This window comes from Leuresthes tenuis, unplaced genomic scaffold, assembly GCF_036924035.1.
Source record: "Leuresthes tenuis unplaced genomic scaffold, fLeuTen1.0.hap1 SCAF_14, whole genome shotgun sequence".
Classification (NCBI taxonomy): Eukaryota; Metazoa; Chordata; class Actinopteri; order Atheriniformes; family Atherinopsidae; genus Leuresthes; species Leuresthes tenuis.
In genome coordinates, this window is record NW_027325368.1 from 9,567,245 (window position 1) to 9,638,875 (window position 71,631).

At 39.1% G+C, this 71,631-nt stretch overlaps 4 protein-coding genes across 6 annotated transcripts; 1 reads left to right on the forward strand and 3 right to left on the reverse strand.

The window, feature by feature from the left end:
* Positions 1-33,403: 33,403 nt before the first annotated feature.
* Positions 33,404-35,842, forward strand: klf2b (Kruppel like factor 2b). The gene is made up of 3 exons (XM_072363176.1): positions 33,404-33,752; positions 33,983-34,895; positions 35,010-35,842. The coding sequence occupies exons 1-3, from the start codon at positions 33,681-33,683 to the stop codon at positions 35,183-35,185; spliced, it is 1,161 nt and encodes a 386-aa protein (XP_072219277.1). The 5' UTR covers positions 33,404-33,680; the 3' UTR covers positions 35,186-35,842.
* Positions 35,843-36,962: 1,120 nt separating this feature from the next.
* LOC140268358 (epidermal growth factor receptor substrate 15-like 1) lies at positions 36,963-52,271 on the reverse strand. Of its 3 annotated transcripts, XM_072363175.1 has the most exons (24): positions 52,208-52,244; positions 51,650-51,691; positions 51,429-51,518; positions 51,290-51,337; positions 51,100-51,195; positions 50,911-50,976; positions 50,702-50,827; positions 50,556-50,615; positions 50,168-50,434; positions 48,480-48,637; positions 47,213-47,378; positions 46,936-46,998; positions 45,786-45,871; positions 45,403-45,475; positions 45,011-45,172; positions 44,377-44,574; positions 43,690-43,854; positions 43,329-43,437; positions 43,023-43,162; positions 42,780-42,840; positions 41,421-41,506; positions 41,142-41,205; positions 38,894-38,910; positions 36,963-38,422 (listed from the first exon to the last, which is right to left on the reverse strand). In XM_072363175.1, the coding sequence occupies exons 1-24, from the start codon at positions 52,232-52,234 to the stop codon at positions 38,276-38,278; spliced, it is 2,517 nt and encodes an 838-aa protein (XP_072219276.1). In that variant the 5' UTR covers positions 52,235-52,244; the 3' UTR covers positions 36,963-38,275. The 3 variants fall into 3 exon arrangements, with proteins under 3 accessions (XP_072219276.1, XP_072219274.1, XP_072219275.1); XM_072363173.1 differs by lacking the exon at positions 46,936-46,998 and having other exon boundaries at positions 52,208-52,271; XM_072363174.1 differs by lacking the exon at positions 38,894-38,910 and having other exon boundaries at positions 38,265-38,422; positions 52,208-52,271.
* Positions 52,272-53,388: 1,117 nt separating this feature from the next.
* calr3b (calreticulin 3b) lies at positions 53,389-56,915 on the reverse strand. Its single transcript, XM_072364620.1, has 9 exons — positions 56,728-56,915; positions 56,214-56,315; positions 55,561-55,764; positions 55,374-55,468; positions 55,082-55,291; positions 54,859-54,972; positions 54,640-54,783; positions 54,460-54,552; positions 53,389-54,341 (listed from the first exon to the last, which is right to left on the reverse strand). Exons 1-9 carry the CDS (start codon positions 56,813-56,815, stop codon positions 54,126-54,128), a joined length of 1,266 nt encoding a protein of 421 aa, XP_072220721.1. The 5' UTR covers positions 56,816-56,915; the 3' UTR covers positions 53,389-54,125.
* Positions 56,916-63,112: 6,197 nt separating this feature from the next.
* On the reverse strand, positions 63,113-68,516 carry rx2 (retinal homeobox gene 2). Its single transcript, XM_072364035.1, has 3 exons — positions 68,225-68,516; positions 64,621-64,877; positions 63,113-63,550 (listed from the first exon to the last, which is right to left on the reverse strand). The coding sequence occupies exons 1-3, from the start codon at positions 68,514-68,516 to the stop codon at positions 63,113-63,115; spliced, it is 987 nt and encodes a 328-aa protein (XP_072220136.1).
* Positions 68,517-71,631: the final 3,115 nt, after the last annotated feature.

Below are 71,631 nucleotides of genomic sequence, written 5' to 3' on the forward strand. Positions count from 1 at the left end.
GAAAACTTTTCTGTTGAATTTATAATGCAGCAAACAAAGAAAGAAAACAACACAGGATAAAACTCATTGCACTTGGTTAACGTCAATGGTCTCAGCTGAAAACGAGGTATAGTCTAATCTGCTTAGGAAACAAAAAGGTTCCTTGATCATCAGATTGTGACCTCTGGTATCCTGCCCTTGAGAAATTAACATGAATATAACCATGTCAACAGAAAATCTGTGAAAAACCATCCTTTAGGTTATTTTCACTCTATAAACTGGAATGGGATTTTAATATTTATCATTACTTAAATGATTTGATAACAGTTTTCTACTTGTGCTGTTGGTTCCGAACAAACTGTGATTTTAAGGCTGGAACATTCTGACTGTTCCTCTTCCGAGGTTAAAGTCCAAAGGTGATGTGCCTTTTGGCTCCGGAAAAAACTGCTCAAGAAGCTCCACCTGCACAAGTTAACTCATCAGTTTAATTTGTGCAGCATCATAAAGCTTTTTCTATTAAACTTTGCCTGTAACTCTCTTTGTCTTTGCCGGTTTTATAGCTTGGATAATCGTATACACATATTAAGTTTGTACAGTAAAAAATGTGAGACTGAATCATAACAAATCAAAAGAGGCTGCTGCCGGATGAGTAAATCTGCTCATTTTCATTTTGAGTTTGGCAGGATGTTAATCAACCGCAGACAAGAATTCACTCGCATGAACCACAAATTTATCCTTGATAGTCCCAGAAGAAACGGAATGATATATTGTGTGAATTTAGGGGTCAAATGTGAGTTTATTTCAACTGACTTTTAAGAATGAAGTATTTCAGCTTGTTTGTGGTTAAATCAGATACGTTCTGATCACTAACATTTGCTCAATCTAAGGTCCTCCTCCTCCAAAAAAAAAAACAGTTTCATCTTGCCTTACGTTTTCTTTTTTTCGACAGCACAAATGTGATTTACCTCTATTGTCATTTTTGATTAGTTTGGAGACAGAGGGACCTTAGGGGCTTCAGCTTCATTACTGGCACTTTGTTTGGTGTCGATGGGCGAAGGAGGTGGGTCTGCCTCAGATGCTATCAGATGACTGAGTATTTACCTCCATTGGTGTTTCCAGTAATTAAAGAGTGTGCCTTTACTAAAAGCTGTGGCTACTAATCACTTCAACAACTGCCTTTCATGGTCTTGTGGACATCTCCTTTAGCTTGGAAAACATTATACATTAACATAGAATCAGGAATGAAACTGTCTTCTGAATATGAAACTTCCTTTTAGATGATTTCTCTGCACCTAATTACAAGATGGATCAGTGGCCACTCTAATGTGTTTTGGATAACATCTTTGAAATATGATACTGCCATACAAGCCCGCGGGAACACTGTGCCTGCAGAAAACCACTGAGAAGTCTTGACTGTGTTAAGCTGGATGGCTTATCTACAACACATCTCCAGGGCTGCTTAAAAAGTCAGCAATTGTAGGTTGTCACAAAGGAAGAAATGATGAGTTAAGCTGGGCTGCTGGAACGTACAGGCTTATTTCAAAGGTTACAATTTACATCAAGCATGGTTCTTCATCCCTTTAAGTCCAAAACTTGAGAGCAATGCTTTGGTTATATTTTTTGGGGGAAACAGTTTAGAACAAAAGGTGTGCAGTTGCGATGCTTGTTGAGAAATGATGAATCTAAGTCAGAAAAACTTCGTTGTCACCCACAGAATAAAAAATGTGTACACAAAACATAGAAACAATTACAAACGCATAATGAGAAGAAAAAGCATTATTTCCATATTTCATTGTCAGATTATAAACTCCAAACAGTTACAATTTTACATCTTCAGCAATATTATTGAAATTGAATTAATAATATTATTCCTGAGCTACTTTTGCTTTTGTCAGTGTGGATTAGCAACATAACACCCACACAAAGCTGCTCGCTGAGATGTAAGAAAATGATTAAACACATCCTTTGTCATGTTGAGGACAATACGATCCGTGACAGCAACGCATTTTCTATTTTGCAATGTGATAAGGCTGCAGCAAGCTGTGTGATGTAATGTCGTCTGGGTGTTCGATTTGGCAGGGTTGTGGGAGATTAAAGGTTTTTCCGATATGCTTCCTGTCCCTCTGAAGAAGCACCCGGGTTCCCCCTCTAATTTGCTTCCTCCTGCCATTTGCTTTGTGCACAGATTGAAGGCTTTGAAGTGGCAAAACTGTCTTGCACATGATGAAGATGTGTGAGTGTGTGTGCGCTCAAAGTTTGTGCCTGCCAGTGTACCAGCTGTGCTGTGATAATACAAAATATTAGAGATCAACAAAAGGTAGGTTTCCTGCCGTCCTCATTCCCATGTAACACAATGCAGGCACACAATGGAGCCAGGTTCAGTCACCGTCATTATCCTACGAGATCCACTGTGAGCTTCAGAAACATGAGCCCAGCTCAGATCCCTCCTGTGATAGAGGTAACCTCAAGTTTATCTGCATGACCGTCAGTATAAGTTTGCATATAAAGTATTGTATTCCTAAATGTAACTGTATATAAGTTTTCTTTCCAACAAATCTGAGATTAAACTTTTTGATCTTGACCTACTGTATTCAAGAAACAGTACTTTTAACCTTCTGTCTTTCTTAACCTCTCTTCTACGCTGATCATACTCTTGTTAACAATCGATTTTTCATTTGCTGACCATCTTTTTCTGAATGACATCTATCTTTCAACGTCTTACTGATAACAGCATCTATAGAAGTAGCCTTCAATATTGGTTTACTCGACAAAATAAACAAAGATTCTCTTTTTAAGAGTTTGCCATAGATAGAGGTGCATTCCCAAAATGAGCATGTCAGTTGTCTCAGCTCTGCTTTTGCTTTTGTATCACCATGTTGCGTGCCGAGAGAGGGCCAGAACTTGGCTGGTTCGTTAGTCTGCTGAAAGATGTTAAAATGCTCCCTGATCTGATAACAGCTCAGTCTCTGATTAGTTGTTGAAACAGTGGCTTTGAAACGAGAGCAAGAAAAAAATCCAAAACACGGATAAACACAGCGGAGTCAGACACTGACAAAAAGAGTCCAAACATTGACTGAACAGATTCCATTACTCTGATGGTGCATCTGAATGTGGATTTATTATTTAGGTACATTTAAACAGCCTGTGAGTTAACAGGAAACATTAATGTTTCACATACAGGAGGAAGTACATGATGATGTCCTGAGCAGCAGTTTTAAGTTCTCTGAAATAGTCATTTAAAAGATCAGCTTTGGTTATAAGACTTTGAGACTGTCCTACAATGTAAAGGTGCTTTTTTACAAATAAGATGCGTTATTACCTTTTTATTTTACAATGTATTTTTTTACATTGAGACAGGAAGGCTGAGTGACTGACAGAGACAGAAGGCTGTGATACAGCCCAACATAGATGGATACTGTGTGCAGCAAGACTTCCTCTCTAATTTATTAGTTATTTGTTCTGCCTCGATTTACTTTTCCTCTCCTCTCTGACATTTCTAGCACTTTTGTTGTACATTGTGTATGACCAACAGTTCCACCAGCTGATCCTTGGTGTTTTTGTTATACTGTTACATGCAGTACTGTGAATACAAAATTTTCATGGCGCCATTATGGTCTTTTTTTTTTACGCCCATCAGGCTCATAATTACAAATTGTGCTCTGATTTGTCCTTGTGCATTTACATTTTGGATCTTTTCACCAAAAAAAATCCAGTGTGGGTCCATATTTCTTAATGTTGAACTTTTCTAAATCTCCCTTATGCTACATAACCAATTACCACTGCCGATATCAATATTTAGGTGGAGACAGAATAAAATTTTGATCAATTTGGAGTCCCCAAATCAATAAACCCTCCCTGTTCTGAAACATAATTTCAGTTATTATCATTTTAGGTAGAATTTAGGTGATTAACCACATATAAAATATCAAACCGCACAAACTTGTGCAGTTTCTGACCCCTAAAAGTCTGAGTCTCAGTCTCTTGATACACTTTGGGTATGTATTATGTCTTTGTCGAGACACCTCTTTTACAAATACATTATTAACATACATTATTCTAACAATAGAGAAACTGGAAACAAAAAGTTATTGGAACAACAAAATTATGGTAATTTACATAATGTGATATAAATCATGCTTAAGTTTCATTATTCCCACTCTACTTTTTGTAACTTTTTTGTTTCTCCAAACAACAGCAGTTGCCACATATTTTTCTTCATTTGGGTGCCCTGATGGATTCTCAGATGGCCCCATTTGGCAAGTCAACAAGACCTCACAGGAGCTAATGGCAGCCCTGTGCCCACACAGCCCAGTCTCAGCATTCAGCAAGACAATAATACCACAGGCCCCCTGACAATGCAAGTGCTCCCCTCACAATGCACGGCTCCCATTAACAAAGAGAGGGGACTAAAGCAGCAATCAGTGCAGGACTCCCAATGAGGCAGACTAGGGCTGTGCAGACGTCTGGGCTGGGGATTTAAACAGAGGCCTCAGGCCATCATACCTGACTGCAGGCAACCTGACACGCGCTAGGGAGGAGGGGCTGGAGACACTTGAAGGGTTGAATGAATGGAAATCAAAGCTATATGGAAAAAAAAGTAATTGGTCTGTTTGCTTGTGTGTTTTTCATTTTCAACAAATTTCTGAGCAAACATTCAAATGATTTCATCACATCCATATGTTTTCAGAAGCCACAGTAAGCGGGAGAACATGTTAATCATGTCTTTAGACCTCTTTCTTTCTAATGGCATCCATCCCAAAGCACACATGCTAACAGCCTGTAACACAACAGAAGGCTTGGGTGGATTACAGAATGAATTTACTGGGCACAGATGTGGAGGCCTGGAGACTCAACAGGCTCCTAAGCTTGTTTGAAATTACTGTAATTAAGTTGTCTTGCTGAAAAGTCATTGGACTCAGCTGGCAAGTTTCATGGATATTTTGTCTCTCTTGATCATAAGCTGAGTTCTACAGTACAAATGCAGTATACTTTCAATTAAAATGTCCCAACGGTCACAGATCAATTTAGTATCACTTCCCATGTGAAAATATAGAGTCAAGCTCTAAAGAGAAACCATCAGGCAAAATACATCACCATTTTCTGGCCTTAAATTACCACTGAGAGGTCCTCAATGTGGCTAAAAGACATAAGTGAAACTGTTCCATCTCAAATTGAAAATATGAAGAGGAAATGTGACCAAATGTGAGGTGGGAGTGGGTAAAACTTTGTTAGGTGTGTGTTTCCACATGTGTGTGTTCTTTTGTGACAAGCCGCAGAAATATTTACAATCTTCATCCAAATGAGTGTGCTGATGCGGATTTAAAAGCCAATATTACAGGGGATGAAATAATGAGCTTGTGGTTTCAAGGAGCTGGAGAGTAACACGCTTGGACAAATAAGGACAGCGAGTAAATGGGTCCTTTGTTGAGCTCTGTGATACTTCTCGCTCTGCACAAACAGAAAGGAGGTGTTGCTAGTGATTAGGAAAGCAAATGTCAAGTTCTTTAACCCTGCTATCAGCTCTTTTCAGCACAATCCTGCACAGGTGCATGGTATATATGTGTGTTTAAGTGAGTGTGTGTGTGTGTGTGTGTGTGTGTGTGTGTGTGTGTGTGTGTGTGTGTGTGTGTGTGTGTGTGTGTGTGTGGAAGCACGCCCAACTGAAGCCAGTTTTGCTGCTGAACAATAGTTTGAGTGAATGTAACCTTGTCCTATCACATATTACTCTCCTCTTGCTGGGCTGAATCATACAAACGCTATGGTTTCTCAGCCAACCCTTGCATTTTGAATCAGTTGCACAGCACAGATATATTCATATTTTCAAAGACTTCCACTGGAAAAAAAAAACAACAACTGGGGTTTAGTGGAATAAACTTGAGCAAAAAAAATCAGAAGGTCTTCAAGCTTCTACCACAAACAGGTTTAGTTAGGAGTTCACCAGCATGAAAAAAATTTACATAAAAAAGATGGAAATTCACACGCTTGCTTGCCTTTGACAGAATCATAACCATGAAGTGGCTTTAACTGCATGACTTGATGCTTCTCATGAATGGTGAATAATTACGAAGTATTAGACCAGTGCAGCACAGAAAGTGCTTTGTTGAAAGACATAAAATGAAGCCAGTGATCTTTTTTTCCCTGCTCTGTCAATAGAAGTGAATATTCCTTTTTAATGATGTGCTCATTAAAAGACTTGCAGAGTTTCAGGTAACATTTAACTGGAGAACTGCACTCAGAGAACTCATTTACAGATCTTTATTACATCTTTACTGCTTTAAGATGTAAACAAGGCAGAAAAAATAACATCTCGAAGTACTTTTCACACTCAATTGGACACTTTTCTGTGTTGTACGAATATCCAGGAGGCAATGCAGTTACCCTGCTGCTGATTTTATGACTCATTTAGATTAATCATGATTCATGTAACAGTGTAAGAACTTTTTTGGTTACTGTTAATGATTTTATGAATTCTGATTTGGAGATGTACTGGCAGATCAGCCAGATCTAACATCTAAAAGTGTAACTTAGTGACATGAGCACTGCATAAATTTCACATTTTGTACAACATTAACATATTTTAAGCCCTCTGCATCTAATGTCATAGTCTTACATCATTCTCAAACTCATTGGGTTTAGAGTAAATCGTCACAGGATAGTATCATTCCTTGAGAATACATGTCTTAAAAACATGCACGAAAACAAATATGTATGTTTTAAGAACACATCATTTGATATGTTCATCAAATGCTTTTTCATTATACCAGGTTTCAGTGAATGCAGCATGTACTGCTGGTATAAGAATAAAAAGTGTGCATATGTGATCTATTTTCAATATATATAATAAACTTATAAAAATGTATGTATTATGAGGAAACATCATTTAACATCTCATGTCAAACAAATTAGAGTAAAAACATGACAGAACACAGTCCATTAGCAGACTTTTATGTGCGAATGCCACAAATCTATAGCTGTTACTATAAAAATCTTTAAGGGTGTGGTTAAAGATGAGACAAGAGCAGACAAGTAAACACACACGGAATGTAGTAATAGTTTTATAAGCTTGTTCAACACAAAACACACCTACATCATGTGGTACACTGCCACAAAAACATGCCAAGCAAGTTGATTTAGCATTGCTCAAACACAAGTAAACCTCACTATCATCCAGTAACTATACACACAATGTACAGTCATGGCATTAATCACTCCAAAAAATTAAAACTGAGGTGATCAAGGTGCTGACCAAAATCCTTGACACTGATGAATCAGCTTCACCTTATCAATAAAGATAAGTCCAAAATAGAAAAAACTAATTGCTGCAAAGCTAATGTCTACACCCAATGCTTTACAAACAGTTCTGACATCCTTTGAACTTTGCATTTGACTTGAAACGATAGCAGGGATATTATCAGTTGCAGGAGTGAAGAAACGTTTGCTGATTTGTCCAAAAAGCAAAAGAGCAGAAGAAAAGACGGTTAATGAATAATAGGATTAAATCTATTTCTTTCAATTTCTAGTTCTCTTTCTGTCTTTCTTTGTAAATGTTTCCTGTCTGATTTTCTCTTTATTATAAAATTGCGTGTGTTGTTTTGCTTTTTTTTTTTTGCTTTTCCAGTTTAAACCAGTTGAATTTGTGGTCAGATTCAGACATGTACCGAACATGCCACCAGAATTAGTCAGCATCTTTATGACAAAAGCTAGTTTTGTCCTATATCCAAGTACCTGGCATCTTTTTCTTTTGCTGAGCCAATGTTAATAAGTAATGTTAGTTCTAACAAAAGAGAAAAACAACACAGACAGGCTGACAAATAGTTGGAGCTATTTCACATTTCTGTCAAAAATCAAAAGGCCAAAGTGGAGATGAGATTATATTGTGAGAAGAGAGGAATTTCCAAAGGAAAAAAGGAAAACATCTTTGTTTACTCTGCTTTTGTCTTTAAAAGCAGAAATATTTTTGTCTGATAAATGGGGAACAGGAGCTTTAAGTCCATTTGAAATCCATTTGAAGTACCAGGTACCAAGTATTTTTTTTGCAAAGTGACTTCACATCTTTTGAAAATGCCTTCTGCTTATATTTTATGACAATGAATGATCATAATAAAATCCAGCTGCATTAAACTAAAATAGATAAGCAATGTAAGGAACTTATCTTTATGGTTTATAGTATTTTTTTCTTTTCTGTTGCTCATCTCTGTTCGTGCCTCTCCTTCAGCCAGATTAGAGTGTCATGTCACGTCTGTCTTCACCATGAGTTCAGGCCCGGGGCACTACACTGACTCCAGGTGAGACAAGAATCCGCCTCTCACTTGTGTTTATCATTTCAGTGTTGAGGAGCTGGTGAGTGAGGCCATTGTAAACCGGGATTAACCTTTCCCACTTTTCTGGTTGACCAGAGGGTCAGATGGAGCTCTTCCACATTTCACTCAGCTCCCCTGTTTTTACTTCTTTTGTTCTGAGGAGCATCTAAAATATTTCAATAATTTAAAGAGCTTTTCTTTTCTGAGAGACTGCGTCCTGATATTAGAAATGAGAGCCCATTGGTTCCCTCCGTCAGGAGCAGGGGAAGCAGGAGAAGCAGGGGCTCTCAAGCAATTCATTCATGAGGTGCGAAAGTTGGGATTGCTTGTTGTCAATTGTTATGTTTTGGAAATAATAAATCAAATAGTTCATCATTCAAAACTGGCATCATGTCATCTGTCATGATTTTTAATTTCAGCCATGTTAAGCCTAGTGTGTTGTTCAAAAACAATTTGTTGCTTGAACATTAGAATTGTCTGTTACACAACCGCAATACTGGCTAATATTAATAGCAAAGTGACAAGGTACTTACTGCCAGTTACTTTCAAAACTTATTAAGTGATTTTTTTCCAACCAGTTTCTACCAACAAAATTAGATGGAAAAGGGTATTTTCACATCTTCAGCTACATCACTAAATCCTTCAGTTTTAAAGTACTATTCAGTCCCTTGTCAAATCACTGTTCAGTAGTTGCCAGTATATATCGGGTTCAGCTTTGATTGGCATTGATGGGAAAACAATACCTGGGTTCACATGCAAATTCTGTGCTGTGCTTGAGGCTGGAAGAGTGGGTATAGCTGCCTTTTTATTTACAGAAACCATAATGTATTACACTGAGGCTCAAAAGATTTATTTTTTTTAAAGTTAAATTTCAGCAAGACAGGTATATGCTAACCCTCAGTCCCACTGTGTGGGGCTAACATCTGTGGTTCAGTTCAAATTAATGAACTAGTCTAATCATCCCAGAAAGCTGTGACCATCAGAAACTGCGGTCTAACATAGCGTGCAGTACACAATGTAATCACGGCTTACTTTACACCTGGGAGAAAGGTACAATTCCGATTCTGTGTTTGTTGTACGCCTTGAAACACTGAGGCTTAACACACTACAACTGGCAATAAATTTAACTGGCTTCCTTTAGAGGGTGTGACGGTGTTGAAAAAAACTGTTCAAAAACACCCTTTTTTGTGTAAAACGAAAACTCTTTTATTGACTGAATATATCAGTTGCTAAACACTGCAGATAAAGGTTGAATATCTTATCATATCAAAGCAGTTACACATTGAAATAATCACATTAATCATAGTGTAATTAACTGTGCAGTCAAGAAAACTAGATATGGGTGCCAAAGGTCTACCTGCAAACTTTCTATGAATTGCCCTGAACTTGGTCTGAGGACACTTTAGAGCTCCCTGTGGCCACTCTGACCTCCCAGGCAGTGTTTTCTTTCCAACACAGCTTGAACAAGTTTTTGCTGTGGATCCTGGGCTCATAAAAGACGCTAATTAGAGGACATCCTTCAGCTGAGTAGAACTATCAGTGAGCCATTTCATGTTTACGACCATTTTTTCTACTTCTATAAAACTCTGCTGAATTGGTTTATATCAGACTTGAGGAGCCTGAGGAAGAGATAAGATACCTATAATTTATCTTTATCTGCACTGAGGTTATATTATCTCCATTGGGCAGCAACCCTTGGCCAGTCAAGGCTCTGACAGTCGCCCACGTTTACTTCCAATGCCAAACGCTGTGTATGCACAAACACTAAAATGTGTTATGTTGAAAACACTTTTATTCTTAAAATCACTGCAGAGTCAATCATATAGATCTTAAGTAGAATTGAGTAACATGCAAGATCCTCACTTTGACAGGGGAAAATGACTGATGCTTAACCATGCAAACCATGCTCATTCGCATACCTTACATAAGTTTAAGTCAAACAGATACTATATTTAAGGCATGAGAAAAGAGCGACAGTCTAGGTCCCATCCAGTAAGCATACAATGAGTCACAGCAGCTTGAGGAAACAGTGTTGTCTGGCATGACTCACAAGCATTCTGACACATGGGTATCCAGAACACGTGGACAGGCACACAACAGGCATGTCCAGGAAAAAGGCTACAGCCATTTACACCTGTATAAATCCCCTGATCTGTCTGACACCAAGCCACCTTCCACATCCAATTCTGACCGTGTAAACACGCAGACGTGCATGTGAATGCTTAGTTTTTGTTTTATGCAATGTTTAGTTCTTTTTACAGGAGTGTTTGTTGGGATTGGTCTGTCTAGGCCTACCTGCAGAGAAATCCTGCTCCTCTATCCGCTCACATGGTCATAGAGTATACGCTTATGATCAACAAGCCATTGCCAACAACAGCAACACTGCCGTGAGTCACTGCATCAACGTGCTTGATGTCTTTGGCTCTCAATGGTTCCCATCACATTTTTCAAGTCTGTCTTCTGTGCCCATCCCCATATGTTTGAAGAAGTAAAAAAAAAAGTATCTTGCTAAAATAACTTTTCTTTTGTTATTTACTTGCAGTCTTAAGATAACAAAAGTGAACACATACTCAACAAGGCGTTAAGATTGCTTTGCATATCCTGCTTCCTCTTTTGAACAGAATTTAAAACTTGATCTTTCACATGAACACAGCCAACTTCTTCTCCCAGTTGATGTACGAATCTGTTGCACTACACTACGATAATTACTTATGCATTGTTTTATAAGAGCTGTGATACATAGTTTGTACCAAATACATTTGCGGTAAGGTATTTGGATCACGGTGTTCCCACAGATCACGATGTTCCCACAGAATGTAAGCTTTCTTCAGTTTGACATTAGATGGGACTCAATGCCAACCCGTATTTAATTCTAGAACATTCAGTACTCTGTCTCTTTTATGCCAGTTATTATGCATCCCCACAAAACTCATAATTAATTTGGAGGAATGCGGATATTCCTGCTGTAGCTTTCAGGCTGATGAAAAGAAGGACCTGGGAAACTTTCCATGCCAACTAGTACTTTCATATGTTTATTTTGGAAATCAGATTTTTCAAGCAGAGCAAAAATCTTTTATTGTTCTTTTTTTTTTTCTTATTAAACCTTTATTTAACTAGGAAAAAGGTCCCATTGAGATTAAAAATCTATTTTTCAAGGGAGTCCTGGCCAAGACAGAACAGCAGCACAAACAAAAAACAGACAAGATACTCAGATAATATTATTACAAATGATGTCAATATAAATGCTTAAAAGTACAAAGGTACAATACAAATTATGTAATGAACAACATCAGCTAAAACAACAACACCTTGACAATTCCTTTTCTAGATATTTAAATATGGATTTAAAAGCATTCAAAGAGATTAGATCTTTGACTTTTAAAACATTCTGTAAAAAATTCCAATCAGATAGTGCTGAGTATCCAAATGCCCTTTTCCCAAGCTCCGCGCGAACATTTGATACTGAGAAGGTATGAAACTCCCTAGAACGCAGTGAATATTGACCATCACATTTTAAAGAAATAAAATAACTGAGGTAAGTTGGGGGCAACCCAAGACTTGCCTTATATATAAAAGTATACCAGTGTATACAGGGAACCATCGATTAGGATGCCTAGATATTTGTAGGAGTTAACCCTTTCAGTTCTTACTGATATGAGATCATTTATTTGTTTTTTCTTTTTTGTCTCTTTGCCTCTAATGGTATTAGCGTTTTCTTTTCTTCCTTGAACTTATTCCATCTGAAACTAATTTAACTTGTGTGGTCAATGTGTGAATCATAATTTAGCCAAGAGGCCTTTCGGTTGGCAGAATTTTTAATAAAATCCCCACAGTTTATGACCCATTACACGAGTCAAAATGTTGTGCGACCACTTGTTGATTACTTGATTGTTGTCTGCATGACAGCAGCATATGATTAGGGGGAGCTGAAGAAAAGCTCAGTTTATACACAGAAAACCCCTGGTCGTAAATTAAACCAGCTCACATAAAAAGGATTTTGACAGATGCATGAACACATCCCATGTTCAGGCCTCAGGCAAATCAGATTTAATTTTCAAATACCATTGTTAGGACATAGTGTTCTTTTCAAGTGATCAGCGTGATTTGTAATTGCGTGTGTTGCTGTGGTAACAATGAAGGCATTCGTAACAGTGCTCGTGACAAGGCTTTCCACCTGTACATTCTTTCCTTCAACTGGATTTGTTGTTCTACATGTTTTTCACGGTAGCCCTCTGCTAGTTGCAGCATGCATCCTGCTCAGCATTCCTGTCACTCGGGATTTGACTTTGTCATTAAGGGCCACGCTGTGAATGATGCCCACTTTGATGTCTGATTTGAGAATTTTGGGGACTACAGACATTAACATCAGGCTGGAAATTGGGTTTCCTTTTATTTTTAATCTACATCATTTTATTTGTTAGGAAAATCCACAAAGCAGCGCCTGAAGGAATAAAAAAGTCTGGATGTCTGGTTTTACTTCAAAGCAGGATTTGTCAGCGTAATTAAAGCAACACCCCAGTTGACATTCTTGTTGTACATGATTTGGTTTGGACAGCCAGAGTTTCAGTGTGTTTTTTAAATTCATGTTTACTTTAACCCCCTTGATTTATAACATTGAAAGAAGATTTGACTTGTGAACTTGGGGATCAGGGCTGTTGGCAAAATCCTTTCACAGTTCAAAAACATGCATCTCAGTTAATTGGTGAGTCTAAATTAACTGGTCAGCAACTATTGGTAACTCAAGTCCTGTATTTACGAAATGTGTGTTAATAATCACTCATTAATTCAAACTTTGATCTTATCATCCATTCATTTTCTATTCCCACTTAATCAGGGTCCCCAGGGAGGTTGCCTGTCCATCACAGGGCCACACACAGACAAACAGAGACAGACAACCATGCATGCTCACACTCACTCCTAGGGTCACTTTAGAGAAACCAATTAACTTAGCATGCATGCTTTTGGACGCAGGAGGAAGCCAGCGCACATGGAGAGAAACTACACATACATGGGAAGAACATGCGAATGCCACAGGTTCGAACCAGGAACCATCTTGCTGTGAGGCAAACCACCACACAAGGCTGATCTCTATAATAGCAAGCTATAGCAAAGCAAAGTTTAATTTGAGAACAAGTGTATCAATTAAATTTTACTTCTCTTAAGTCCTTATTCTTTATGAGTTTCACCCCTCTCTGTCCCACAGCAGGCTTTTTCTTCCACTCTGTAAAAATACCATTTTGATTCACAAATTTTGAAGTGTAACATTACAAACAGAGGAAAATAGCTTGTCAAGTTACAGATATTAAGCTACAGTGACAGTATACAGATGCGGCAACTTCTGAAGAACTTGAGCCAAGGCACTCCGACCACAGCTGCTTCGTGTCGAAGTCATGTTGGAAATAAAATATCTGGTATGTAGAGCCAAGAAACTGTTTTAGTTTAGTTATGAAATTTATGAGGCTGATAAAGGAAAGTCATAATCAAGTGCACATGTTACACAGCGTATGAACCTAAAAGAAACATCTGCCACTTGCATCTGCAGTGTGAACTGGTTATCCAAAAGAATCTGACAGGTTGACTAGAAATATTTCAGGATCATTCTCATATTTTGTCCTTTCCAACCTTTCTCTAGTTCACATTTGTCATCTGTTGTTGAACTTACAAGAGAAAACCCACCCTGCTTCGACTTTAAAATTCTTCTTTGCTGTCACGCAGAGTACGGGGACCAGGATGAGGTCCTTGGGGTCGGGATGCAGCCACCACACTGGTCACCACAGCTTTGGTTTCTAGCAAGAGAATACTTTTTTCTTCTTTTTTTTCTTCAGGGTCGTATAAACATCAGCGCCAGACCTGAGTGGGATCAAAGTGCTCATTAAAGAAGCCCACAACCCTGAGAAATGGCAGACCAAATAGCAGCCCATGGTGACGGGCAAGAACTAAATCTGGAACAAGGGCATGCATTCATTTCCTAGGAATGAAATGGGGTGTCTTAGGCAATTGCTATTGAGCAACTACAGTTTCTTAAACAGTGATGTTTTTTTAAAGCAGCAAATGGCCAAGTTTTTATGCTGAAAAAAAGTAGATAAGTAGAGATAGAGATAGATGAACAAACATATAGACAGTCAAAATCAAATTACGGGACCAAACCCCAGTTCAAATAACATACATTTATATGGAAAGAAAATCTGCGTTTCATCTAATTTTCATACCACAGAGGTGTCGAAGTTTCTGCTCATTTAACAGTTTCCTCCAGCTGGGTTGAAATAGTGGAAATGCAGGGTTTGCGTGTGTAACAGAAGCACACTGAGGCATCTGTTCTAAGCAAGTGAACACAAAGTGTGATTCACCGTTGGCCACTGATTAAAATCAATATATTTTTTTCTTTTACTGTCAGAGGTTACGATCAGAATGAAAGTTGTCTGTTGGCCAACAGACAAAAAAAACACCTTTGATGTGGTCTCTGAGTGAAAGCAAAAACATCAGAGCGCAATTATATGTCACCGCTTACAGGCTTCTTAAAGGCTCAATCAGAGAAATGTTAACATTTGTGTGAGGGACAATAGGCTTTCCAGTGGCGAATGTAAAATGGCCTTGAGTAAACAAAGGCAATGAAAAAAATCTGGAATCATCCGTTGATTCAAATTTCTATTTGAGTCATTGTGATTATGGCTTTCCCACCATTTCTGCGTAATTACAGACCTACTCTCCTCAGCAGTGGGGTTCACATTACAAGTGTGGTTATCGACATGTGTGTGAGAGTGAGTGAGAATGTGTGAGAGTGAGTGTACGGGACAGGCAGGGAAGGGATACAGTGCAGCCTGAGTGTGCCTGCGGTTGACCGGTTTGTCTTAACGTTCACTGAGCAGGTTTGATTAGCAGAAATAATGCCTTCGGTTGAGACTTATGTGAGAGTTTTGATGACAGGTGTATTTGCTCGAGTTGGAAACAAAACATCTTGGAGTTGTAGTTTATGTTGAGTTTTGAGTTGCTTTATATTTTGAATGAGATATGTCTGGCATTACTTAAAAATATGGTCAGTTGTAACTGTACGATTCATCTTTCTTTCTAAGAGCTCAAAAAACTATTTGCTCTTGAAGAAGTTTCATCTATCAACCAAATAACTGAAGAAGCTTTTTGGATGAGAAGTGAGACATCTTTAGTATCAAGAAAAAGAAGTCCAGTTGACCTCATTCAAACTCATACGATTCCCAGAACCTGGATGACTGAGAATCTACACTGATACACAATGCATTTTTATGCACTGATCAAACAAAATGTTTTATTTTCTCCGTCTTATCAGCATTAGCTTTTAGATACTCCCCGTGTATGCAGGTATAATACCTAAATATTCAAAATATAACCTGAGGCTATTCTGTAAATGAGTGATTTATATTTCATCATTTTGTCAGACCTGCTTCAACTTGTGCACTTGTAACTTGTACAAAATGTGATTTTCATGGTTGACAGAACCTGTTTGCTTGCTTTTTGCTTTTCTGTCAGAAATGTGAAAAAAGAAAAAACTGTTTGTGTTAGATGGTAAGTAAATGATGGGTTTTCCCAAAGGTTCTAATGAGTGAGACCAATATGGCAGAGTACTTCTACTCACCAACAGGTGACAAATTCTCTAGACTTGATACCTCAAAATATATTTTGATATTCAGTTTATGCTCTGAGTGGCTAGTTTCAAGTCTTCTTCAATAAAACACGATGCTAACTATAGTCCCGTTTAGAGAGGAAAAAAAAAATTTCATTATCATCCTTTTTTGGCCAGGGCTACCTTGTGATGGACAAGTCACTATCTAGTGATTCCCAGAATTTTCAATTGCCTTCATCCATATTGTCTGGTTTTACAACACAAACAGAATGACAACGGATAAAATGTTGACTCTCAAGGCTCAAAACTGGAGTCCAGAAATGAATGACTGATGTCGCAGTGGCAACATTGTACACATAAAAAGATCCCAACTGTTTCTACACATGTTGATAGCAGCCTAATCTAAACACAACTGCTTCAGTTACAACACTATGTCTCACACATACACACAACGTATCTTTGTATTCATGCTAATGGACATAAATAAAAAAAACAAAAGTAATGCAGTTTAGTGAGAGACGTCATTCATGTCTTTAGCACATGGCTTTTGCAGAATCAAAAACCAAATAAGAAAGAAAAAGGAGATATTATGTTGTATATTATAAGAATGTGTGTTTTAACTCGAGGTGGGATAAGTTTCTCACCTTAACCTCTTGAATTTCTGTAAGGCTGTGTTATTTGGCAAACTGGTGTTTTCTCTAATGTTTTCTGTTTAGTTGGAGATATTATTGAATATCAACTGAAATATATTATAGTAGAAAAAATAATCAGCATAGCTTGGCTTGAATTAAGAATCTAATGATTTCTTTCACCGCTTATATTTGATTTGTGCAAATGCAGCCAAAATCACTAAGAGGATTAGGACAAATGCTGTCTCTTTGCTGTAATGGCAAAACTTTACGACACCAACTCATGCTTTTAGGTTAAACCACATTTTGACTGTGGAATTTTGACTCTCCAGAGAAGTCATCAGTCAAAAAGAGGACAGGACTGAGTTGTAGCTCCTTTAAGCACAGGAGACAACGCCAACAGTCGCATTTTTTAACTGTAGATATCTATATTCCCAGATGAGGCTTAGACAGGCCTAACCCTAAATGATGAATTAGGCTATTCACCTCTCCTGAATCCACACAGACCTCTGTGTGTTTTGTCACATGAAAAAACAAGGTTGCCTCTTGTACCCCAGGCCCAAGTATGTAAAAACAGAGGAAATGGCTGAAAGAAAAGGTGTCATTTTTCTTCATCTGAAAGAGTGGATGTGTGTGTGCATGTACGAGTCAGAGAGGAAGAAAAAGTAAGAGTGCCTGCATGCGTGAGAAGCACATGGAGGGAAAGTGAGAGCGTGAAGGGAGAAAGAGAAACTGGCCTCTAATTCGCTGATCTCAGCTGATTACATTTTCCCGTCCAGACGGTAGACATTCCTTCAACCTGTGGCCACAGCCATCGGGCCCCTCGGTTTTAACTCTGCAGCAGAATACCATTAGAAGTAAACAAGACTGGGTCTATGCAGGCCGCAGAAACAGGTGGGCGTGAGGGGTGAGACTGGTCACTGAAACCCTGTTAGAGACAGACCGAAGATCTTCAACAAATGTTCAGACGTAAAGACTTTAACCTTAAGCACATCAGATTTTCTCACAAACATAAAAAAAGACAGGAAAAAAAATCTCCCTTGTGGTTTCTGTTTGTTTAGATGTCACCATCTGCACATCAGACACATCAGATCTGTTTGCTGCTGTAATTACAGTCTTGGAATGTGATCTGACTGAGGTGACGAGAGTGCAGCTGTCATTTCTACAGAGAGTAAACCGATTCTCATCACTGGCACCATCTTGTGAAACAGACAGATCTGCTGCCAGGCCCGGCTGGTAACACAGGGAACATATGACAGAGCAGATATGACCCACATGCATTGTACAAAGGTGTGTATGTTCAAATCACTCCAATCAACAGTACCAACAAACAAGAAACATAAAACTATCATTGTGGTGTAAGTGTACGAAATTAAATGTACTTGTATTTAAGTATTAAAGTGAAAGTACTGGTTTAGTCTCTCTGATTACATTATTTATGTCAATCATGGTGCATCAGTGTGTCTTACTGTCACAGCTGCTTGAGGTAGATCTGGTTTGACCAACTTTATGGACAGCCTTTAAGCCAGTTGAAAGTTTAAGCTAAAAAAACAGCAGCATGGTAAGCAGCAGCGGGACTGGTGAGTTCTCTCTCGGGCATGTTTTAGCCAAACCTTCACAGGTGTAATCAATGAGGCCAAATAGTTCAAGCAGTTCAATGTAGTTCAAGCACCACACACTGAATTCCTCCTCTCAGGTCTTCTATCTTAGTCCCTCCCACCAGAGATGTGATAAGAGGAAGTAAGATGTCCTTGTTTCAGAGTTTTAAACTTTAAACCAAAGTCAACTAAATATGACATGTGACGCAACTGCATCATCTAACTATTGTTTATTGTCAGCCTACCACTTTTATTTCATTATTTCTGTCAGATTAGTGTTAAATCTGTTTATTACAAAGTAAATATTTACTTTTACTTGAATTTAAAATGTGGATTAACATATTGTGCCTCCCCCAGAAGTCACGGCTGCCAAAAAACCTTCCACAGAGGATATACTGGTGTATCCTCAATTATGGTTCCTCCGAAAGTCTTCTCTCTCCTCAGGCCTCTCTCTCTCAAGTGCGCTGTAGGATTGAGACAAAAATTTCCAAGTCACAAGCATGAGGATGAAAGCAGACAACTGAAACAAACCTAAGGGTTCCAGTCGTATAGTGTTTTTTGCTTTGGACTCTTCCTAACTGAGTGAAATTACCTGGAAGTATTGATGTGGTATCTGTGATACACATAACCATAATTCTTTAAGGGAAAGAAGATAATCCTGCCCCAGAATACCTTGAAGTAGCACCATTGTGAGGATTGTAGGGGAGGAGCAGCTTTAGTTTCTCGATTGCTGATCCACAAAGTGGGGTTGGATTCTCATTGACTGCAGTTGTCTTTTCCTGAGTCCTTACAAATTTTTCCTATCATCTTTCATGAACTTTGCGACGTCCAGAAATGTCAGTGTCAAAATTTTGAAAAAGTCCACAGGAGGTCATTTTTTTGACAATTCGACTGCACCCAAAGACTCTTGTACTACCACTGCAAGGTCAGTGAGGACACAAAGGGTAAAACAAAAGTAACTGAAGTTCTTGGAGTAGTGGAGTAGAAAGTCTAATATTTCAAACTGGAGTGGAAGTACAAAGTAGTCTAAATACAATCATAGTACCAATACCTGAAAACTGTACTTAAGTAGCAGACTTGAGTAAATTTTACTTTTCGCAAAATTCATCTGGGAAGCTGTGAAATGATTTATGTAAGGAGAAAGAACATTTCTAAATTCTGCTATCTAAGAGGGTTATAAAAAAACAAAGAAAATATATTTTTTATGTAAAATCTCACTTTGAGAAACAACTTGAGGCTGGAGGATTAATGTGATAAAGAAAAAAAGCATTGTAGAGACGTAAAAGCATCAAGATGAATAAAATGGATATACTCAAAAGTGGCAAAGTACAAATACCTTGAAATTGTACTTGAGTAAATGCACTAGGCTATTCTTCACCACTGCTGTGCGGCTGCAAACACATAAACTCAGTCAAAACATTCACCTCACCCCAACAACAGTGTCACTTTTTCCGCTATGAAGGCCACAAAGGTCAGAGAAACACTGGCAGCATTTCAGCCCCCTCCCCCTTCTCTGCTGTTTGGCAAGACATACATTTACTATCAACAGGAAACATCTTTCACAGTAAAGGAAGTGTTACTCTCTAATTGGCCTGATGTGATTCAATGACCCTGTTGCTCTCAGCCAATGGGAAAGGGGTTATTTTAAGAGGAGGTATAAAGGGGAAGAAAAGCCTTTCCGCGAAGCTTAGACGGCACAAAGTTTTCACACCGACTACATGGTCTCGGCTCAACTTCTGCAAAGTTAAGACTGTACATAGACGCATTACTAAGCACATCTGGTTTCATTGTTGTTTCATGGATCCCATAACACATCATGAAACCACAGTCTAAGCAAAAGAAGATGGGGGGAAACCCAGAGTGCAGAAAAACTGACCTCGTTGTGATACTCCAGTCTTGACTTATTCATGCTTTTGAGCACATTTGAGCACTGAACAGAGAAAAATGATCTGTTTATTTTGTAGCTGAGAATATATCAAATCATAAATCATACAGAAACTACCAGGCATGTGAAGTTGAGAGGACGTTCCCACTGAGAAGGATTTACTGTTATTTATTTTCTCTTTTCACAGGTATTCCCACTCAGCGCTGTTACTGTACCTCTTCAGCTGCCACTTATGTCACAGTCTCATTTTTACTCTGCACATTCCAGAAGGTGATTGTTCTTCCACGCTTTGACTTCTCTTTCTTTTGTGTCTCTGTGTATGTGACTACAAGAGGCATGAGAGTAGAGCCAAAAATATCAGAACACAGAGGGTGACATTAGGGGAGCGCAGCGTGGCGACGGGGAGCAATGACGGAGTTCCCTGATTAGCGAGTTACCACGCAGAGACAAAGGGCCTCTGAAATCACAGGAAACAGAACAATCAAAGAGCCGGTGCACATTCCAAGAAAAGCAGCGCGCCACAGAATCACAACATGATCCAGGACGTTACTCCGTCTGAACATCTGATGAAAACTTCAGCTGAGAAAGTACGCTGAATTATTAGCAATAGATGACTTCAAGGACAGAGCAAATAGTTGAAATCTTAAATTACCGAAGCATATCCATCACCCACTATCTTTGATCTCTGTTTCTCACATTTTCCTTCTGAGAAGCAGAAAATCAAAAGAAGACATGCATCTGAAGCTATATTTGGAAGAACCTACCCTAATTATAACTTCCATACTGTTCTGAATCTGTCTCACAGACTCACTGACAGGTATTTTCATACACTCACAGATGCAGAACCCTCAAAAGTGTGGGGTCCCTTTCCCCTCGAAATATACCACTAGGCCCACACAGCCTCTCTGTGATCCATTAGCTCTCTGCCTGTCCTCAGGAAATAACCAGCTCTTTACCCTCTCTCCAAAATGGCAGCTCTGTTTCCGAAGCACTGGTTTGCTGGATTAGAACAATTCCCCACCAGCCCATAATTTGTGGGATTTTCATAACATGACACACCCTGCAATACATTTCCATTATAACCCAATTTTGTCCTCTGATGAGGATATTTCAGGACAAAGCAGGACAGTTTCTCAAGTTCTTTGGTAAAGGACCCTGACGGTTTTCAAGACTACTTCGGCTGAAGGCCGTCATGGATGAACAGTTAGCTGCTAAATGCCTCAGATTTCTCCTCAATTGTTTGGTAGTAGGTAACGACAGGGTTGGGTGGATAAACCCTCAATGTGGTTGCACAAATTCTAGGCCAAAGAGAGATGAAGGGAATCTATTTTCAGCATAATGTGCTGTTTATCTCTGTGTGCAAAACCAGTGGGGAACCTCTTCCCCCACAAGTCGGGCCCACTTCTCCAACTTTGTGGCCTGTGTGGCTACCTATGTGATGCAGATGCTAGATTATCTGTTTGCTCTTTCTCTTTGTTGGGCCTTCTCTCAGTTACTCACAAGTCCAATAGGGGTAGCTGATAACAATTTACATTCTCATATGCAGACTTGATGGAGAATAGAATAGAGAAGGCTATACGATATCTTGACAACTGTCATCAGATTTCAGATGTGGAGAAAAGAATTAACTATAAGTCCTTTGTCGGTATCTTAAATCTAACAGAATGTCTGTCGGGCCTTTTCACATCAGATGGAAGAAGGCTAAGCACACCAGATGAATAAGAATCTAAGCACGGTCAACCTAAGAGTCTACAAAAACAGACTAAGCTCAGCAGTCCTCTTGGCTCACTCAGAGACAATCATTATATACACAACTGGTGTACATGTGTTTCTGTTAATCTCTGATTTGAAAGACAACATTCGACATGGGCCAGAGCACAGGCAAGAATGTGGTATCTCTGTTCTGAGCCTGTGTGAGGTCCATCTGTGACAAAGCTCTAAAGAGAGATTCAGAGATCAAGAAATGATCTGAACATGAGATCTCACATGTTAAATCTGAGCAGGGAGGTTACAGCGTGGTGCCAGAAGAGTGTGTGAATGCATTAGTTCCCAAATAATGTTAATAAATAAAGATACTTCAACATATGTAACTCGAACGAAAAATAATAGTAATTTTACTCCATACAGCAGTCATATGCACATATGGAGTCATGCTGACATATAGTATTTCACAGTTGCATGTGCAGAGACACAGAAACGTGCCCACATACACTTACACTGATATAATCTTTTGTGACTCTTTTGCAAAACCTTTACATTTCAACCTTGGTGTTTGCAACTCAGAAAGGTGCACCACATTGAGTAGAGAGGAACTGTGATTGTTCATTGCAAACATGCAAGCTACCTCAGTTTGCGTTAACCCACAACACACAAATGCTGGTGCTTACACACACGAAACACACACTTCAGGAAACTATGGCCAAACTGTGAGAAGATTCACTGTTCGAAAAACAGGAAGTGGTTACCAGCTGCATTAAACCAGAGTACACCTCAGTAATACTAACTCAACATGCACTGAAAACCTACAATATGCGGTGGCTGCTTTAAAACTCTAAAGCAGAACTGAAAAAAAAATGGCCCACCATCTCTTAAAAATTATTTTTATTTGCTTTATTTGCATGTGAAACAGATGTATGTTCAGAGAAGTACATTATTCAGGGATTCTAGTTAGGCTGGAATGTAGTTCCTCAAAGAAACAGCCTCTTTGCATTAGAGAGTTGAACTTTGTGACATATATGCAGACCTTTGTCAAAAAGCATCTCTATACCTTTAACAAATGAATGTCTAAATTGCTTAATACACAGGGCAGGTAGATTAGCAAAGGCTTTTCTCCAGTATGATGTCTGTGCCTCAGGTTAAATAGAGCAGCTGCATTTAAGAATTTCACCCAAAGCTGCTGGGCTCTCCCTTCACGAGCACAGATGCATTTATGGATCAAGTGTGTTTATCCTCTCAGCCAGCCGCAGGTTGAAGTACACGACCTGTACTGCCTTAGAGAAGTGCCCGGGCATGCTGACAATTATGAGGACTTAGATGGGAACAAAAACAAGAGAGGAATTAATAAACCCCAGACTCATTATCTGAGCGGTTAGTCAAAGGACAACACAGACAACAGGTCTTGTGACGACCTGGTGTGTGAACAGGATCTGACAGTTCAGTAGAGCTGCAAACAAGATGGGCCTGATAAGTGCTTAGGGTAGAGCTCAGGTGAGTGTTAGGTGGTCAGTCAAGGTTGAGAAGGTGGAGGTGCCAAGCTTTCAAGAGGTCATGGATTGGGCCACTTTGACCCCTTGACCCTTAAAGAAGCCTCAGAGAAGTGGTTTCAGGATCAGATGTTGAGGAGACTGAGTTGCTTTGTGTCAGTTTTCTCTGCTGCCTCACAGCACATGCTGTTGCTAAGCACTCACTGTGTGTTTATGTGTGCGTGGATTAGGTGTTTAACTCAGTATTCGCACAAGATGAGAGCACAAGATGATCACATATTTTGGGAAGGGTTGGTTGATGAAAAAAGGACTTGGTCATAAAATAAAAGGAAGGAGCAGTTACATCAACAGTCACTTCATGTAGTAATTACCTCAACCAATCACAATAGACCTAACCCTGCCTTGACATATGAGAAAAAAAATGCAATGACGCCAGAAATAGACTTAAGGTTGATCATATCTTTCTGTAATCACCATGATTCTGATGTCAGATGATGTTGTTCTTTTAAGAGTTGCCTTTGCTTTAAGTTAATCTTCTTTCTTTTGCTATGATAAGAACCAGCCATGTCTGTTTTCACCCCATAAAAAGCAAATAAATAACAATCTGATCAGTGGTGGGCCCCTTTCAGGAAGTGACCGAAGAGGTAGAGATCATACAAGAGATACGGGTTATTAAAGAGCTGTTGGGAGGAGGGGGAATTTGAAGTTAACCAGTTGGGTGAGGCCCCCAAGCTATTACAGTCGGGTAATTATACCTCAGTTAAAGTGTTAAATAGACCAGTAACCTGCACTTTGCTGCCATTTATTGAAGCCAGGTGTGGTAAATAAATCAATTAGTTATGCAGCCTCACAAGTAGTTTGACTCACTTCGCTTCTTGTGGGGTTTCTAAACTATCTTTGACTTGATGTTGGCACTGTGTGGGTATTTTCAGTTCTACTACAGGAGTGAAACACTACCATATTTAAAGTAGATGTAAAGTTCTCTAACTGTAAACGACTCTGTGCGGATTTTAAATCAGGTTCCATCGGTGGATTATACATAGCCACAAAAGAAACTGCTGAAAGTTGAGAGGAAACCGACATGCGGCTCAGTAAACCACTCTCCCCGTTGAGGTAGCACACTTCACACATCATGAACTGAATATTTTGCAATGGTGTGGACTCCCTCTGTGCATAGTGGATCCACCTGGTTAGATGACAAACCACACTACAAACACCAATTCCTGTCAGCTGGCTAAGAGTGAAAGAAGGACACATCAAAATCTGAATTCTGCGCGTGCCAAAAGGACGGTACACACCGGATCTCGTTTTTTTTGACAACCACAGTTGTTATCTCCGCTGCCTTTTTGCAACCAAACCCCAAAATCTAAATTACTCAGTTGTAGATCCACCCTCAGCACCTGAACACTCCCTTTAACTGTTTTAACTGTAAGAAGAAGAGAAGAATCTGATTTAGCACTGGTTGCACCCAGAATTCACTTCATCTGTTGGTCTGAACCCCACATATCAAGTAACATTTAAGAAGGATTTATTCATCAATCAAACGTTAATGCACTTTCCACATTACACTGTGCAAGACACAAAAGAGTGATACAAAGTATGCTACCCTAAATATCATCATCTTTATCATCCACTACCCATTCTAAAATCAAGGATGTTTTATGGTAATTAGACTTCAGTAATGTGCAGAAGAAGAACTATCTTGACCCTCAACATCCAAAACCTGATGAGTTTTTGTCTGTCTACTACTGGACAGTGAACAAAAAACTATTAACTTTGTCTTTGTTTCAGTTTTCTAAAACCCACATGCAACATACTTATAGATAGTACCTTTCGATTCAGATGTGCTGAAATTTCCATGCAGTTATTCTGTTATTGTTGTCTTAGATTTCTATCCACTCATTCTCAATATCGTCACATTATTACACAGTCACAGCTACAGTCAATGCATCAATATGGTACCAAAAACAACTGAGCTCAGTTTTGTGTCAGAAAGCTTTGCATCAGAGTTGTGGAGAGAGAGCTTAATCACCATGTGCTCTCAACCAAATACTGCTAGCCTGTGCTGTCCATCACCTCAGATTTGATGTATCCATATCTGTTTATCTAACACCTAACAAATGATAACAGATGCATAATTATGAAGCACTGTTGCACTGAAGTAGTTTATGAAGTGCAGCAGCAGCTGGCTACCCTTATCTCCTAATGAATCCTTTATACAGTGAAAACTACAGTATGAAGTGGGTTAATCAAGGAATAAGTGGAACATAGCCCTCATCTCATGTTGTTTTTGTGAATGGAAATCAATCTAGGTTCAAATGTTGTCAGCATGCTCAGTCCATGTGGTTACAATATCTGGGTTGGGCACAGTTGGTTGCAGAGGGAATTTACATCGCACAGGCCTTGAAAATGGTGAGTTTCCTTTAAGTGCTCTAAATGTTCTCTTTTTTTCAAACCCTACCATTCCCTCAGCTTGTCTAGTAACTTTAGCTCTCTGTTTGGAGTACCCTTCGTAAAGTTTTACATAAGCAGAGACTTCTAGATCAATTATGCCACAATAGGTGTCATCAGACGGAGAGGAGATGCATTGGCTGAGGTCAAGCATATTAAATCAGATTTGAATTCTGAATTCTGATGTTTCTGAAGACTGCCCTCTCCATGGAGGTGAAACATGCTGAAACTAGCAACTGAATCAGCTTTTTTTTTTCTAAAGAATTTCCTGCTCTGCTAACGAAACCTCCATGGCTCTGAGGTGTAAAGGCATAACTGATGTCATATTAGTAACAACGTATGAAATGAAAATCAGAAAGGCATGTGAAAATGCAAAGGCATCACTCATTTGATGGCCCATGTAACTTAACAGATTACTATTTTACTTCACAGTCACTGCACTGCCATTATTTTTGTCAGATAGCTTTATACTGTGAAAACACACCCAAAACATTAATGTGGCTCGAGTGTTGATATGCTCAAGTTCAAATGTATGATAATGAAGCTCAAGCCAATGATAACAGGATTTTCTTCAATGTGGACATATTGCAGCAGTTTTTTAAGTCTGTGGAATAATGCTCATGATGAGTAATGTGAACTTTTCACATTCAGAAAAGAGTTTTGAAATATCTTTTGACCCAGAATTGATCCTCAGACTCCTCATATACATTTGTCAGGTAGGCTTGCTGGGGTTTTTTTGTCATATCATAGTTTTCTACTCATTAACCCCCGATCTGAATTTTAGACCTACGTGATGCTTCAGCTGATGACACGTCACTGACTCCCACTGGATTTCATAAAAGATAACAGACATTCGTGACATAGTTCCATTCCTTTCAACACTACATTATAACTCACAATTACTCATTTACCAAAGAATTATTCTCTGACTCCTGGTTATTTGGCTGAAAATTCACCAGGCCTTTTTAAGAGACTTTACAATCATCTATTGAGCAAAACACAACATCTATTCACTCTTGCAGAACCAAGATCTTCTTTTTGCAAGAGTGTGGTTTTGTAGAAATAGACGAGCGCGCTTAAGCAATGGTATCCAGGTGTAGGAAAGGAAATACCTGGAGAATTCCTTTCTTCAGGAATGTTTTTATTAGCCTTTTTACAAATGTCGCCATTTTAAGGTGTGTACACTATAAAGTGCACTGCAGGCTGGATCACTCAATCAAGTGGAGCATGGCTTCAATGGGGAACCTGTACCAAAGCTGGGGTTATGTTATTTGAACAGCTGGCACAGTTTAGCTCGGCATGTTCAAATGTGAGCAAGTTTAAGGCTGTAGTACCTCGTAGAGAAAAAAAAAAATTACAGTCCTCCCCAGTTTTCAGCAGGATAGACTTTATACAGTTTGATCCTGCTCAAACTTTTGGATCAAACAGAGTGAACCAGCTGACACTATATGAGTGAGACGTCAATGCAAACAGCACAGAAAGAAGAGCGCTTAACTTAACATCAGTGAGACCCTTCACACATTATGCAAAGTCAGTACAGTGTATTTAAGGAGCAGACTATCTTGATAGCAACAGTCAGCTAAAAGCAAGTTCGCTTAGCTTAGCACAGAGACTCAAAAAGGGAATAAGGGAGTATCTAGAGTTGCTCTAGACTCATGTCAAAAAAATATTTGTGCAGAAACATGTGTTAGACCACCAATTGTTGTTTGTTTTCTTCAAAAGATATGTAAATGGTTTATTAATGAGTTTAATACTTGAGAATAACATCAATTCTAAAATCCAATCTAATTCAGCAAAATACTGGATGAGCATATTTTCAAAAAATTCAACTTGACTATCCCAGCGGTCATCGGGTGAAAGGCGGGGTACACCTGGACAGGTCGCCAGTCCATCACAGGGCCACACAGAGACTAACGAGACAAACAACCATGTACGCTCACACTCCTAAGGACAATTTTAGAGTCAACAATTAACCTAACATGCATGTTTTTGGACGGTGGGAGGAAGCCGGAGTACCCGGAGAGAACCCACGCGTACACGGGGAAAACATGCAAACTCCACACAGAAAGGCCCCCGGTGGGGATCGAACCTGCAACCCTCTTGCTGTGAGGCGACGGCGCTGCTTACCCATTCTTATTTATCAAATAAAAAGGACCTTTCTTGGTACAAGAAACGCAACAGTTTCAGTCAGCTTAGCCGTGCGCGTGTGTGTAGTGACCGAGAGGAACCAGTATGATTCCTGTTGTTAACAGCTAGTAAATCAGGCCCATCCCCTCGGTGCTCTACTAGCTCAATTATATCCACATGTAGCCATTATTCCTGCCATGTTAGCTGGAGTGAGCTGCATATTTTTAAATGGTGGGTTTCCATAACACTTGCTGAAAGCTACACTAGTTGTCGAAACACATGTTTGGGTTCTATGAAAGCCAGAAGCTGGCTGTTTTAATGCAGAGTGGCTATGGAACACAGCAGGATCCAGTGTAAACTCTTTGTTTTCAGACAAATCACTGCTGTGATGTTTGCGGTGGTGAATATCCGGTTCGTTACCTGTAGAGACTCACAAATAAAAACTTTATTTATACAAGATGGGTAAAGTTCTATAGGAAATTCTAAATTCAAGTTTTCATGGTTTTGTTTTAGCTTTTATTTCATCTGTTGCAATGAGGTGATGATGCAAATTTGTGGTCATTTGTTTTTCTGATAGGTGACATTGTAATAACATTGTAAAGATGTTTCTATAGTTTAACCTTGATTTTGAAAATGTTTCAGAAAGTATTTGGGCCAAGAGTCAGTATCTGATTAATTTGTATTTTAAAACCCCTAAATCAGCTTCCATGATATATTTGGACACTAATGAAAAACTCTCGAAACAATGTACTTCTTGTTTGTCTAAATAGTAAGACTGAGAAGTTAAACTGGTCAGTCTCTGATCTCCAGTATCAACTGGCTTACTTAACAATGTTATCAACCAGACAGGGTCACGAAACACATTATTCAAATACGTGTACTGTACTACCAAGTAATGACCATGGAAGTGACAGTTCTATTTGGTGACAATTACCTTTTTATTGTGAAATTGAACTTTGCCAGATGCTGCCAGTAGGTAAAGGATTGTCACTGGGCAATTGTTTTACCATATGCTTGAGAGTTTCTGGATTCAGAGTGGGACTAGAGCCAGTTCTGTGTCATGCCTTCGGCGCGTGCCAACCTTTAGCTAAACACCCTCCCCCCACCTTTTTTTTCCAGCGAGGGGGATGGAGAGCCTTAATGCTATCATTCTTTGATTCTGTTTGAATCTGGCCGCATGTGAGCAGGAAAAGGAGCCAAACGTGCTTCCTGAGTGTTTCAGGGGGGGAAATGCTGTAATAAGCAAGGGGTGGGTGTTTAAAAATAACTGGGCTATATAAGCCCAGAGCAGGATCCTAGTCACTCTCAAACTCCCACTGACTCTCGCTCAGTCAGGACGTTTTGTGCATTACTGCCATTAGCTCTCTCTCACACACACACACATGTTTTCCGTGAAAGTTGGAGGATGCAGGGCTGATGTGTCCAGATCCTCACCACAGTGATGAAGCACTTACAGACTTTACACAGACATGATGCATGCCAGCATTCTTGTCTTTAATTTGAGCTGCCCAATGACAACTTTAAGTGACAACACATGGTTTCATCATGGAAAGCATGAGATGTACTGTACAATTAGGCGTATAAACAGACTCGGTTCCACCAATACTTTGAGACAAATACAAAATTGAAATATTAACCATCATATTCCTAACATCTGTATTTGTAGGTATTATTATTCATAAAAAAAGTTCCCATTTGAAGGGACTGTATATGTTCTTCCACAATCATTGAAAGATTGTATACACTCACTGTAATTCTTTCAGAAATTTGTCATTGAATGAGGTGAAAGCACACTCATAATTGACTTCAATTATTTAAACTTCTACCGAAAAATGTTTTGTTTTCTCGTGTGCAGAACTGATGTTACGTTGTTTTTCAGAGAAAGTTAAAAAAAATCTCAACATAAATGTGCATTTTTGTGAGACCAAGTGCATTAAGAAAACAGAATATTTGAAAGACTGTCAACTGCTCAGATAAAACAGCTGTACCAAAAGAGAAGACATTACCATTGTGAAATGTTCTGTTTTGATTTCCCAATGGTAAAACTGTTGTGTAAATGTCAAAACAGAAAAAGAATTTTCTGAAGCTTGTGGTCATCCACATTTAACACTTGCTACAGCTTCAGTGGTTCCATGAGGCAGGGTCAAGAATCTGAGGCGGACACTGAATCCCCACCAGCTCCAAGGTGTTTGCCCTGTTTTTGACCTCTGACCTCTCTCCAGAGGTGGACAGCAAAAGGTGCATTCCCCTGGAGGGATAAATGGAGCAGCGCCTCTTTATGAAGTTCTTACAAATCTCTTAAAGAGCAACCTCCACTGACAAATGTTTTTCAGTGGGCTGCTGCAGAAAAAAAAGTTAGAAAAGTGTCCCACCCATCGTATGTGAGGCCCTGACAGCCTGCTCAAATGAAATTATCTCATTGGGTATGTACACTTCTCCACAGGAAGTGACGGCTCAGATTGAAATACAAACCTGTCTCGTAAACGTCATGCGAATTACTGAGTGCTCCCACCAGACCTGCCAACTGTCTTCTTTTTTTTTTCCCTGCGGATATCATCCCAAAGTAGAGCACACTGTGTGCAGTTTTACAGGCTTTTGCGCTGCTATCCGGCTGGCATTTGAATGCACACAGTGCAGAGTTCTCCACTGAAGTCTTTGCACAGTTTTGACCAGGTCCTGTTAATGCGTCATGTAGAAAGAAGCTTTAAATCATGACAAGTTTCCACTACGTGAGTTCTGATCAGAGCAATTGTTTAATAGATATGTTGTGGGTTTTTTTTTCAAAGGTTACATCACAATTAACTTACATGTGTGTCTAAGAGTTAGTACTGTTTATTAAAATCAATTAAAACAAACCTCAAAAAAGAAATAGTGTAGACAACAACTTCTCCTGTTCACTTCAAGTATCCTGAAAAGAGCAGATTGACGTTTGTGAGAATCAAGCCAACAAATAATGCAGCTTATCTCTTTTACTTACAAATAAAAAAAAAGATTAAATTAAGGTCAAATATCTTAACACTTTGAGATCTCAATGTATTTCAGGCTTTACTTTTCTAGAGTGACTGGTTAGGGTTCAAACTACAGTACTGATGTCATTCTTCAACAGTATGTGACATACTCTGACACAAAAAACATAAAATGTGCTGTAATAAAATGTAACATTACTTGGCGTGTTAATCAACTGCTAGATTTGGGATGAGCTAAGGAATTTAAGTTGTCTTGGAGTCAGAGCCTGTTACCTTTGGACAGAGCAAGGCTGCCATACTCCCATTGTGTCTTTGTGCTTGGCTAGAAAAAAACTTGTCGTGTCCTAGCTGTGGCTTCATGTTGAACACACAATTATGAGTAAAGTAGGAATCTTCTCATCTTCTCTGTCACCTAAATATATATAACTATCTGTTTAAACTACTCCTATGGACAAGAGTTTAAAATCAATCTCAAACCATAAAAGAACATCTTATATTCTTGATGACATGGATACACAGCAAGTGTTTTTAGCATGGACTCTAACGAGTCAGAAATGTTGCACAAGAATTCTTAAGTAAAACAGAAGTGTTTTTGTGAATAAATTTAAATGACTACAACTACCGAGAGTTGAGTTGTAGATCAAGTTCCCTAAAATGAAACTTTAAGGCATTATAAGATGTTGAAGGTGGCTGAGTAACAGGGGAAGTGAGACCACTCTCACTCTCACTGGTAGCAGAGCAGGGGAGGGTTCAGGGGTCAGAGTCAGCAGTCAGGGGTTCGAACATTAGGCTGGCTGCTTCTGCTGGCTCTACACGTTTCCTCTCTGGCCTTACTGGACTCCCTCTGCGTGACGCACTTTCCACTGAACACACAGTGCAGCTCAGGCATCAGGATGTGGAAACCTCACAGCTGCACTTACAGAGTTTATTGGTGATGGTGGACATGACAGCTTGATGATAGGCGATGTATCTGTCACGAGGAGCTGAGTTGCACAGGTTATGTGTACTTTCTGTTCTGGGAAAGTGACTACAGATATGCCAACTGTATTTAAGCACAGCTTTCAGGTATTAGTACATCACTGAAGTATGTCCAACACGTTTCAGATGGCTGTATAGTGCTTTTCACTCTAACATTTGTGAACGTAAACTTGTCTTATCTAGATTTCTAAAACCAAAAGCTAAAGCTAAACTTAGCTCCACACCCTCGGATTTGGCTTATAAAAATCCCATATTTGAAAAAACAGCTAAGAGTGCCGTTCTCCATGCACAGTGAGAACTTTTATAACTTTTGTAGTTCAGCTTTCAGACTTCAGACTTCAGATAGATAGATAGATAGATAGATAGATAGATAGATAGATAGATAGATAGATAGATAGATAGATAGATAGATAGATAGATAGATAGATAGATAGATAGATAGATAGATAGATAGATAGATAGATAGATAGATAGATAGATAGATAGATAGATAGATAGATAGATAGATAGATAGATAGATAGATAGATACATGGTATGTAAGGGCCTGTTTTCTTATTATCCTTTATATGTAATTTATTATTGTTTGTTTGTTTTTCTTTGATCTTCTCAACCTGTCCAAGTTTTGCACTTCACATCTTAAGTAAAGTAGATGGAAGTAGCCAGATTTCAAGATAACCCTCAGGGTAAGACGATACAAAGAGAGGAGTTTTACAGTAAAACCGTTTACCTGTTTAGAAAACGGTCCCACAATCATATAAGAAACCAGATCTCTCTGTAGAAACACCAACAAGCATGCAAGTTCATTTGTGATGTAAATTTGACCCCAATCGACACTAAAGCCCCCAAGTCTTGCATTTACATCTGAATGGAACGTAACCTTAAATCATGTTTACATCGAGTGGTTGAAGGGTGAAAAAACAAAAACCCTCTGAAAATCGTTTCAGACGAGCCTGGCGCCTGTTTGGACAAGCCCGCTGTGAAAGAACAAAACCATCTTCCATTAATGATAATGAGCCGAGAGCAAGGCGCGCCAAGCAGGTGGATGCAGCAACACATTCACAGAACAGAGCATCGACACTGAAGTGCTTTAAAAACCGGGACTTGTTTTTTTCCATTATCATTTGGTTTTCATTGTTTTGTACTTTTTGCTGTTGGCATACTCACTTCGAGCATTCAAATTGATGCTTCCGCGGCCATTTGAATGCTTGAAGTGAGTGCAGGTTTACATTTTTAGAAGTGTTTCTCTTCGTAATAAGAAAAGACCAAATAACACTGTTTGACTTGATATAATGATCTGGTGAGATCAGGTGGAAGAATCAACAAAGACCCATAATGCATGACATTCACTATTTAAGTTGATGTTTATGGCGTTTCCGTGCCACCAGATTCATGTGTCATGTTTTTCTTCTCATTACTCCGAAATCAGTCAAATTTGCTCAGCCCTATCCGTCAAGATGATAAAGTGGGGCAACTGACGAGCTTCACGTTAAGCTGTTGGTGCAGCCTGTGCTCCGGCAGCTTCTGTTATCAGGCTTGTTCTTTTCAACTTATTACGTAAGTATTTATGGTTGCTATACAGCCCGTGTGTGTTTGTAATTTACTTGAAAGTTGAAGGTTGGGCGTGCGTGTGGAGTGCGTCAGCCTGTGGGAGGTCCTAAGCTTTATAGGCTGCTCAGCGCTGCCTTGCCTGTCATAGAGCGCACTGTGCCCGGCAGCCTGCAGGAACGGCTTTATAAAGAGCTAAATTTACCAAACTTTACGTTGTTTCCTGAGCTCTCACAATTGGCCAGGCTAACTCGGCTTAGAGAGTTATAAGGTTGAGGGGACCTCCTACCACTGTTAAACTTGTTCATGTATTTGAAGCGCAGCTGTGGAGAGAGGCGACCGTGAACTAGGCGCACAGATTCTGTTGCGGCTGCCGCTCTATTCAACGCGATTTTGACAAGAGATATTTTTATTTCACCAAACGATGGCCTTATCCGGAGTGATGCTACCGTCATTTTCGACATTCTCAAACCAAAGAGAAAAAACCTGGGAAAATGTAAGTGACAATTTTTAACTGAGTGTTTTAAAAGTTAGATCATGAGAAAATGAACATTTCTTAAAAACGTTTATCTTTGTACATTAGGGAAGGAAAAAAAGACCAAATATATAGAATTACAATAGTACAACAGTAATATATAGCTGCAATTAATTGATTATTGGATTACTGTCTGCAGTTTTAAAGCAACTTTATATGCATCATGACTCAATATCCATTTGTTCCTACAGAGGTGGAAAGGAGATATGGACAAATTAGTCTCTACCAGTTGCTCCATGCTTGAAATGGTACAAAGCCTGGACAATCACAGTAAAAAGGACGACGAGGATCTGAGTAATTATTTGGATCTGGATTTTATTCTCTCCAACACAACTGGCTCAGACAGCACGGCGGAATATGTTGGCACAACTGACACCAGCATGTACACAACTGGAAACTCCGTGCCACCATACCCCGCAGACGATCAGCGCTCCCCGCCACCCCCGTACGGCGCCAGCCTCATGACAGAGCTGCTCCGCTCCGAGGGCACTGGCAACTATGGCATTACGCGCAACCCCAGCGTCCAGGGGAGATTTTATGTTAACACGGCACATTTCTGTCGCCCGGAAAACATCAAAGTTGAGCCACCCATGGACAGTTACGGTCCCGTTTTGGGCATGGTGCCTCAGAGCTGTAGCAAAATCAAGCAAGAAGGCAACGTCTCGTGCATGATGTCCTTTGAGCAGCCACGGGTGGCCATCTCTCCGCGGGCAGCCAGCAACATGACCCCACCTCTGAGCCCCGATGACCAGGGAGCCGCGGACTGCCAGGCACAGCTGTGCCAGCCCATGAATTTCCAACAGAAATACCACACAGCGGCGGCTTTCCAGCACCACACACAGGCTTCCCAGATGCAGATGTCCTACCACGCTCCGCATACTGGTTTCGGCATGTATGATGAAGGTCTCAACCTGCAGCCAGTCGCGCAGAGGGTTATGCTCACACCACCCTCATCTCCCCTCGAGCTGTTAGAGTCGAAACCCAAAAGAGGGCGACGCACGTGGCCACGGAAGCGCACTGCCACGCACACCTGTACCTTCGCTGGCTGCGGAAAAACCTACACCAAGAGCTCACACCTGAAGGCACATCTCCGAACACACACCGGTAGGTTTAAGCTCTTCTTCATCGTAATCATTTGTGCGTCATTGCGCACAGTTCTCGTTCGTCTTGTTCGTCTTTAAACGCATGCTAATAAATTCTGATGTTGTCTCCTTGCAGGTGAGAAGCCATACCACTGCAGTTGGGAAGGTTGTGGATGGAAATTCGCCCGCTCCGATGAGCTGACCCGTCATTTCCGTAAACACACCGGGCACAGGCCATTCCAGTGCCACCTGTGTGAGCGCGCCTTCTCCAGGTCTGACCATTTGGCACTTCACATGAAGAGACACATGTGAAGGAGCCCATTGAGGACTTGGGATTCACAGAGGGATTGTATTATTTTTATTTTGATTCAAGTGTATTTTTATTTAAATTGCTCTCCGCGTGGCCAAATTCTTTTTATATAATATTGAATTAAAAAAGTTTTAGTGTTATTATTTTCTAATAACGTAGCTGGTACTACTTTGGTTGTATAAAAGCTTTAGAAAAGTTTTGTTTGCTTAAGAGCAGGCAGATCAAGAAGGGGCTGGCCCTGTACATACTACTCTTCTCTGACAGAACTGGAATGCTGTGTTTGACACAAAAGTGCCTTTCTATGACTGTGCTACTGTAAAACTCTTTGTGACAGAACGACGTGGTCAAAAAGAAAAAAAAATGTACATGTTCTCGTTGACAGGGGTGAAATGCACATGCAGTTGCCTAACTTGTGCAGAGACAATGTTTTACTTAAACTGCCTCAGTGTCTGAACTGCCTTTACTGTTTCATTTCCAATGCCCCCCCTCCCATTTGGAACTTTTGTCTTCTTGGTGTGAAACTCTTGGATCCAGCCCTTCTGTACACTATCAGGGCTTGATGTCCTGTGCATTATTTTTTACTTAAATTTATAAATAAGTACATGGATTTTATACTGTAAAATGTATTTATTGTAAATATTAAAAGAAATTGATTTGAACCTTTGACTGGGAAACTCATGACTTTTCATGCACACTTAGTCATCTTAGGTACACCTCGTTCACACATTTTAATTAACCACATCCACCCACTCAACAAAGGTTTCACAACAGTGCTTGAAAATAGGAGCAGCAAACCTGCAAGGTATCAGGTCAGTTACACAGATACATTTTGCAATTGTAGATGCAAACTTTTAAAACATGAGCATTTGATTTCCACAGTGATGTTTTGCAGCTGCAAGACAGAGAAGGGCAGTCGCTTGTGGGCTTAGCCTATAAATACAAACACTCCATTTCCATAATTACAGAGTGAGCCAGGAGCCGTCTGGACAGAGGGGCACAGCAAGCCCTCATCAGGGAGCCCTTAGACTCCCTTTCTGATGGGTAGAAATTATAGTAGGACATCAAAGGGCCTTAATACTACAATTACACACAGTCACCCTACACTACAGTTTCAAAGTATCTAAGTCCATGCCTATTATATCTGTATGGTGTCAGTGAACATTTGTATCTCCTGCATGAAAGACTGCATTGAGTACATGTATCAAAGCCAGATGGCATTTCTGGAGTCAGAATTTTGCTCTCAGGATCATTTTAAATCTCTTTCCTCAGTAAAATCACAGCTTTAATGGGAAACCTGTCACTTAGTTCCAGCTGTAACATATCATAGATGAACCCGTAACAATAAACAACTAAATGTATGTGAGATGTTCCAATCCACCAACCAGAATTCATAATATTAAAATTTAAAAAAAAGAGGAACTGCATACCAGGTCAAAAATAGCTGCAATGGAAGATGCAAATGCATCACTTTCATTTCACTTTTTTGATAACAATATTAATGTTGAACTCTATTGTTCGCAAACATGCTTTTAGTGTCTTTCCAATAAAAATTTTACGTGCCAAGCAGGGGAGGAATGATTTACCACTTCTTCATGTCATTGCCGCATTGAGCTGTTCATGAAATCCTCATGCATTATAATTGTGCATTCATAGTTCAGTCAAACTTAATGGTTTCTCTGGTGATGGTTATACCATGAGAGACAAGAGACTTACCTTACTCTAGGAATACTAAAAGTCACTTTTATTAAGTTGTTACAGTATAGAGGAAATCAAAAGCCAAGCTTTTTGTTTTTTAATAATTACAGACATACTGTGCAATATGACACATTACAGTGTTGATATGTTGATAAATAAGGCGCTGTCATTCTGTGTATGTATGGAATATACAGTTTGTGCATTATGTGCCAAATTAACCCGATTAGTGTTGTAAAATGGCAAGAATGCATATCTTAAGGCATTTGAGGGAACATCCTCCACATACAACAGGTATAAACAGAAAACAAATCCACAGGTATAATAAAAATCATCCACTGATTGATTTTGTTGTTGAGACAAATGCAAAAAGCTGTAAGCTCATGTCACTGTGCAGCTCTGGAAGTGTGAAGAGTAGCAGAAAAGTTGAGTAGGACAACGTTGAGTGTAACAGCATCAGTGTAAACGATGTAGATTTACACTTTTCCATTTTAGAGATGCTTTTAGTTTTTTGGGAGTGTAGGTATTCTGGGTGTAACAACAAGGCAACCAATGATGAACCATCTGAGAAACAACCTGTTGACATCAGAGGGGTGGTGAACAGCACTCCAGGTGGTCAAGCTTTTTCACTGTAAAGGAAGACCTCAAATGACTATCAATAGCATGTCAATGGCTTTGATTATAATCCAATATTTCTTCTAAACATGCACTTTAAATTTTATAAATAGTAGATATGAAGGCATAAATAACTAGAAACACTTGTAACATTTGACATAGGAGTCTTAATCATGCGTTCAATGATCTGATCACTTTAACACAAGTCCTTCAAACAACTTTGGTTCATAAAGAAAACCTTCATCTAATAACATTTACAGTACACTAAGAGGTTTCTTTAGTGTCTGAAAAACTCCTCCACAGGCCAACAGAGTGGTTGGCAAAGTACTGTTTAACTTTCAATATGAGGTTTTCTGAGTTATGAAAGATTACATAAAACAGGCTTCAAGTCATCTTACTTCATACACCACCGATTCCTTGCTGTTATGAAGAAATAAACTGTAAAATATTCTTAAAGGGAAACTAACAAGGTATGGAGCAAAACAATGTTGCAGTGAAGTACTCTGCTCTTAAAACTCTATGTTCTTGTAGAGAGAAGCCAAGTTTGATTCAAGTTGCTCTGCATTCCCCAAGATTAGTTGCCATGTAGTTTAAGAGCAATGATCCGTAACCTGTTGGTGAATTTAGAGTTATTTGACATGAGTCCAGTCATAACTGGGGGAAGACTGGTATCAGGGGCTTTTAGTCACGTAAGGGCCAGTGTCACTGTTGATGCCATGAACCTGCACAGGGAGGATTATAAGTAAGAGAGAAGGGAACAAAAAGCTGTTGCGAGTAATGTCTGATCAGGTGTCAGCCTGGTCGGCTTTGCTGAGAGCGATGGCCAGCTCCAAGTCCTGCTGCTCCTGGAGCCGCAGCCTCCTCAGTCTCTCCTCCTCTTCACGCTCACTCTCTCGCTTGGCCCACTCCAGCTGCTGGATCTCACTTCCAAACTAGAGCAGAGAAAAATATATTAGATCTAGCCAAACAAAAGCAGGAATTTGCCTGTGGCTTGAGGTTCAAACATCAACACAGAAACACAAATAACTGGACAAAAGCGCATGTAAAAGTGCTTCTAATTAAGCAGAATGTCAGAAACAACATCAAATTTGCACACAATTACCTGATCTATAGCAGTAAATTAAGAAAACAATAGATGCAAATATAAAACAAGATTTCACTTGGATGGCAGAAAAATTAGCAAAAAGGGCGAGACTAAAAGCTTAAAAGAAGATTTTCACAATTCACAGTGCTGTACTACAGCCAAAAATTACAGGTCATGTTTGTCAAGTTGTGCGTGTCGATCGATGTGACTCAGGATATTCATATAAGAGAAAAAAAAGTGCTTATAAATCACCATGCACAGGCTATGTAGTGCGGACAGGTTTTTCACATGCAAAGGACTGACCACCACTCCCTCTTACCTTGACATGCTCAGATCCTGGCAGAAAAACAAAAATTACAACACAAAGCTCGATATAAATACCACAAATCCCTTTCACAAAATCATGCTGGCACGAGGGATAAAATTAATACATGTCTTGTCAAATGATACAAAAAGCTGCCATGCATCATCTCTCCACCTGAGAGCATGCTCGGCGGTTAGGCTATACAAGATGGTAAAGAAGCGGAAGACGGAAGACAATGAGTCAGATTTACTCTGTGTTGCTCTGCTTCGAGGCACATCATGCTTTGACAGCAAATAAGCCTTTAGCCTGTACTTCTTGCACCTTGTGACTTGAAAAATGCTCCTCAAGCGCTACCTGAGCAGGCAAGTTCACTACCTTGTTCACTGAAAGCTTATAAATCCTCACTTCCTGTCAAAAACTGAAGTCAAAGATGACAACAAGCATGCAAGTCCCTTTGCCAGGAGGACGGGTGGAACATACGACTAGATAGAGATGAGTACTGGGACTGTACAGGTCAGTCATGCAAACAATTGATCTCCTTCTAAATCAAGCTGGAAAAAAGCTCCCAGATGTTCGGTCAGTTGTTAGTCAACAGCCAGTAAACACGGTGGTCCTGCACGCCCACTGTCTGAGGTAAATTAAAAGAATAAGCCCCAGTGACATAAAGATAACACTTCTGAGCCAAAAGCCCTGCAGTCTGAAGAGTGGGATCGTGAGATCAGAGGCTCATGCATACAGATACTTGACCCATCAGAGAACTGTACGCAGACTAGACTTACAGAGCCAAAATCTGCAAAACCCACAGGACAGTCTTTGGATGCTTTACTCGACTGTGTCGTAACAAAAGAGTCTTTACTGACTGCAGCGGAGCAAACGCTCTGGAGTGGCTCTGATGCACTCAAACTGAGCATACCTACTGGAGAAGATAAATATTCAAATGAGCAAATACCAAATGACAGAAAAATCAGCAGTTTAATCTTCACTTCAGATGTCAAAAACTGGGAGCCCCTTGGGAAAATAAACTCACACTTTAAAGGCTAATGTGTAATACTGTGCCTGTAAATGTTCACAGGAAGCCAACAGCTTTAAGCTCAGGGCACACAAAGTAGTCACCCATGGGAAAGCGATAATGGTTCAAAAAAAGGTGTTAACCACATTTCTGAGTCAAGCTTGCTGATGCGTTGAAGCTTAAACATACACAGAGTGGCTTTTTTGGAACACATGATTGTAAGAGATGGCCCCACCCTTGTCTACTGTAAGCTACAAAAACATTTCGATAGTTTTTTTCTTTTGTTTTTTCCTTTACGCTGTGCTCACGGTAAACTTTTGAACCTTTCATGCACTGGTGCATCACAGGCTGCCACTGCAAATTTAGAGGGCTTAACTAGCTAGAGCAAAAATTTCACCTATTATTTGTCAAATTAGATTTCCATTATGAAAGCAAGTCTGTGCCTTATTTGCAATACAATTGTGGGCAAACAGCTAAATCAATTCTAAAAAGGGAGGCAGGATTAGTTGTGCAACTGTCTTTACGATACAGATATTCAGAGCAGCCCATAATTTTAACAGTGGGCTTCTCACTTCCCCTTTACATAAGAGGCACACATGTTTTTTCTAGAAGAAGATTGCTGGCAAACCGTGGCAACTCATCTCTACCCTGCTCTATGTGGTAAAGCAAAGGGGAACACCAACTTTCTCAGGCTGTGGCTTCTGCTTAAAGATTAAGTGCAAGGTCACAACGGAAGGGCATGGCCTGGGAATGGTCTGTAGGTGTTGTGTGACTTCACATTACATAAAAAACAAGATGCTGAACTCGAGGCTGAATGCATACAAAATGAATTGAAAGTCGCTCTTAATCTCATCACACTACATTCAAATTTAAATGTACTTGTTTTGGCTCTTAATAGGAGACTCATTTAAAGTAATTTCTTGACATCAAAAACAAGGTTGCTTCACACCACAAACCGATATAACCTTAACATCTCTACCAACACCTTTCCTGTTTACAAAACTGGAAGCAGAAATGATTATCTTTACAATCTCATAGCTCACACAGTTATGGGGATTGCATGCCATTAAGCTATACAATATCTATTTAGTAGAAAAACAGTCACTCAAAATGAGAAACAATAACAACTTAACAGTTTTTGTGACATTTTATATGTTTAGAGAAGCTAAAGTCACTAAACTGTTAACATCCACATGAGATGCAAGAGTAGTCAAGTTCAAGCACACACACACATACACAAAATTCAGACATTACCATAGGGAGGCGCAGGCCGGTTAGGCACATTTTTCTTTGATGGGAGCACGGGATGGTCCGACTTCTGCTCACAGAAAGGGTGAAAAAAAAACTATCAATGATAATACAAATGTTGGCCATGGTGCAAAAGTTGTGATATATTGGAAGCAAAATAAGAAACCACTCAAGGTGAGAGTAAAACATTACAGCATAGCTGCTTAGCTTCAACATACTGCCTCAGTGGAAAATACCATTTTATGGTGAAACTGATTCATGACTCCAAGAGTCTCCAGAGCTTACCTTTGACATCTGACTAAAGTCAGCAAACCCACTGGCGTTGCCTCCAAAGGAGTTGCTTCCAAAGGGGTCCACTTTCCCAAACAAATCTGTGACAAGAGTCATTGAAATGCTTTTGGAACATTTGAACACATACATGGAAAAAGCCAGAAACTGTAATGAATTTTAGCCTAAACCACGCATTCAAAATCACCTCTGCATCTTGCTTACTCTGAAAGGGCCTGCGTGCTATTTTCAGAAGAGGGAATGTGGCATGACCGTTTAATTTTCCATGACATTTTGCAAAAACCTATTAAGCAGAGGTTTTGTTTAACCTGACGTAGGCATCTGATTGGCTAATTAAAGGCGTCAGTTGCCGCACTGTTAACCAGAACTGTGCTGTGGTTGTTTTGAAGCTGAGTATTATGCTTGATAAAAAAAAAACAACCAGCAAACTGCAGATGGATATAGTGAAAAAACAAAACGTTGTAAGAGAATATGTTTGTTGTGTGTGTAACCACAAAAGACCCTATTCATGTGCAGTATGCAGTGCGTTCAGTTGCACACTGCAACTCTACTCATTTCTACAGTTGCTTCTGTGTTCTTCTGAAGCATGTGTAGTACGGCAGAGCATCGACCAGCTGCGGCCACTAACTTAGAACAACTTCCGTAGCGAAAGAGGCACAGAAGCTCAACAGCAGTAGATATAAAGACAGGACAGATGCAGGAGTGAACTAGTTAAAGGAGTGGCAGTGTATTCTAGTAGTGAAGGACCAGCAGTCACAGAGTTTCTGTTATGTTTGGCTCCTGCAGGCCTCCTGTTTTTCCAGGGTAGGGGGAGTATTTTTAGTTGGCCAAAAGTTAAATGCGTAGGTACTCGACTAAAAATAGCTTCAGACCACAGGAAAAATTGAAGCCACAGTACGTAAAAAATGTTTGCCTCTGATGCCTCCCCACCTCCCAAAAATAAAATCTAAATCTAACACGTCACCCAGAACAGCTAAGAAGGACTCTTTGAGAGGGGTTTCATAACAACAGTGAACTCTTATGTTCAGAAGACCGTTATTAGAATAATATTCCAGGAAACTAGCATGGGAACTCTGCCTTTTTTACGAGTATATGGATGGATACGCTTTAGTGCTTTTTATTTGGCAAGTGATGTGGCAAACTGTCGCTGTGCATGTTGCTGCAGTGTAAACCCAACTTCTCAAGAATACAGATTAAGACTAAAAGAATTTACACCCTATATCTTTAAACTGACGATTGAAACTGAAAAATGAAGTGTGCACTACAAACATAATACTTTTGGTTAGTATTTACAAATACAAAGGCCTGGAGCAAAAGCTGGTGATATCTGATGACTTCTGTGTAACGGCTGTGTACCTGAATCCTTTGGTTTTGAGCTGTGTGATGTGAAGGGGTCACTGCTGCTGAGGGAACTTGGCTGAGGCACAAACACAATGAGTGACTAATTCAAAAGACGTTTAAAAATACATACACAATCTCTGTGGTTTCCTTTTCTAGTTACACCAATTGCTTTGAACTTTAACAAAAGTGCTTTGACTCGCTCATTTCACACTGCATGGACACAGCACAGTAAAAGAATGAGAAACAAAGGTTTCATACCTTGACTGGTGGTGTGGGTTTTCTACTAAAAGCGTCTGCAGATCCAAACAAGTCTGACTTATCAGTCTTCCTAAAGAAGTCTTCAGATGAGGTACCTTTGAAGGGGTCGCTTTCTCTGAAAGGATCACCACCAAATGGATCTAGAAAAAGAGGACAAATCTGCCATCTACATTCTTTGACAAGAAATACTTATTAACAGGGACCCAAAACGAGTGCAGGTGGTCGCCTCAAAGCAACAGCTGACACAGCAGGAAACAACTTCTATCCTCAGAGACACTAAAGTAAATAATAAGCAGATATTCAGACCTTTGAAGAGGTCAGACTTGAAGGGGTCCTCTATCTGGAAGGGGTCTGCTGGAGGCTCCTTAGCACCACTGTTGTTGAACATGGCTATCCTCGACTTTAAGGAGTTGTCCTGATCAACGTGCCCAGAAAACATAAATACATGTGTGCATTCAGCAGCAAATGGACAAGCTGTTCAGCCTTTCGTGGTATGTTGTGTTTTGTACCTCAGAGGCACCACATCAAATCAATGAAAAAGGTAAATTATGTGAAGAGGGCTGTCACGTCTTTATCCATGTTTTCCTAAAATAACTTTATGGTTTCGAAAAAGAAAAAAAGTGGCAAGAGAGAATGAATCCTTGATAGATATAAATGCGTTCCTCACCGCACTTCTGAAGCCTCCGTTCTCCTTCTCAGCAAAGCCCTCGCTTAAATCCGGCAGGTTGCTAAAGTTTCCCCCCTTGATGTCGCTCAAAGCGCTGTTGTACTGCTCAATGGTCTTGGTCATTTCGTTTTGGCTGTCTTGTATCAGAGACAGCTTACTACGAGCCTAAAAAGATAAACAGTAGATCTTTAATGTAGAACGTATCCATCCATCCATTTTCTATAGCCACTTAATCTAATATAGGGCTGGGGGGGTGCATCCTGGATGTAGAATATATGATTCAGTAAAATATATTGATTGTCTTTACTTTCTTCTCTTGTTTTAGTAAATTTAAAAATAAATAAAAATCACTTTTTTATTTAGTTGCAGAATCTACTAACAGTACAAAGAAAAAAAATGCTCAAAACAGAGGAATGCAGTTTTTAGCAAACAGAATTGAAACAGTGGTTAGGCTGATAAAATAAATGAAAGACATTCTCATTTTCATTTTAGCACCTTGTTCATTTCAGAGTATGCTATGTATAGTGGTCACAGGAGTACAAACAACACATCTAAGAGCAAGAATGTTATGCTATGGCACAGACAGATCATAAACATGCAATCTCTCTGACTCCTCAACCTGATCTTTAAACAGCCAAAGTGGTACTGCATCCTCACAACATCTGCTGATTCACTGCATGCACTGACCTGGTTGATCTCCTCCTGGGTGGTTTTGAGAGACTTCACAATGCTGTCCAGCTGGACGCGACCGGAGAGCAATCTCTGCTCCAGCTGGGCCTCCTCCTCCTGCAGTCGACTAAGGTCTGTCTTGGTGCGACTCAGTTCGTCTTCCTGGCTACGGAGGTCGGTCTCCTGAGAGCTGATCTGGCTCTGCAGGGATGAAATCTAGAGGACGGGAGTAAAAAATACAGAAGTTTCTGTACATGTTGGAGTAATATCTTGTATGCTTGGTGCTCTCAATTAAGTTCTTCTTGTTTCAAAAGACTGCAGCAATGATATTCAGATTTTGTTCTCAGGAAGACCTAAATATATTTACTTTTAAATTAAACATATGTCCTGTCTAATAGGCATTGACAGGTTTTATATTAACTTTTCAAACTGTGCGCAACTCCACTCAACAAATCTAAACCTTAGATTACCACTGTTTGACTTCTGGCCTGATATGTCGATCTCAGTCAGTTCAAAGCATTATCAGCTAAGAACAAAAAAAAAAAAAGACCACTGCATGTGTATTTCAAGACTGCTTGAAGTGAATCCCTTAGTATAGTAACACTTCCTTTTTTAATATTTGTATGCTACTTGAATAAGTAACATCTCTAACCATCTGGGTCTCCTCCTGGCACTTCTGCTTCATGTCATTTAGCATTCCCTCCAGCTTGGAGCGCTGCTGGTCCATCTCCTCCAGGCGTTCCTGGGCATCCTGCTTCTGGGACTCCAGGTCCTGTAGGCTGCTGCTCTCCCTGTCCAAGTCATTCTGCATGTCCTGTGGGTCAACAAATCACACAAAGAGCGAATATGATTCATCATTGATAGGGAGCTGTTAATTCTCTCTGTAGACCTCAATAATGTACAATTTAGTGGGAATTTCTGTCTCGTTACTACTGATAAGCGCTTTAGTCGAGCTGATGGACTTAAATTCACACATGAGTAAGTATCTAACTGGTGCTTTAATCTTTAAGCAATTACTTGAACATTCTTTTGGCTCAGCCTTACCTGAACATCACTGTTCTTATGTCTAATAGCTTCCTCCTTCTCCCTAATCTCTTGCTCCAGGATGAATTTCTCTCTACAGGTGAAAAACATCAAAGAAGAAAAAAGGCAGAGAGATAGACAATAGTTAGATAATCAATGTCTGTCAAATAGTTTTGAGAAATCATTTTGTGCTTTTAAACACACTTGAAAAGCATGGGTTGCTAACAAAAACTGGAAATGGCTGAAATTGAATGAATGCACTTGATCAACATTTTAAACTGTCAGGTGGTATGAAAGTTAAAAAGATGTGATTCTTAACATAACTTGACTGTAATCTCCCCTTTTTGTTGTCAGAGGAGGAGAAACAAAGCTATCCTCTTGCTACTCAGGGTGCAGGGGCTCACCTCTGCAGCTGAGTTATTTCCTGGCTGAGGTCATCCAGCTCTTTGATACCCGTGAGCTCTACCGACCCCGTGGAGCTGGTGCTGTCCTGAGGCGAGAGAAGTTGAGACAGATGAGTATGAGAGGGGAGAAAGAAGAAAAGCTAGGAAAGAAAGTATGATGGATCATGTGACTGTGACAGGAAAAGTGAGCAGAGACAACAAGATGTGAATGACAACAGCAGGAGGGACTGAGTAATGGATTAAATGGATGTGGTTAAAGACATGTAGGGAATTGTTCTGATACGCTTTCAGGGGAGGGGAGGGGAGGGGGGGTAAGACGGGATGTGAGCAGCATGCAGAGGGAGAGAGGAGCTCCCCGCTGTTGTTTCTAAGAAAACAAAAGTCACAGGAAGGAAATACAAACACATTGCACAGCTTGGGAGGGAGCAAGAGAGGCAGACAATGCATGAATGAGAAGAAATATAAGCAGAGAGGGACATACAAAAGAATTTTGCAGTACAGTAACAGTTGCCTCATAGATCAGTGTTCAACAGACCTTTAACAATTTAGTCCCAATAGAAAATAAGGGCATTGAAAATCCTTTGGGGCTCCAAGCGGTGTTTGATCAAGGCTACACTAAATGTTTCTCTCCACAACAGTAGCTTTAAGTTTACCCTGAAAATGGAAACTGTGTAATAGAGCTATTCTGAATAGGAAAAGTAGCCTTGCTTTAAACAATGACAGTTATACAGTGTTAACACAAAAGAGCAGAATTTCTTTAATGAGGTTTCAGTTGTAGTTAATTATCGTTTTCATGATTTCTCTCTTTCATTGGTTAATAAAAATCTATCAAGACATACACACACCTTTCCCTATATTGTTAAACATGTTTTAATTTCTCAAATGATAAAAGGCCTGTAAAACTTTGACCAACACCGTAGTCCAATCAATAATCTATATTCATAAACACTGAAATGAGTGACGCCACTTCTATACAGAAACATAAACTGTAAAGTAAATATACTGCAGACTGCAGATAAGCGGGTGTGTCAGGTGGCAATACTCAGTCAGCACAGCTGCATGCTCCTATTTCCACCCAGTGGATCAAACTGAGACAAAGACTATGACAGAACAACAGCGCCATCTTGTGACACAAAACATAACTACTCACTCTGCGTATACTAGCTGGTGAAGCGAGTTCAGGTCTCACAGAGGAGAGAAGCCCCAAATAGCTCTGTCAGGTAGGATAGAAGCCCAAAAAAGAACAAGCATGAAACGTTTTGCACTGAAAGAATAGAGAGAAAAGGCTAGAAAGCAGAGTTTATAATGCATATTATAAACAAGCAGACAATCAGACCCAAAGTGTCAGTGACAGTGACACATTTGACTTTGCAAGAAAGGAAGAATTTCAATGAAAAGGCTTGTTGGAACGTGAAGTCAGGACTCACAAGGCCTGTAACTGATGTTGTAGACCTTTCTGACGGAGGGATCATGTCTGGAGTGAGAGTGGAGGGAGGGTCTATGCCTTTAGTGACCTTTTGTTGGATCAGATGCATGGCCAGAGAAAACTGTTCCCGGGTGAGCTTGCCTGTCTGTTTCGTGTCAGCAAGTCCCCTGTGGAAAGAAGGAAAGTCATTTTTAAAAGAATGAGAGAGACCTGAAAACAGAAAACTGAATTCATTTATACGGTTTTAGTTCTAGGAGCTGCACGGTGGTGTGGTTGTAAGCACCATTACCATAGCACCGTTCCTGGTTCGAATCCCGGTTTGCATGTTCTCCCTGTGTATGCATGGGTTCTTGCCAGGTACCCCAGCTTCCCCCCACCGCCCAAAAACATGCATGTTAATTGGTTAATTGGTTAATTGGTTAATTGGTGACTCCAAATTGACCTTGGAGTGAATGTGAGTGTGGATGCTTGTTTGTCTCGTTTGTCTGATGGTCTCATGGTGTACCTCGCCTCTCATCCAATGACAGCTGGGATGGCTCCAGCTGCCCTGCAACCCTGAGTTGGATGTTTTAGTTCTCTGCACTATAAACCATGTTATTCAAGAGGAACTGTAATAATTAATCATTTTTACAAAATGGTGCAATAGCATTTTTTTAGTAGACTGGTTATTATGAGGCATTCGTCAAGTAATCCTGAATACTGAAAAAGCACGTGGAAATAAAGCCTCTTTTTCAAACCCTCACATGTTCTTCTTTCCTTCAGGCCTAAGCACAAACTGAGGCATTCTGGTTGTTTTACATTTGCTATGCATTACTACATGGGGACAAACCACAGTGTTTTCTTCTTGAATCCTGGGGAGTTTTGTCCACTTTTTAATATGTACAAACATTTTTTTCAAATGAGGGAAGAAATCAGACGATACCATTTACACTGATTGAATCAAATGCTGTCTGTGGCCCTGTGACGCTGCCAGGGTGCATTCCTCTATGTGTACACATAAGCCATAAAAACTGTGCTTCTTTGGCACAAAAAATGTTTGAGAGTCACTCCACACAGGTGCTTGTGCACTAAACATCATTCATTTCTATGTTAATATTATGACTGTATCCCTCTGTGTAGTGTTTTTGAGGTTAAACTGTATTTCCAGATGTGGTTGTGTTTTCTTTCTTAAGCTGGAGCGCAGTGAGCTCTCTTGGCACCAGTGTGAAAAGCAGCATAACAGTGTTGATAAAAAAACATCTGTAAATTAATTTGATCTGTGCTCTCACCATATCTGCGCCAGCATTGTTTGAGAGAGGGTGGAGTGCATGAAGATCTCTATAACCTCGCTCCCTGTAACGAGCCCATCGTTGTCCGAGTCTGTTTTCTTGAAAAGATCATCATATCTCTCTCTGTCGGCCACGGGTACCACCCAGTTTACCGCTGGCTAGAGGGAAGAAACGACAGCATGTGATTGACATGGTCGCCTACAAACTCACAGTTCTTATAAGCTAGAAATTAGAATGTTTTGATGTTTACTTTTCAGCATGAATTTACAGACTGAAACGATTAAGTCAAAGATGTACAAGGTGATCAGACATTTGATATAACAATCAGTAAAAAATGTTCTTGGGTATAGTAACAAATCATTCCCTAAATGGAAATGCATTTATTTGATTATCAGCTGATGCAGACAGCATGATGACTGTCACTGACCTACAGGATGACACAAATACACTCAAGTCAAAATTACAGAGGCAAAATGGTTGAAAAGGTTGAAAATTTCAACAACAATGTTTTAAACCTGTCAGACATATGGAACAAAACGTGATATTGATCTTGTTTTATGGGACACGTGACGAAAAACGTATAGATAACGTATAGAAATCAATAATACATTATGGAAGAAATATTAGTTGAAGAAAAGTGCAATCCTGTTTCCTAAAACAATTTGATTTGTCATACAGAAGGATAATTTTCTGTGTGGCTTTATCCATCTTAAATGTGCTCAAACCCTGAGGAAGCACCATGCATGCAGCAACAAACTGTGTTCAGGACTTTAAGAAGTATTCCTAAATCAAAGCAGGGATTTCTACAGCATAAGAAGTTTTTTTAAATAGAGTGCCACCTAAAGGCAAAAAGCTCACACATGAGCCAACCTCAGTTTTCAGCTTTGTTTAATTTGTACAGGGATTCTCTTCATTTTAGGTCCTTTAATGACACTATGATTATAAAGTCCCCCACTTTTATTTTGAGAAACATGTTGCTCTTTTTTTTTTTTTTTTTTTTAAACAACCAGTCATGTTATGGACCTGTTGTATCATATAACTGGACACAGCTGTAAATTAAGCATTGCACCTTTAGCTTTACACAGTTTCCAGTCCTTTGTAGCCTCTTTCCATCTTTTTAACATGTCACATGAGCATGTGTTTTTTCAAAATATCATTTTTCATTTTTTCATTTGAACATGCGATTTTATTTGTACTCTTTTCGGTTAAATGTAAGGTTTATATGATTTTCAAATCACTTTATTTTATTTATCTTGACATTTAAGTCCCAACTATTTTGGCAACAAACTTGTTCAGGAGTGTTAACAACGGTGCTTCCCTTCCCTTTCAAGGAAACCTGTTTCTCAAAAAGTCACAGGTGAAAAATCCCTCACACAGTGCTCTCAACAATGTGGTAAAACAAGTCCTCCCGATAGCAACCTTAAAGAGTTCATACAGGAAATGCTACTCTCTCCAAAACTCCAGATCAAACCCAGTGATACTTACTGAGGGTGGAGCTAGAGGAATAAAATAATTACAAAGATTTTTTTCTTTAAAAAGTATTACTAATAATATTCAATATATTTTAAGTTTATCCACAGCAGCCTGAACTTTTAAAAAGTCTCTATTAGACTAATAGATGCCGTGATGCACTCGTCAGCAACGAATACTTCAATGCTTGAAGATAGTGGCAGTGTGAGGTGACATACCGCTGAGCTGGATTTAAATGAGTGTTTTGGAGAAAGGTTGACAGCACTGGTGCTGATGGGAGTAGCGCTCCCCAGAGGAGGAGTGCTTCGCAGGGTCTCTTTGAGAGGAGCGGTCCCAGACGCAAGACCAGACAGCACAGGTAACACAGCTATGGCACCTGGAAGTGCAATCCCAGACTTTTTCCTTCTGGAGGGTGGGATGAGAGAAGCTGGTAAGCTGCTTGGGATAGGCTCCTTCTCCATGGCACGATACACAAGATGCATGGCCTAGAAAACAAAAAATCTGTTTATTATTTCAAATCTAAAATGCATATTTTCTACATTATCCACTTTACTTTATTAGTTAGTATTAATGTGATGAAATCAGATGCAAAAGGCCCCAAATTACCACTGTGAATTCTTCTTTGTCCAAGTATCCATCTTTGTCGACATCACTTAGGTCCCAGATCTAAAGAAACAGTACATACATACGTGATACTTGGTTGCCTTGAGTTGCTTTGAAGAAAAACACTTCTTTATTTTGTGCTATATCACCTTTCCTAACACATCCAGAGGTAGCTTGGAGTTGATCAAAACTGGCCTGACTTTTTCACCAGAGAGGAGACCTTTTACAGGGGAGAGACTCTCAAATATTCCCTCAAACTTTCCTTTTTCATCAGGCTGAAAGACAAATAAGTTTCAGTTACAAGCCTCTTCCTTCTTTAACCTTCAGAATATTTCCTAAAAAATGTGGACAGACTCACCCTAATTGCCCAATGAGAATCAGACACTGGTGGTGAAACACTTAATGATGGACTGCTAGTGTCTCTCTGTAAAATGAAAAGGAGCATAAGATAACGACAAGTAAGTAAGAATTGTATGAATTCCGTCCATTTTCTCTCGCATTAAATCTTACAACTATAGCTGCTGGGAAGTGTAATTTTTACACTCACAAAATTGGGTGCTGCTAAGTTTTGATTGAGGTTGTTAAGACTTATATCGTTTCCACCCTGCGCAGACGCCACAAGTCTCAGAGCAATGAAGAAACCCTACGAAAGAGGAAGAAAGCAGGATAAGTCTAGTGTTTTCTGCACATATCAGCATCACCAACGTCAGCACATTTACAGAGAAATTCACTGTTACCCGCTTATCCAGATAGCCTTTTCTATCTGAATCTGCCAGATACCAAATCTGAAAAGATCAACAATAAAGAATTTAGTTTATACACTAAGTATATGATTGCACTTTTTTTTTGTACATGTAGATGAGTTTTGTCACCCACTTTTCCCAGTGTACTGTCTGACAGTCCAGACTTCTTAAGAAACTGGGCTGCATCGCCAGCTGATATTTTGCCTGTGTTTCCAGGATCCAGCTAGCCAAGAAAAAAATAAAAATAAAAAAAATCAGTAAGAGTTTCTTAAGTCATTTTTCAGGACCGACAACATTAAGCTGATTATACATCAAAAGAGCAAGTGTGGAAGTCACTGGCAATGCCAACCTTACCAGTCTGTAGTAGTTTTCATAAACTGCGTTTCCATTTGATAACTGGACAGTAAACAAAAAATATATATGAAACAAGACAAATGGGTGTGTTAACAGCAACATACAAAAATATAATAAATTCTTAGAAATGCAGAAATGGCTAATTACAAAGTTAGCTGACTTTTTTTTCAGTCAAATAGTCCATTAAGGGTAAGAAAAACAACCTTTAAATGGCAACCATTAGCTAATTAAAACTAAAATAGTTGAGTTCACCACTTAGCTTTAGCTTCTACCTAATAATGTTTTGTTGCCAAAAGCCGCGACTTCCCTAAACATGTAATACCTATAATTCGTTCTTTCTCACATTAAAATATACAACTTTACTATCACTACTTAACCTAGCTAACCATGTTAACTCAGCTGACAACGACAGCTTACTGGTGTTTTTCCACTGGCCGAGATTCACCACGATTTGTAACTTCGTGTCATGGTGAGAACTTAAAACCAATGTCACTGCCGCTTCAAAAAACTATCCATATAAAATTTAGAGACTTTTCTTGCGCTGTTTGAAGTTCTTACCTGACTGAGAGTCATGAGCGCCGCCATATTTCCTGGTGTCTCGGGAGCGCGCACAACGCACACGCCTCTGGAGGGAGACAGAGCGAGCGACAAAGAGGGAGGGGACCGCGGTTCCGGTAGTCAGCACAATGGGGTCTGTGACTAGGACAGCGGTTAACTATTAATGCAGAGGTATTTTGAATCATTTTGGATAGGTTTTACAGTAATAATGGTAATAAATGTGAGGAAGTGGTACGTCACATGTTACCCGCCCTTCCCCAGATTAGATTATTCACGACAATAACGTACTTTACTATTTTTATGATGTTAACACTGATTGTACATGCTGATAAAACTCACAGATCACAGCTGATCCCATTTATGACTTTAAATCCAGAAAGGCTCAACATTTGTTTAAATTCAGTCATAAGTGAGAGGTGACTCTGTTTGGACCAATAACTTGATCAATCCTGTTGGCTCTAATCTATACCATCAAATCTTCATGAATCTAGGAGTAACATTTGATTCCAACTTTTGTTTTGATTCTCAAATGCAATGTGTTTAGTCTTGTTTTTCCAGTTTAAGACAATCCCAAAAATCCAGTTTTGACACTCAAGTTTTGTCCATTCTCACATTAACTTCTATAATTCACACAGCTAAGGTATCAGTCAGGCTGATATGTTCTTACGAACATCCATCTGACCCAACTCACCTTATCCCTTCTTGTAAAAGACTTTACAAGTGTTAATAAACAGGCAATACAAAGAAAACGGTATTCATTTCATAAGTTAGTGTATCCAGAATACATTTTTAGGACTGTATTTTTCTGTTGCAAGGGTTCATATTTCAAAATAACAAACTGACATACAGTAAATATTGATTATTACTACTAGCTGGCTTTGAGAGTGGCAGCATGTAACTAAGCTGCCATGTGTGGTTTGTGTATTGTGAACATGGGATGATTTGATCCAAAGTCCACTTATGCAATTCAGCACAGACACAAGTGTAACTTTACACTGACTAGTTTGACTACACTACTGGTTAGGACACCAAGTTTCAAGTCTCTAAAAGGACTCTTCTTTTCCTTTATATTTCTTTAACAAAACTTCTGAAACCTTCTTTTAGGAGCAGCTGGTATTGAATTAGGTCATTTGCATTCATGCAAAGTGTCAGGTTTTACTGTACAAGATAAGACGAGACCATAAGGTAGTAATCTTTTAATAAAAACTTTGGTATCAATAACATTCTGTCCAGTAAAAATAAGTGTAACCCTTGCATGAGTCACACCAGGGGCTAAACCATCTGTTGCTCCAGACTTTCAGAGTATATTGCAGATCCCATCACATTAACATGAGCACATGTTGAATTCCTACCATTTCAATTGGAAATACAAATAATTTTCAATTGAATTAGGATTCAATCTTATATTTAATTTAAGTGTGCCTTCAAGACCGTGGAAAGGAAATCAAAGTCAGTGCCACAGAAACAACCAAAATAAGTTACAATCCCTTAGTTCTGTTTTTTTTTTTTCCTTCTTTACTTTTTCCCCAACAATTAAGTTAAAATCCAAATGATTGTTCAACACAGTTTTTGGTGAACTTTCAAAATAAGCTGGACAACAACCCACCAAAACATATCTGCAAAAGAAGGGGCATGTCTAGATCAGGGAAACAGTGGATGACAGTGCTAACTTATTGTGTTATTAAAAGATGAGGAATGGGCTTTGTTGGTGGAAAACCACAGAATCAATCCAGCAGTTCAAGGGTAACATGACAAAAATGAAAAAGACACCAAGTCCATTACCACCCACTTGCCCCCGTTTTCATGAGACCCTAAACTTGGGTTGTGTCCGTATCTCAGGGAAAGGATGCACAGCAGCCAGAATACCCCTGGAAATTACAGGACAGTTTCTGTGGAAGGGGTAGAAAAAAGAAACGCCTTAAAGCTCATCTTTATCTTTTTTTTCCTCATCTTTTTCAGAAAGTGCTTCCTCTATGTCATCCTTTGCTTCTTCCTCCTCCTCCTCCTCTTCTTCTTCTTCATCGTCCTCATCTGCATCTTCATCTTCATCCTCAGTGCCTTGCTCTTTGTTCTTCTCCTCTTCCTCTTTTCTTTTCAAGTCATCCTGCTCCTGTTTCATTTTCTTCTCTGGTTCCTGCAAGGCAAATTAGGACAATCCCAAACCATATTGCTAAATGCATTCAGCCTTCACAGGTACCGGTTCTTCCTGTTGTGTAAAATGCAAAAAAAGAAGAATTCTACCACCAGCATACCTTTGTTACGCCCCATGTCTCCTTTGCAATGTCTTCTGCTTCTTTCACGTCATCTGAGATCAGGAAGTTGTCAAAGATGGTACCAGATTTTACCTGAAAAACACGTCCAAGTTGTTAGGGCTGTGGCTCAAGCTTCATCACTGCGATAGCGATACTTCCTAAAGAGGATCTTTCTCTCACCTGCCAAAGATCAAGTCCTAGAACACCGATGCTGTCAAACTTGTAAATGTTCGAGTCGGCGCTGTATTCAGGGTTGTCAATTTCAGGATGTACCCATGGTCCCTTGTAGTTGGGGTTGTCTATCTGTTTGGGTTTCCATTCACCCTGTAATACAGATGATATTTATTAGTCAAAAAGTTAATTCAAAGCCTAATCTGTGACAATCTAAATGAGGCCTACTTTGTATTCTGGGTTGGGGATCATAGGTGGCTCCCACTCTCCATCCATATCCACATCCCAGTCTTCAGGCTTTTTAGCATCAGGATCTGGAATATTTTCAGGTTTGTCCCAGTCCTATAAAAATAACAATACCATTACAAAGTTGAAGCAAACACACTGTAAACCGTCAGGTGACTTGGAAATGCCACAATAAAAGCACAATTATGGTACAATGCTCATTCACCTCAGGCTTTGTGTCATCAGTATCATCAACCTTGGGACGATCATCCCAGTCCTCTGGCTTCTTGGCTTCAGGGTCCTTGATTTTCTTAGGAGGCAGGAAGTCCCAGTCATCCTCCAGACTGCCAGATTCTACCTTCTCATTGTCAATCTTCACCTCATAAGTCTGATCTGGATTCAGGATCAACGTGTACATATGGCTCAGTTCATCATCCTGGAGAAACAGGAAGTGTTTGGATTTAGCCTCAGTGCAGGATAAGCAATTCAGAATATGCAAATCTCAGATGCAGACTTACCTTGCACTTGATCTCTTTCTTGATGAGATGATTCTTGCCCTTGTAATTGAAGATGACATGGACTTTTTTGGTGCTGTAGCCACAGATGTCCGGGCCTAGGTAGGATCCATTTAATTTTTAGACATACAACAACACCAATTATTATTGTAAGCAGCTATTGTACAGTAAAATGAGGACCATTTCTTACCAAACATAATGTAGTAAGAGGAATCTCCGTGCATGTCAGTCTGATCCATGTCAGTAGGGAAGATCTTCACGTAGCCGCCGCCACAGTCAATCTTCTGTTCATGCTTCACCGTAAACTGAATGACCAAAGGCTTCCCCTCGTTGCTGAAGGACTCAAAACGGGCAGAGGTGGCGTAGAAGCGAGCATCTTGACTTGTCTGCAGACCTGCAGCACAAATAAAAATAAAAAAAATAAAAAAAACTGTTGAGTAAAAGAAACAAAACAGATCCTCTATGCTAAAGGTATAAATACCAAAGCCCTTAAAACTTTGAGTGTACATAAAAACGCCCTTGGTCCGTTAAAAACATCACTGAGTTTGAACTGTGAATGTGGTAAGGTGTTGTGCGCTCAGCTCACCAAATATTACGAGTGACGGTTCAGTTTGCAACTGGTGACTTTCTGTTTCACTTGAATATGGTTCTACACACAGAGGACTTCAGGGATTTCCACCATTTTAATAGTCAAAATGCATTCATCTCAACCACTTTGTTATGTTTTGGTCATAATAAATAGCATGAACAGCACTAATCAACGGCCATTTCTCATAAGAGCAAGGGGTCTTTACAATAAAATTTAAAAAATAAATAAAGGTTTTAAGAACAGTATCAGTTTACCTTTGTCTTTCTCAGCATCTCCATAGAAGTTGCCAGCCGTAAGTTTCCACTCTCCATAGTCAGATTTGTGTTTGGAGTTCACCCAGCGACTTTTCCATTCATCTGAACAGAAAACATACAACAGAACAATTTTGCGGAAATTAAAACACATGACACAATTTAAAAACTCATCGAGTTACATCTCGAAAACTGTAATACAAAAATTGTTCGACGATTGAAGTTACTGACTGAACCTCAACTATGAAGACGTTAAAACTAGTATGGTCACTTTAACGTTGCACAGCAACTTGGTCACGTTCGATTACTTAGGTGATACGGATATAACGTTTGTCAGCTTTGACTGTCTTGCGCAAACTAGCTAGCTAAGACTCCGTTCAAGTTAAGAACCTTAGAATGATGGTGCTTTCAATTAAACACATACTTTAAAATAATTAAATGAGTAACTCTATATGACAATTCTGGTCCAAACATGGCTGAAAGTCAAAGTAAAAATGAGTGTACATGTCAGACTTACCACCGTCCAGAAACTCTTCCCGAAAATAAATCTTTGCATGTACGCAGTACACTGCAAGTATTACCCCAACTAAACCCAAGATCTGCATTTTGTCGTGGATCAGCTCTTTTTTCAGCAGCTCACACCAGCGTCGCAGAGCCAAAAAAGCAAAGAGGTGAAGAGGAAGGAAGAGAAGGGAATATTTTAGAGTGCTCCAGCGAACAGATGTCTGCCTGCTATTGGACAACGACACGGCATGTCTGGACCAATCAGAGTAGACCACGAAACATATGTCCTCCTCCGCTAACTGATCCCAGATCAGTTTGACGTTTTGAATAATTTTCAATGTGCCGTTTCTCCAACTGTCCAGCAGAGGGTACCAAACTGAAATAAATAAACTCATCACTGAGAAACTTGAGTGAGGACTCAACAACCATTACTACTACTACTACTACTACTACTACTACTACTACTACTACTACCACTACTACTAATATAATAATATAATAATATAATAATGATAATAATAATATTAAAAATATTGAAATGTGGAATTTCAAAGGGATTTTAGAAGGAATTGATTCCCATTAATCAGATCTGACTTTTTAAGGCAGATATGAAATGTACCTGTTGCTTATGCTAGCATTTAACCAGAGCTGCCTTGATGTGTTGTTGAGGGACAGAGCTCCAGATTCACAGAACCCTTTCTTATAGAATACTTCGACATAATATCTGCCCTGTAAAAACAATGCTGATGTTGTTTTAATTCTACCACAATGCTAGAGTCATAAGATGTTATGCATGCTATCAGAGACATACTGTAGATTAACCTGTTTGCGTTTTAGGTGAGTGTAACCTTAGGAACTCGCAGGAGATGATGTGTGTTCTGAATGGTGGCATCATCACAAAAGTAACAATAGATCTTCTCCTCAGTCCATCCACAGCCTCAAGGAAAAACCTGGATTCAGAAAAAAAAGGAGGTGCCAATGCAGCTCCTGTATATAGCCTGGATAGCCAAATAAAATAGATTTTTGTTAAGTAATTTCTTTGGTAATGCATGTAATGAAAATATACTGTAGCCAGGTAACGTCACTCACACTCATACAGAAGACTGTCTTTCCTTAAAAATGCACACTGCTTATTACAGGTATATGTGAACAGCTGATTTATCATATCAAAACACTGAATTAAACCTCTCTAATGCTGTATATGATGAGCTAATAGCTAAGTGGTTTGGGCCAACATGGGGGCAAATGTACTGGGCAGCTAGTTTGACTTTTTTACAGCTGGCCCTTCATTGCCTCTAATTATCCTACTCCCTTTTCCCACACTTCCTGTCTCTCTCTGACTGTCTGCTCTGTATAAATGCACAAAAAAATCACTCTTAAAACTTTTTGGGGAAACAACCCTAATCAAATATGTCAGATATGGTGTTAAACTAGACCAGTTTTTTTCTTGTTAGTGTGTATTTTTGCTTTATTTCTTAGCTGTTATAAACGTAGTGCACCTCTTCTACACTTGCAAATGTGCAGTTTGAGTAAATCTGCACACAACCAGGGACTATTTGAGTATGATCCCTTGCCATATCTGATGGCAGAGAGAATAAATCCTGCACTCATTAAAAGAACCACACAAATAAGTAAAGTTAAGAATATACCAGGCATTTTTTTAAAAGTACTTCAATCAGTCAAAGTGATTGGCTTTTTATCTGATCTGTAGCCTGAATATTATCTGAATATGTTCAACCCACTGGCAAAATATTTGTAACTGCCCATCTTGGAGGATGTTTATTAGCTCTTTTATTTGGTTTATTTGTAAACTGAGATATTTTTTTAAACAGATTACTATTCTAGCTTTGAACTGTTCTTTAAGAATATCAAATAGTTGTCATTGATGGTTTTTTTTGTTTAGATAGACAAAAATATTGTTTAATTATCTTGTAATTTGCATAACCAAAACAAATCCCTGCACAAGTCTAAATATAGAAATTAATCTGCAGCTAAAAAAACTATTATTTACTATTATTTGCTGCTCACTGACTTGGTTTTAATTGGCAATATTGGCTGTTTATTGTTTCTTTTTGATGAAGCAGAACAAGTTTGGATCCTTTGGGTTGGAACTTAATTCATGAGTTTAACTTAGTTTGTGGATTTGTCTGCAAGTGTTTTGTTTTTGTTTTTTATTGTTTTGTTAAAGAATTGTAAGTTTTTAGCTCCAAGAAGGTGATGATTCTCATGCTATCTTCCCTCACACGATACATCCTGTAGAAAAAATAAAAGCACTAGTTTGTACTTTTGTCCACATGATGTATCATTGCTATCAGATATCATGACATAATGTAAAATACACATATTTGCCCACAACTCTGAAGTCACAGTTTTTTTTTTATCACAATAAATGTTTTAGAATTGTACATTTTCTATGTTTTCCTTGCTCTGTTCCCCATAAAGTTGAAGGTTCAATTTATCACTATCCCAGCTTGCTACATCTACATGTGTTTAAATGTGATGAGGTTCACTTTCCACATCTAACTAGAGCTCATTTGGCCTCAAATGCTTGTATGGATGAACAAGGGGATGGGAAAGGCACTAATCCATGGCCCTTCATGTAACAGATTGTCAGTTTGAGGGTTGTCATGCATTGTGTTTTCCACAGTCCCTGCACTTTTGTACTTCCGTCCCACTTCCTGGCTTTTCTTCTTCACTCCCACCCCCCTGTTGCGGTACAGACTGCATTATTCTTTGGGGAAAACTCCTAAATAGAGTAAAGAAGAAGACACCCAAGTCAGTTTGCAGTTTACATGAAACAACAAGTATGGTTACAAATATGGTGATTATTTTTAAGTCAGTGTTAGGTGTAACTAGGCATTTTCTGATAATTTAAGATCAACATGCGTTACATGGAGTGAATCTAATTAGTGAAAAATGAAGCCATTAGATGTGTGTAAAACAAGAGAGGGAGTGCTGTTTGGGTGACATTTCCTTTTTTTCTAAGTAAACACTGGGGCGAAGACGAGCAACTGGCGCCAGCCTTCAAATTCCCCCCACCCTCTGAGTGATCTGCAATTATGTCAAGAGGAGAAAATGTTGTCCCTTTGAAAAGTGTTCTTAATCAAACTCAATTAATTCCGCTCTTTTCCCTTATTATTTCCACCGTGGACCACGTCCCGCTAGTCAGCCTGTTAACTAGAGCCTGGGCCCCAGTGAAGGTCATGCTTGGTCAAGCACGATAACATCATAATGTGCGTAATTAATTTCTAAATCTGAGTGCGTCATGAGCAAATTTTGGATATTGCTCCATGAAGTCTTACGGACAAAGGTGTGGTGAGGGAAGGTTATGGCTAAATATAGCAAAGTTAAACAATTCTTTGTCAAATAAGTCAGGGATATAAATGGTTTGTCACACTGCAAAACTAAAGCATTTAATAGCAGTGCAGAGAGAGAGATTTGTCTTTATTAGGAGCATAATGTTTTGCATCTAGTAATGAGATTCTGCAATCAACTTCATGCTGTTAAATTGCATCATTAAGGATGAGGGGTGCAAATATTTTTGGCCTTTTTTTTCTTCATCATTTTACCAAGTCTTACCCAATTGTTTCTTTCTCCTATGCACAATAGTATGTATCTTTCAGAGATCAACTTATGAAAAATGTTCACTATATCCCAAAAATGCATGAGGAGTTAAGGTTGTGTACTTACAAATACACTGCTGCAAAGTTCTTGGATGCAAAATATATGAAAATCATCCCTCCCAGAATAAAGTGGGGCAGTTAAGCCACACAGGCTACCAGAGGGCAATTACAGCTTTGCCCTTGTGGCCTCGGCAGGCTAGCAGGCTGGGCCCCCTGACACCCCTGGTTGGGTCTGATGGAGTGGAGCTTCATCTGCCTAACGGCCTGGCAAATGTCCACAGGTCTGGATGAACACAACAGGCTGCCATCAGGCCAGCTTGCTCTGTCACAGCTTACATGGGCCTATTGTACACCAGCGCTCATTAACAGCACAAAGTCATGTTGGTGGCTCCCTAATGCATGGGTGGAAAGAAAAACAAGGTCCTGTACAGTAGTGCTCTGTAAATTTATTGTGTGTCTTTTCATGAGGAAAATGAAAGTCACACTAAAAACAAAATGGGACTAAAATGTATACATAATGATGCGGAAAACTGATAAAAAAAACACATTTGTGAGTGCTTCTTCGAGAAATAGATTTTCTCTCTCATTCCTTTGGCTATTTGTTCACTGTGGTAACAAAAGGGAATATCAACAATGAACAACAAAGTCGTTGGTGCTTCCGTTGAAAACATGATATACAGCTAACGTGAAGCCAGATAAACATGCCTCAAAGCACTGAATACTCAATATTACCTTTAGATATACATTTGAAACACAAATTTTAATGACAGGGTTCTGATCCCTGGATTCTGTTTTCCTTTACAAGTTAAGCATCTCTCTGCATTCATTTAGTGCACACACACACACACACACACGCACCCATCCACACACACTCACATACCAAAAGTACACATAAAACACCCACCCAATATCAAAGTGATATTATGCCTCTCCGTATCGTGCCATCTTTTTCAACTAGTGGTCCAACATATGCACCACACTCTCCTATTTCCAAGATATAAGAGGGGCTGTGTGCATTCATTAAATTGATCAAAATCATATGGAGCCTCACTGGTGACATTGATGGGAGAAATGTTACTTTGTTTGTTGACTGATCTATGACTCAAAGTGAGAGATCAACAATATAAATACAATTTATCTTTAAGCACTTTCTTGTAGCCCGACGTGCACCTCCTCAGAAATAAAACTACATGTCGAGGAGTAAGACTGGAGAACTGTTACTGGTCTGTTTGGTATGCTATATGGTGCTCAGTTATGGCCAGAACAATGCTTGGCCAGAAGAGGCTAAATGTGTTGTCATTATCAAGTATTTAACATGCAGTTACTCACAATTTCATCATGAGTAAAAGTCACTTAATTCAGCTGTTTGGAGGGGTCAATTGGAAACAATATGCAGACTTGATCAGCTTCATCAAACATACCTTTTGAGGACATGAGAGAATACATGAATAAAGGGATCAGTGCAAAAAAGGAGGATGTTTAATAGGTATTTACTATAACATAATATTCTCTGGTCACATGTTTTTGAACTTGTAGCCCTACAATAGTACTTTTCTCACAAATGTCACCACAGGGGTTCCATAAAATCCTCTTTTCTTACACTAAAATTTTGGTAATAATCGAATGAGGAGCATCTTTTTCGAAAAAGTACTCTATCTGCAAATTAAAAATAATATAAATGGACAATATTTTTTGGGGGGGGTTAATAAGGTTTTGACAAAGGTTTTTCAGGTCTATCTAAGGGCATTCTGTCTATGGCTGAGAATCCAGGGTTAATCGCTTTAAAAGCAGTAATTAGGTGTTAAGAGGTATGCTTGTCTGTTTAAATTAGCTTCCAAATCAGATTACGCTCTGTGACTTCCGTTAACCTCCCCCATCAGAGCTCAATGCTCCTCAAAAGGCCATTTTACCAATTAGATATAAAACACCATTATTCCCTTTAAACCCATATTAGCTTGAATGTGAGTGGATAAGTGGTTTTAGATGCATATTTTTTTTCTGCTTAGTAGCAAAAAAAAAAAATCTCTGACCTTAAAAAAGTTATTGGACAGTATTTTCATTGTTAAACAGTAAAATGACAAAGACAAATCTTACCCAAACAGACCTTCAGAATCCTCCTCAAGCAAACCAAAAGTTATACTAAAACAGTTAAGAACTTAACACTAGATACCAACACTTTCAAAGAGCAGTACATTGGCCATTAATCCTCAAGAAGAAATTAACCCTTCAGTGGCACCTGAAGACAGAGTTAGTACTAGTATTTTTTAAAGTATTTTACCACCATAAAAAAGTCAGAACACCATTAATTCAAGACAGCAAACTTGTATGAATTGATTGACATTTGTCACCAGGATATAACTCAACAATGATGATTAAAAAAAAGAAAAAAAACATAGCTACCTCGGACAAGATGGCTCTACATAGCCTTTCTATAATGTATATCAAGTCAATACAATCTGAAATATCATCAAATATACAAAATTATTGCAGAACAAAAAGTCTCATTTGAGAGTCCTTTTGCAAATAAAAAGGTACCAAAACATTTTGTGCTAAACCAAAAAAAAAAGAGCCCTACAGACTGAATCAATTCCCTTCATCGTTAATCAAGAATTGAAAACACAGTTGCACGGTAGTGACTGTGATAAATTTTCTGACTTTCAAGCCTCTTTGGTGTCATGTACCCCCTTCCTTGGTACATGAGTCAAACAATGTAAAAGCAGTTTGTAAACATTCACGGGCACATTTAAAAAGATCCATCCATACTAGGAAGTGATATCACATGTGCTGCCAGGTTTTATCCATTGACTGAATGTGCTCTTTGGCCTTCATCCTGAGTGCTGCGATGCTGGAACTCCTGTCATCCTCCACTGGGTATTTATCATTGAAGCTGGGCGGACACTGATATGGAGGCGGGCCCATGGACTGCATACCTTGAACCATGCCGGGTGGGGTGTTGAGGAAGCTGTGGCTTGAATAAGTGGGCTGCAGGGCCTGTGGTGAACCCATGAAACCTGGAATAGTATGCATGGGTGTGGCACTGGAAATGGGCGAGGTCAGCCAGGGATCCAGTGGCATTGGGTTGGCTACCGGCCCCACACTTTGAGGCATTGGAGGACGATTGAAGGATAGCATGGGGGAATCATGGAGCTTCATGGTGCTAGTGTCCATCTTTTCTTGACGTCTCCACTTCGCTCTTCGATTCTGGAACCACACCTGGGCAGAGAGAAATGTCAGATAATGAAATAATGCATCCATCCATGTATTTTCTGTACCCGCTTAATTCAATTTAGGGTTGTGGGGAGCCTATCCCAGCTGTCATTGGGCAGAGAGGCAGGGTACAATTTAGAGACACCAATTAACCTAACATGCATGTTTTTAGGTGGTGGGAGGACTGAAAAGATGTAGTTAGATGGAATTTTTACATTTTTTTATCTTAATTCTTTTTTTCATTTAATTATTTTCTCATATTTGGAAAAGCAAAAGTGGCATTTTCAGTTGAACTGTGGCATAGATTAGGGAATGATTTTGTTATTGATAACAAATTGATTACATGGAATTGTTCTATCATCCCAAAGCAAACAGCACATTTTATTATCTAAAAATCTGCAGCCACTCAAAACCACAATTCTCATAGAAACCCAAAATTAGAACACCTGATCTGCAGGTAACTGTTGGAGCTATTGGCTTGGCTATCCCAAATGAAGATTGAAAAGGAGCTCATAGTTTACATGTACAACACAGACCAGGCCTTCTGGAATAATATGCTCTGGACTGTGGCTGGCTGCATTAACAGTAGATAGGTATATCTGGCACTGAATTGCAGTCAACTCATCAGGAGATGAAGCTAATATCAGCTTTGAGACACAGAGGTGCAAATTTATTCACTTTTCATTGACTGGGCAGCTTGCAACTATTGATTCTGCATCATATCAAAGAGTTATTGTGCATAATGCGAAGCCAGCTGTTAGAACGATAAATTTGAATAGCAGGGAGAGCTTTTTAGCAAACAGGCAATCCACTGCCAAAAAAAGGCTTACAAAAAAAACAAACAAAGAAAGAGAAATAGAGGCCTGTGGAATCCATGTTTCAAACTGTTATTACATGTAAGAAACATGACCACAAACATATTGTAGCTGAAGGAACTTTGTATCAGGAGTAACAGCAAAGCAAAATACATATTTCTGTTTTTGATTTTTGTTGAATAAATTGTTAAAATGGCTTATATTCCATGCAATGTTGCTCCGGTTATATTAGCCATGCTGTCGTTTTTTTCACATCTTTACCTGAACTCGAACCTCAGGCAAGTTGACCTTCATTGCCAACTCCTCACGACTGTACACATCTGGGTAGTGGGACTTCTCAAAGGCTCGCTCCAGCTCATGAAGCTGATAGGTGGTGAAGGTGGTACGATTTCTCCTGTGTTTCTTTTTTGTGTGCTCTTCATCTTTCATGGACTTGGGAGACCCCTCGCCAATGTCCACTTCCTTGTGCAGATTGCTCATTTCTCCATCACACTTGTCACCGGAGAAGAGGTTAGATTCTGAAATGAAGGATAGGATCAATTTGAAAATTGGCAGTCATCTATAATTTTTCCACACTATAGCCTAACAAATCATTTAGGTTTGGCTACCTTTTTATAAGTGGTTGTTAGAGACTTATGCTGGCAGAATTTCAAATACAATATGTAGGGGATTATAAAAGGCCTGATTTGATTATTTTTGTCAAGTAATAGCATAGATTTACAGACAAACAAATAATCCAGGAACACAGAGTAAACAACCAACTTGTGTCACAACATAAAAAAGCTAGAGATGGTAAGAAAGTACCATTTTGACACATCTTACTCAGCTAAGTAAAGCCACTGACATGAGAGCAAAGTAATCAGGTGCAGGAGGAGCAATTATTAATCTTGGTGGGTATTTGAAAGAAAAACCTTTCAGCAAAGATGGTACCAGTTCAGCAACATCAGCTCTTTGTTTTGTGCTTTCAACAAGTCAACAGTCTGGTAAGTTCCAAAAAAATCCCCGATGTATTCATCAGTAACTTTCTGGATTTGGAATTTAACCTACTGAAGCGTCTTTTGGGAGAATAATGTTCTAAAAAATAAAGTGGACAGAACATTTTGCTTATTTAAAAAGTAAAACTATGTGTTTTCTATGGACTAATAGACTTCCCATTTCTTCCCACCTTCTCTTCCTTGTTAGCAATATTTCTGAAAAGTTAGTCTTTTAATTCAATTTTATAGGCTCTTGTTTAAATAGTCATAGTGAAGCTTTCACAATTTTTTTTTCATCATCTCAAATAAATAACCAATGAACATTCGATCTGATGTATATAGTCATTTGTCTAGTTTTAGGCCAAACACTTTATCAAATTGAATAAATAAATATATGAATAAATAAATTACACATATTACATTATACAATTTCTGTGTGGAGTTTGCGTGATTTCCCCGTGTATGCGTGGGTTCTCTCGGGGTTCTCCGGCTTCCTCCCACCGTCCAAAAACATGCATGTTAGGTTAATCGGTGACTCTAAATTGTCCTTAGGAGTGAGTGTGAGTGCGTGGTTGTTTGTCTCGTGTGGCCCTGTGATGGACTGTCGACCTGTCCAGGGTGTACCCCGCCTTTTGCCCGATGACTGCTGGGATAGGCTCCAGCCCACCTGCTACCCAATTAACAGATTGACGGTATAGAAAATGGATGGATGTTTCCCAAAAAGTGAAATCATTATTTTTCCTCCCCTGATGAAACTTCTTAATGACAGATGCCCCCCTTCCAACCCCCACCCCCTTTTTTCTCCTTTGCCTTAAGGGCTTGTAAACCTCATGGATTTGGTAAGACCAACTGACATTATGTCTTTCACTGAATTCTTTCCTTACAGTAATCCCATAGTAACAGATGCTGCCAGTTAAACCTGAAAGTCCCTGTGTCCTCTAATCTAACAAGAGATTTTAGGTGGCTTCAGTACAAGCCAGGTGAACAGTCATGGTGCAGATTGTGTTTTCCAAGAAATAGATGAAAAGCAAGTGAGCCATGTGAGTCACGCACCAAAGCTCATCAATTATACAATACCGTTTAGAGCAATACGGTCTACAAATTGTTGCTTTGAAATTGTAATTCCATGCAGGAAGGGCATGATTATTCCAAGTTTAATCAAAGAGATAATGAGTAGGATGGCGGCTTATGATATCCATCTCAGTTTTGTCCCAGCATCAGCTCTCAGCGCACAATTGTATTTGTTAAGCACTGACGACCATCACAGCAATGTGTAGTTATTAAAAAGAATCAAACTGACCAGCAAAGCTCACAAATAGACATTTGGTGAAAAATCAAATATTTTGCTAATCCTGACACAATTTTAAAAAAAAATGTGGCAGAAAGCCTTAGTAAATGGTGAGGTGGGATTACTTTAAATGGATCCTAAAAGTGAAAAGTTTTCATTACTGTTGGACAGACCTGCTCTGTAGCAACAATATAGTTTGTAGCTGTCAGCAACTCCATGATTATTTTTTTTCAGCCTTTAGGCATAAACAGCAGGTGCATACTTGTTTTCATTCAGCCACCCCCATTAAATTGAATATATATAGTATTACATCTGACTCTTGTTTATCAAAATGTGTTTTTTTCGTTGTCCATACCATTTGCATTAGATATTTTGTGTTGAGCAACTGCAGCTAATACTATAGCTACATTCAAGCATGTCCACTCTCAGATTTTTAATTATTACATGTGCAGATGGATATAACAATGTACTGAACTCTGTTCAGTCAATAGCTAGCTTTTTCCAAAGTGCAGAAGGTAATCTTTTTTGTTCATATGAATGCAAAATATTACAGTACTTGAGTGGGTACTGAACATCTAATAGGTCTATCAAAAACATTTTCATCTTGATACAGGTTTTCTGATACACGTCAATACTGAATCAAAACAAAAGAAACCAAGAATGAAAAACCCTTTTTGTTAAACTAAAGTGTGGTTGATTAGTAGTCAGGTCCAGCAACAGGCAAACTTAAGTGGCTTGTTAGCCTCCTTTTTCCAACCAGACCCAACAGTTGATCAGCAAAAGTGTCTAGACAAACATGGCTTTAATCCACAGAACAGCGCATAATTATGTGCAACTTTACAAAATGACCAAAGAGCAGAAAAAGAAAAGGTTGCTTTCTAAATACACCTTTCTCACAATCAACATAGCAAGAGAAGCATGGATGTAACTAATTGCATTAATTCTGGCTCCCTTTCAATAAGGTGTGCCAGTATGTACAACACCCAGACAGTAAAACATGTGAATCGAATGTAATAGGTAATTATGTTAATAGCCACGTCTGTTTGACAATTCAGAAGAAATAGAGATATCGTTGTCACACTAAAGTGCATGTAAAATCGTATACAACTCATTTGTTTTTAAACCTTTTGATATGAAAGAACATTATTTACTCAGCATAAAGGACTTACTGATGTGTTTTTCTAAAAAAATATGTTGAAATACCAAAGGAATGTGCTATGAATTTTAATGTTAAAACAAGATTCAGCAGTTTGGACAACTTGTTATTGTTGATATTAATCTTTCTTTGGCTTGCTTTTGTATTTCTGATGTTGGACTTTAAATATGAGGTCTAGTTATACAAGAAAGGGATTTATTTTTTAGATATATATATTTTTCATCTTTGCTGCTGTTATAGCAAATGTTTTCGCAAATGCTCTGCTTAAATACAAGGAAGACTGAAATACTTCACATCATTGATTCAGAGAACCAATATCATAAACATGAAACCAGCTGCTGAAAGGTAATACTAAAACTGTAACATTGAAGTGCTCTGGTATAAAACGTTTGCAATTTGATTAGAAGTCTTGTGCCTGGTAATAGCGTATTTTCTGCAAAGACTCACCATGGTAGGATGCATGTTGAGAGCTGTCACCTAGCTCTGGCAGGTGCCCATAGGGGTCGGAGGGGACCTGCTTTTCAGGGTCCTGCTGGTTTGCTCCATTGGCTTTGGGGCTGTCATCACCTCCTACTGAATGGAGAAGAGGCTCCTGGTCTTTAGTGAATCCCAATATGACATCAATGCTGTGGACCCTGCCTCCACTGCTTGACCCAGCACCTTTTCCCATGTCATAGTTGTCTACTATTCCATGTCCACTATCGTCCACTATTCCAAGGGTATCCATTGACAAATGCATCCGAGCCTTCAGACACACTTTCTCTATGCCTTGTCAGAAAAAAAGCAAAACGCTACGACAAGACAGAGTAATCGTTACACAGAGTTTTTATCCTACTTTTTTTGCAATGGAGCAGAATCAAATGGCGCGTGGGGTTTGTATCCTCCAAGAATCACTTCAGTGAGGTTACATGTATTGCTTCCACAAAAGGAGAACTAACTTGCATCTTTGTCTGCAAAGGATTAAGAGAAAAGAAAAAAGACAATACAGTAAAGCAGCAAAATTATATTTAATAGATAATTATTAAGTTCTTCTTGATATTTTATTTTTATTTACTTTATAAAGAACAAATAAGAATCATAGAAGGAATCAAACTTGTCAGTGAGATATGTATGAACAAACTTTAACTATAATTATTTCTTTTGACATCTAATGTGAACATATTCCTTAAACACTTCATCGAGGCCTTCTCAGAAAAAAAAATCTTTGCTTGGCACACTGACACTTGTTGAGTCGTTGCATATATTTGGTTTATAGTTTGTAATTCTCTCTCAAGAATGATTCCAGTTACCAGTCAGAGTTTTAAAATCTTTTGATTTGCAGTTGACTTGAATGAAAAATTTACTCTGTGACATTTTTAGACCACTGTGAGTGGAGCTGAAAAAGTAAACTACACTTTGAAGATATTTCTTTAATTTGTCACTTGAACATCAATGAATATAATAGATACCAATTACCGATAAATTACATAATTGGCAGGATGAACAATTAGAAACACTTAAAATAATCTTACCTTCTGTAGGTTTCCTGACACAGGCTATGCTTCGCACATGGCGTCTCTATAGTCCACAAATGGACAAGTGACACTACTGTAGGCACTTGTTACTCCTGGCTAAGTCCTTGAAATCCCCTGCTAACAATTGAGCAAAGGACCAGCTGAAGATTTGTGCAACAAGAACATGTAATGTCTTTCTCTTCTGACAAAACTCTTCTTAACCGCATCAGACAACAATGCTGGCAGGGGGAATGGTAGTAAAACCAAAGGGTTTAAGAGGTTTATTAATTAGAATCCTTCCCCTTTAAGAATGACTGACAGTTGTTTTCTGGTCAAGTAATTGCTCCAAATGTGTCCTGCTTTCAGACCACAGAGGGAGGCCATTGCTAATGAAGCCTCAACAAAACTTTCTTTCAAATAATCCATTGTCTGAAAGATAATGGCTTGTATTGGGAGTTTTCGCTAATCCCTTCATTATAGACAATGTAAGAAAGAAAAGACAGAGATGGACTTTTAACTTGAATGACTACACACTGTAAAAATAAAAATAAAAGTTTTATAGAAGGAGGCATCTAGATATAGCATAGCTTCTTTTGAATAGCAGGCTTTATAAAATTATATGAACTATCGGTTTTAATCAGTAAATTATTATAATCTCTTTTCTTTTGGGAAATTGTGCCTCATTGTTATAAAAGAAAAAATATTATATACCTAATACATGTTGAGGTTGCAATAATGGGTACTGTGTTCAATGATGCAGTTTTTATATTTACATCAATAACAAGAAACCCAACAGTCTACATATAAAAAAGCACAGACATGCAGAACAAAAGTGAGTGACAGTTCAAAGGGAAACAATTAGTCAGATATATTTATGGTCCACCTAATCCATAGAGCTCCTTCAAAATGTTTGAGTTGAGATCCTGAGTCAGATGTTTACATCTGTCAAATATATGCGTGATAAAGTTAAGCAAACAGAGTGCAATGGAATTGGGTGGCAGTGGGGTGAGGGGTATCATCCTGCAGCCTGTAGGTTTCTCATTTGCCAGCTGGCACACCAAAGCTGTTGCAGCTACAGTAGGTGTTGCAGAGATCAAGCCCATCCTTAATGAGCCTAAAGACTTCACTGGAGATTTCCTCTGACCTCACTCCCCCTACCTGAGGATATATTTAGAAGTTGTTTGCACGGCAAACACAAAATCCAACATGGAAAAGTGGTGCAGAAAGTCGTTTTTTCAGCACTACAGGGTGCACATTTGACATATGAAAGCAGATTTACGCTGAGTCAAGGCAATAGCATGCTACAAATATTCATATAACATGTTAGCATTATAACCCCCTCATTGGTGTTGTGTGATAGTTTAAAAAATGTCTTTGATTGTGTGGCTCTTCCTCAAATATTGATTTCTTATACTGCTTTCTAAGAGAGGAGCTCTCTTTTTTCATTCTTTTGTACTTATTTCGTATATGTGCATATGTACTCTAGTGCTGTATGTGGATTTTTTTTCAAAATAGCCAATATTTTTTTTAAACCACTGCAAATGCTGCATAATGCTTCTGAAATAGTGAAATAGTGGGTTTTAAATATTGAATACTTTTTTATGTCCTGACATGAACTTGCAAAACTTCAGGGACATGGTTAAGCAGCTGAGGAATGTTAAATGCTAAGGCTATTGCCAGTGCTATCTATGCACATCCTTGCTGTGGGTTAAGTGGCTTTGTCTGGCAGCAATTTCTTGGTTGTCAATGTTGTCTTCCAAGAATAGAGACATTTAAAAGCCCATTACATTGTACTTTTCCCTGTGAATGAAATAAAGATCTTAAAGATGGCCCCACAGCAGGGGATTTGCCATGAAACAGGTTGCTGCCATATGGTGATTATAAAGAAAGTCAGGCCCCTAAACCTTTCTCTAAACAAAGAAGAGCAGCACAACGGGTTCATCAAGTCATAACACACTGTTTTGCAGCTTGTAGATAAATGCCAGTTTAGTTTTTCTCTTATGTTCTCTCATCAAATATTTCACAATGTCAAAGCTTTCTTTCAGCAAGGCAAAGCATTGAAAGAGACGTTATTTGTACTTGGAGGCTGATGCAGTTATGTTAAATGAATGATTATTGGTGTCGTCAAGCAGTGATGCATTTTAAAAAATATGTTGTGAAATCTATTCATGCTGTCAAGTGAGCGGCATGCACTCTATAGAAAGAAATACAACTTCATATTGAAAATTGATGCTATCAAATGCCTTCAAGAAAATTAACCTACTCCAAACCTGGTGTTGGTTGTGCTATGTGCAATTTTCTACCTCAAATGATGGCTCACTTCCATGTGAATGTTTAGTGAGCTAGCATGTATCAAGTATG

Bases quoted from the DNA above. Each gene is read 5' to 3' on its own strand.
- klf2b (XM_072363176.1), top strand. From the start codon at position 33,681: ATGGCCTTATCCGGAGTGATGCTACCGTCATTTTCGACATTCTCAAAC. The intron at 33,753-33,982 runs GTAAGTGACAAT...TTGTTCCTACAG, and splicing joins GAGAAAAAACCTGGGAAAAT to AGGTGGAAAGGAGATATGGA. The intron at 34,896-35,009 runs GTAGGTTTAAGC...GTCTCCTTGCAG, and splicing joins ACATCTCCGAACACACACCG to GTGAGAAGCCATACCACTGC.
- LOC140268358 (XM_072363175.1), bottom strand. From the start codon at position 52,234: ATGGCGGCGCTCATGACTCTCAGTCAG. The intron at 51,338-51,428 runs GTGGGTGACAAA...TGATCTTTTCAG, and splicing joins CAGACAGTACACTGGGAAAA to ATTTGGTATCTGGCAGATTC. The intron at 51,196-51,289 runs GTAACAGTGAAT...CCTCTTTCGTAG, and splicing joins AAGGCTATCTGGATAAGCGG to GGTTTCTTCATTGCTCTGAG.
- calr3b (XM_072364620.1), bottom strand. From the start codon at position 56,815: ATGCAGATCTTGGGTTTAGTTGGGGTAATACTTGCAGTGTACTGCGTA. The intron at 55,469-55,560 runs GTAAGAAATGGT...GATCCTACCTAG, and splicing joins CTCTTACTACATTATGTTTG to GCCCGGACATCTGTGGCTAC. The intron at 54,553-54,639 runs GTGAGAGAAAGA...CGTGTTTTTCAG, and splicing joins TAGGACTTGATCTTTGGCAG to GTAAAATCTGGTACCATCTT.
- rx2 (XM_072364035.1), bottom strand. From the start codon at position 68,516: ATGCATTTGTCAATGGATACCCTTGGAATAGTGGACGATAGTGGACAT. The intron at 64,878-68,224 runs GTGAGTCTTTGC...CCTTCATTTCAG, and splicing joins TCAACATGCATCCTACCATG to AATCTAACCTCTTCTCCGGT. The intron at 63,551-64,620 runs GTAAAGATGTGA...CTCTCTGCCCAG, and splicing joins TGCCTGAGGTTCGAGTTCAG to GTGTGGTTCCAGAATCGAAG.